This window comes from Amborella trichopoda, chromosome 11 (genome assembly GCF_054954075.1).
Source record: "Amborella trichopoda isolate Santa Cruz 75 chromosome 11, AtrichopodaSantaCruz75HAP2 v2.0, whole genome shotgun sequence".
In the NCBI taxonomy this organism is placed as follows: Eukaryota; Viridiplantae; Streptophyta; class Magnoliopsida; order Amborellales; family Amborellaceae; genus Amborella; species Amborella trichopoda.
Window position 1 is genome coordinate 34995850 of NC_142346.1, and position 72089 is coordinate 35067938.

Consider the following 72089-nt stretch of genomic DNA (forward strand, 5'->3'; position numbering starts at 1 on the left):
GGAACAACAAAGAATTGGCATGTGTGTTTTTTTTTTAGTCTATGCTGGTTGACCCCAAGGGAGCCTCTTGGTGTCTTGACTCGAGTGCTACGGCACATGTCACAAACACCAAGGATGGTTTCCGTTCTTTCACTCCCATAGGGTCAGGACAGCAGCATATTTACATGGGAGGAAATCAGAAGACTGATGTTCTTGGAGTTGGAAATTTTGAGCTGAAACTGAAGAGTGGGAGCACCTTGATCCTAAAGCAAGTACTTTATGCTACTGATATGTGGAAGTCCTTGGTTTTGGTTCCTAAGATGTCTACGGCTGGATTCATAACTACTTTCATTGGGGAGAAAGTGGTGATCAAAAAGGGAAAAGATGTGATCATGATTGGACGACTTGTAGATGGGCTATTTACTATTGACATAAAAGAACATATTGCTTATGTCTCGTCCCCTAATAAATTGGATGCTACCCTATGGCATATGAGGTTAGGACACATTAATATCAAACGAATGGAAAGATTAAAAAGGGACGAGTTTCTTCAAAATTATAAGGGATATTTATCGATAGTGCGCGAGTCTTGTATGCAAGGAAAATTAATAAGGAAAAATACCACCAAGGCAAAAAGAGCTATTAGCGTATTGGAAATAATTCATAGTGACATACGTGACCTATGAATGTGACCACCAAAACTGAAAAAATATATTTTATCTCTTTTATAGATGATCACCCGTGATATGGCCATGTGTACCTTATTCATGCAAAATCAGAAGTCTAAAAAAAATTCAAAGAATATAAGGCTCAGGTAGAGAATCAAACCAATCTGAAAAAATTAAAGTCTTTGAAACCGATAGAGGGGGAGAATACTCATCTGCCCTTTTCAAAGAATTGTGTATTGAAAATGGGATCATCCATCAGTACACCATACCTTATACTCTTGAACAAAATGGTGTAGCTGAGAGAAGGAATATGACTTTAGTAGAAATGGTGAGTATGATAGGGCATGCAAATCTCTCATTAGAGTTTTGGGGAGAAGTCGTATTAACGGCATGTTACATCCTTAACCGGACTCCCACAAAAGCTGCCCCACTTACTCTCCACGAAATTTTCACAAGTCGTACTCCCTCCCTTGAACACCTGAAAGTTTGGGGTTGCTCAGCCCATGTCTTTATCCGACATCAAAATATAACCAAATAGCAACCCAAAACTGTCAAATCCATTTTATTGAAAGCCGCGATGCCCACTTCTTCGAGGAAGAGTTCCTTGAAGTAAGGGTGAGTAGAAAACAAGCCGAAAAACAATGATGTAATTCGAGACCCTGAACCTTAAACTTCTAAACCAACCCAACCTGATCTTGAACTCCCTATAGAAAGTGAACATTTATATGAACCAAGACAAAGTAACCGAGTCAGTAGACGACCTCTTTACCTAGAACAATTTGTCTTGGAGAACATTTTGATAAGGTTGGGGAAGATCTAGATTCAGAACCTATAACTCACCGTGAAGCTTTGATCTGTCCTGGAAGGAAATATTGGGTAGAAACCATGAAAGATGAGTATGCTTCCATTAACCAAAAGCATGTATGGGAATTAATACTTCTACCTCATAAACGTAAGGCCATTGGTTGTAAGTGGATTTTTAAGATAAAGTTGAACTCTGACGGGAAAATAAAAAAATACAAAGCTAGGTTGGTTGCAAAGGGCTTCACCCAAAATGAAGGGATAGATTATGAGGAAACTTTTTCCCCTATTGCTAAATTTTCATCCATCTGAATCCGTATAGCTATAGCAGCCCATTTTGACTTTGAGGTTCATCAAATGGATGTCAAAACAACCTTTCTAAATGAGGATTTAGAAAAAGAAATTTATATGACCCAACCTGAGGGATTTGAAAAGAAAGGGAAAGAGAACCTAATATGCAAACTTAATAAATCTCTTTATGGCCTGAAACAAGCATTGTGATAGTGGTACGTAAAATTCTAAGAGACCCTTGCTCTTGCAGGGTTCTCTACAAAAAAAGATGATTTTTGTATATATCAAAAGGTCAGTGGGAGTGATGTGGTCTTTGTATCGTTATATGTGGATGATATGCTAATTGTTAATAGCTCAATTGCCCTAGTAGTAGAAACGAAAATTTCCTTGCACATCACTTCGATATGAAGGATCTTGGAAAAGCTTCATATGTGTTGGGCATCAAGATAATAAGAAATAGGAGAGAGAAGACTATCCAACTTTTCCAAACAAACTACTGTAAGAGTACACTGGAAAAGTTTGATATGAGTATGTATAAGCTCATGTCTACCCCAATAGCAATAAACAAAAAGACGAAGCTTAATAATAAAATATGTCATACCGAAGATATGAATATAAGAGCCATGGAGAGAGTGTCATACATGCGCACAGTTGGGTCCCTTATGTATGTCATGACGGGAGCAAGGCCTGACTTGTCCTTCGTCATGAGTTAGGTGAGTCGTTTCCAAAGTAATCCAGGAGAGGAGCATTGGAAAGCCGTAAAAAATATTCGCAAATATTTAAAGGGGATCATAAACTATACGCTCACATATAAAAGGGAAATTGAAATAATAATAGAGGGATATTCAGATGCAAGTTATCTCGCGGATCCAGATGATGCGAAGTCTACATCTGGGTATGTGTTTATGCTTGGAGGTGGTGCGGTTTCTTGGAAGTCAAAGAAACAAGATATTGTGGCCGTGTTCACAATGGAATCCGAGTATGCGGAATGCTGTCTAGCAGCCAAGGAGGGCATGTGGATTAAAAAATTTCTTAATCAACTTAATTTTCATTCAGTACGTTGTGAGGCAGTGAAAATTTTCTGCGACAACACTGCGGCTATTTGCGTCTCTAAGGAGCCTCTGTTTCACAAGAACTCCAAACATATTAAGCTTTATTTTTATCACCTGAGAAATGAAGCGAGATTGAAGAAGATCGAGATCAGCTACATATCTACAGATTTGAGGATTGCAAATCCTCTGACTAAGGAAATTATCTCTAATGTTTTTGTAAGACATGTGAGAAAGATGGGGATGAGAGAAAGTGAGGCAGTGAGAATGTAAGGCCTTCAAAGGTCAAGTGAGAGATGTTGAGTTTATGTGATCTTTAAAGGCCTTATGAGTGTGTAATGAAAGACATTTATTATAGTAGAACATAAACTTAGTGGGAGAGTGGTCCCTCGAGGACCATACTAAGCAAATGATGTTTGCTGATACCAGACTGTGCTTCACGATATGGACCAGTTGATTGGAAAACCCAAGGTACCTGGGCATAAATAATAACCGAAAAGGGTTTTGAGTTAGCCCTTGATGAGGACGGAGCTTATGCTTGGGTGAGTGAGCCGAGAGACTGTGTGACCCTTGTGTGTGATGGTAGGCCTACACAGACGGGGGTCAACACTTCATCCATGTTCCATCAAACGGTATGCATATCGATAGATCATTTGGGAAAGCCAGATATCCACCTTTGGGTAGAATGTATGCATGCGCGAGAGATACCCCTATGTGCCATAGAGATGTGGTCGCATCAGATCGTGGTGACCTTGACTCGTCTTTAGGGGAGGACCTGTAATCCACAGACTGGGATTGTGACCCTTTGATTTATCGACCTGATTCTGGTGACCCACTAATGAGCCCCTACTTGGACTGTGGGTCATGAGAAATACTGGATCGGTTAAATGAAGCTAATGTGGTCTCTAGTCCACAGTTGAAAGTGGAATACCCCATATTTACAAATTGAATTCCTAAAACCATATGGATCATTTCCCATCATATTAATTTAAATTGTGTTTATTTTATTATTGAAATGATTTTACTTTTATTATTTGAATTTTTATGAATCTCTCAATATTTTAATTATGATTTTTGGAATTATAAAAATGCAATTATTGATTTTACAAAGTTGTAAAAATTCAAATATATATTAATTCGTTTTATTTAATTTTAAAAAATTTTATAAAATTTCATGGGGGCCCAAACTAGGCCCACCATGTGGCATGTGGGTGGGGGCCTACATGTGCCACATAGGGGTGACACGCCCCACCCCTTTGGATTCCTTTGGTAGCTTTGTGTTCAAGTTATTTAAATATGGAAAGTGTATCTTATGGCATATGATCAATTTGTAATATAGTAAATATTGACCATATCTTATCTATTTAAGATAGTAAATATTAACTTGATATTTCTTGATATATTCTTATGGAATATATGAGATGGATAATGCAATTTTATGGAATGCATGATATCTTTAATGGATTTAATTTATTTAAATATATTGATAGGAAAATGGTTTAAAGAAAGGGGGATAATGGTTCACGCACCTTCTATAATGTTGATGGCTCATCTATGAAATGGATAGCTCAAATCTCTCACCCCACAAGTCACCTTGATCAATGGTCCATATTCAATCTCAAGAAAGAGACAAATTATGGGAAACCCTAGACCTAAATTTCACTATAAATAGGGCTACTCTCCCCCCAGCTCTACACATCTCTTTCTCTCCCATAACCTCTCTCTCCTTTCAAGCTTTTTCTCTTTAACCCTTTCTCTCTCCTAAGACCCATAGGGGGCACGCCCCAAACCTAAATCTCATTTTCTCTCTCTTTTGACTTAAAGATTTAACAGTTGGAAAAATTAGGGTTTTGAGCCTAATTATTTTGGAATAAGGGTTTTGTAAAGATTTAAGGGTGGTTGCATAGTTTGGCCGAAATTAGCTTTCCCGATTCGAAATTGAAGCTAGACCGCTGATCCCGCGCCATTGGATGTGGTGGCTCGGTGTGGGGTGTAATAAGCCATGTTGAGGCAATCTTCAACATCTTTTCTTTTATTTGTTTGTTCTTTTATTTTATATTCTCAAGCACATTATTAGATTGTATGAAGGGCATCAAGTAGTTGAGATTTATTTTATTGATGTGTTAGTTATTTTTGGAATTTCAATTGTTTGTAATAAAACCATTTGTGAGTGATCTTGTTGCCAAAATTATAACGAGAGATTATTATTAAAAAAAAAAAATTGTATTTCTTCGGTAAAAGATCACATAGGTCTTTCTTTCAGATGTGTTATGGAATATGGATCCGTCCAAACAGATTCATGACCTGTGTATTGTGCCATCGCCTCTTTTCCCCCTTTTATTTATCTTTTTCTTATGTTTATCCTTCTACTTTTGTTTTCTTTTTTATTCTCTTCCCAATTCAATCCTCGCATGGGCACATCTCATGGATTACTTTGTTTTTGTTGAATTGGTTTCTTTGTTTTTATTGAAGTCCAAATTATGTAGAAATGAGAGCATTTTTGTCCTTAATATTAATGGCAGTAGACAAAATTTATTTGATTTATTGGCGATTGAAGTCATTATCAATATTGGGAGGTGGGATTAGTTTTCTAGCAAGTGAGAGAAGCCAATATATAAAGGAAAATTGTTTGATGCAAGCTGGACTGCATTTCTATAATATGTGGTCAAGAGTTATAAAGCATCTCATCTTAAAGATGGAGGCAAATTGGTGGCCCATCTAAAAATAAGTGTAACTAACGGTTCAAATGTTTTTTTATTATAAATATTATTTTTGGTTTTCAATTTTTTTTTTTTTTTTTTCATATTCATGATCTCCATGTTGAAAATTATATATCCTTTAAAATTTAGGGTCAAATTATTTCAAAGCTTCTTAAATAAGAATGAGAAGAATGAAGCCCAAAACGGGTGGAGCCCAAAACGGGTGGAGCTCAAACCAAGACTTGCCATGTCCGGAAGGCTTTAGACTTAGTCCCATTTCCACGCCTTGCAATGGGAGGCACACTCCCTCATGAAATTAAGGTAAAGCTTTTCATGGGAATGGGGTGATAGCTACAATGTCAGCTAACGGCCCAGATTGAATTTGAGTTGATCTGACAGTCATATCCTTATTTCATATTTGAATTTTTCATTTTTTTTCTACAAATTCAAATCACTTAAAATTTCAGGGGTTCCTTCTTCTCATCAAGGCACACCTAATAAAAATATTAAAAATAATAATTTATAAAATATAAATTAACAAAATACCCCATAAAATTTTTGGGGGTATTTTGATCAATTTATATTTACAAATTATTGTTTTTATATTTTTATTAGATTCTCCTATTTTTAAAAATAAACACTCAAAATTTCAAGCGATTTATATTTGTATCAAACAAATGAAAATTCAAACACGAAATGAGGTCGTGACCATTTGATCTGGCCCTGACTAAATATGGGCTGTTGGCTGATATTGTAGCTGTCAAGTCGTGCCTTATATATATATATATATATATATATATATATCGGAAGGTATTTTGATCAATTTATATTTCACAAATTAATTTTTTATATATTTTTGTTAGGTGCGCCTTGCTGAAAAGAATGAATGTTTAAAATATCAAATGACTTGGATTTGTATAAAAAAAATAAAAATTAAAATACGAGATGAGAATGTAACCCTCAGATCAGCCATGAATGAATATGGGTCATTGACTGACACTGTAGCAGTCAGCCTATGGTCAACTTCTTTTTCACAAATTATTTTTTTATATTTTTATAAGGTGCGTCTCACTAAGATGTACACACACTTCAAATTTCAGATCATTCCGATTTGTAAATAAAAATAAAAAATGAAAAACTACCGGACAATCATGACCGTGCGATGAACTTTGGACGGTGATGAAGGTAAGCGAAATCACTGTTTATTTTCTCTTATAGGTATTGGGAAGACTTTTCCTATATATATATATATATATATATATATATATATATACAGGATCTACAGCACTGTCATTTATATCGGTTTTAAGTTATTTATGAGATTTTATGTTTGCAGGTTTCAGGACTATTAAAGGTTATGATCAGTATTATAACAAGTAAGTAAACAGCAAGCTGTTGTACCGTATTAGAGATTGTAAAATTCTATAATAATTGAGACAGAACAATATGATTCCTATGAACGGAACTATTGAGATATCCAGTACTATCCACTGGGCATAACTAGTGTTGCCTATCTTAATATTAAATAAAATTTTAAATTGCATAACAGGCAGACATAAATTCAGCAGGCAGACATAAAATCACACTAGCACACTTTATTAATATTCACATCTGTTTTACAAACAGGGAGATATAGAAGAGAAAGATATTACATGAAAACAGGGAAATAAAAGTAGAGAAATAAAACAGAGTAGGTTTTAGATACAGAGAGGTAGGAGACTTACTGAGCACATAAACAGTAACTGGAAAATAACTTCCAGTGATGAGGGCAGTATGAAGGTAAATCTTGGATATTACAATCACACATAAGTAATAGAGCAAGGTGAGAGAGAACCTGATTAAGCTATGAGGGCGAAGGATAGCTTCAGAGATATTGCTGTGATGAGTATGAGTTCAGATCTGGGTACAGAGGTACAGGTGCAGAGGTTTCGAGTGCAGAGGTATGGTTGCAGAGGTTTGATCGAGGTAACAGGGTTATAGAGTCTAAGGTAAAATTGCAGAGGTAGGAGGTCTGAGGTATGAGGTTTGAGGTATGAGGTATGAGGTCTGAGGTCTGAGGTCTAAGAGGCTCAGGGGTTTCAGAGGTCGAAGAGGCTCAAAGGATAGAAGAGGACATGGGAGGAGTGAGGCCCTATCTTCCGGATGAGGAGGGACTTCCTTCTTATAAGGCTTGAAGGGAATCTTTTGGGCTCAGATGGAACAGCTGGCAACTCCTAGTGGGCGAGAGAGGACAAAAGAGAGAGAGGGTGTCGGCAGAATACGACAAAGGAGAGAGGACAGAGTGTCGGCAGGATGCGACAAAAGAGAGAGAGGACAAAATGTCGGCAGAAGGCGACAGAGAAGAGAGAGATGCTAGTGGACAAAACTACGAACATAGGGGGATGCTCTTTGTACAAAAAGACAAAAACAAAAAAGTAAAAGCATCTATGCATAGTGGCTCTTTTGACCTTATTACAATCGGAATACAGTGTTTGGTGGGACCCTTGTTTGTCCCATATGATGTCTCGTTATTGTTGCTTATTGCTTCTGGATGGCGATGTCATGGATGATGAATTCATGGTCTTTGGCTGAATTCGTCGGGATCATCTTCTTCAGGATCTGTCTCTTCTGGATCTGTTTCTTCTGGATCCTTCTGGCTGAGTTGGAGGTACCTATTGGTGTGCAGTGGAGAAGACTGAACTGTTTCTTCGGAAGATGTAGGTTTTTTTCCTGCTTCCGCAAAGATTTCTTTCATCTGTTTCTCCAGCTCTTCCTTAGAGGCATGTGGGTTGTTTTCAAGCATATTTCGAAGGTAGGTTGGAAAGTCAAAAGAAGTGTTTGGAGTATTTGGGTTTTCCTGGTATATAGGTGCTTTAGGTGGTATTCTTTTTGGAGTGGCTTTGGTGAGATTCATTTGAAAGATATCCCACCATTTTACAGAGATGGTTTTTCCCAAACGAGGGATGTATGTATAATCATTAGAAGTATTGGGTGATATGGTATAATCCCATTTCATAATCCAGGGGATTTGGTACAAAGCCATAAAGTAAAGGTGAGTGTCAACTGAATTATTGATATTATTGTATTGTATAAATTGCTCCTGCAACTCCTTAAAAGCAGGAGGTAAAATCATAGCAGTTGATCCCCACACAAAATACCAGTTTTGAAACCAAGTGGGGAACCTTTCAAAAATTGGTAGCCGGAACTGTAAATACCAGCTATGAGTATTGTTAGGGTTTTGATAATAGAAAAATTTGTGCCAAGCTTCTATGTACTCAGCATATTTGAAATACTTATAAGAAAATTCAGGATTTTGTAATTTCGTTCCTTGTGCGGGATTAGAACCCCACTCAGTATAAGGAAGAAGCTTTTTTATCTGTACTTTTGAATAGGCTATGATTCGAGTATTCTGTTGAAAGTAGTGGACAACAGAGATGGACCCTGTTTCCATTAGAATGGCTTCGTAATACTCTCGGGTCTTAACCCCATTAATAGGATTAAGATGATTTAGTAGGTATAATGGTGCAAGCTTGCTTGGATCCATGTGAACCTGATGTTCATCAATGGTAATGTCCATTAAAAAGGCTCTTTCAATGTATTCTGATCTTGGAATATTGGCAGGAAGAGTGGATTTGGACTGGGCTGGTGAAAATGTAGGAATTGAAGTTCGTGCTTCTGGGTATGTAATTTGATGAACTGGGGATTGAGATGGTGAGCGAATAGTCAGGGGTGAAGGTTCCCCTTCATATGGAACTAAAGAATGCATGGGTTGTTTTCCCCGGCGAGTATTGCTCCAGGAGCCCATATTTAAAGATGAAAGATCATTATCAGATAGGTTATCTTGGAACAATTGAAGTGCAAGTGAAAGTGGTGATTTGAAGTGCAAGTGAAAGTGATGATTCGTCGTGAAAGTGGTGATTCGTCGTTGGCGTCAGTGTTGCCCCCCTGCAAAAATTCACGGGTCAGAAAATCGGGTAAAGAGTTGAATACATCATTCATTATTTTTTGAAATTCTGATGGTGCATTTTTTAAACCGAAAGGCATCACATTCCATTCGTATTGCCCAAATGGAACATTAAATGCAGTTTTATATTTATCTTGTTCTTGGATCTGGATTTGCCAGTATCCTGATTTCATATCAAATTTTGAAAATATACATGCTTGAGCAACTCTATCTAATAAATCTTTTTTATTTGGAATTGGGTATCTTATCCATTTTAACACTTTATTTAATGGTTTATAATTTATAACCAATCTAGGAACTCCTCTTTCTTTTTCAGCATTTTTATTAATATAAAAAGCTGCACAACTCCAAGGTGAAGAACTTGGTCGTATGAGCTTTCTCTGTAGGAGTTCTGCTATTTCTTTTCTACACATTTCCAACAAAATAGTATTCATCTGTATTGGCCTAGCTTTAGTAGGGATTTGGCTTTCAGTAAAGTTTGATTCATATGGTAAGCTGATACTATGTTTTTTCCTATCCCAAAAAGCATTAGGATGTTCGCTACATATTGATGTTTCTATTTGTTTTTGTATTGATAGAATTTTTTGTTGTATTGAAGGTATTTGTATTTGGGGAAAATTTATTAATTAATTTTCTTTTGGACTTTTTATAATATTCCTGATCCTTATCCTTATTTTTTCTCTTGGTTTTATATTTTTTTTTTTTGTATTTTTTCTTCTTCTTTTTGATATAATTAGGCATATTTTTTCTATCTAAGTAATAGCCAAATTGCTCACAGAAATCTCCAAGTTCTTTTTTCTTGGTGAGCTTTTGTTTATCTATTTGTCTTTTTAATTTCATATCGGTGCATAGGGCTAAACCTTCTGCACATATTTCTGCGGAGAGTTCTCCGAGAGTATATGATGAATATACTATTATTCCATTATGTTTTTTGCGAAGTCTTTCTTTGACTTTTTCAGCAAATAGATATGGAAGACCAGCTATAAATTTTTCCTTCCAATGGTCTAGCTGACAGTCTTCTCGTATTAATAGCCTTGAAAAGAATACATCTTTATACCATTATCTTATCAGGAAATTTATCAGCAAAAGCTATGGATCTGTCTATTGGGATAATAGTACCATGGTGAATCATGTGTCCTAAAAACCTGATATTAGTTTTGAAAAGTGTAATCTTTTTGACAGAAACTACTAAGCCAGCTTGGCTTACAGCATGGATAAAGGTATTAATATGTTTAATGTGTTGGTCTATAGATTCGGAGAATATTAAGACATCATCAATATAGACTATCATGAAATGGTAATAAGAGTTGAATACATCATTCATTATTTTTTGAAATTTTGATGGTGCATTTTTTAAACCGAAAGGCATCACATTCCATTCGTATTGCCCAAATGAAACATTAAATGCAGTTTTATATTTATCTTGTTCTTGGATCTGGATTTGCCAGTATCCTGATTTCATATCAAATTTTGAAAATATACATGCTTGAGCAACTCTATCTAATAAATCTTTTTTATTTGGAATTGGGTATCTTATCCATTTTAACACTTTATTTAATGGTTTATAATTTATAACCAATCTAGGAACTCCTCTTTCTTTTTCAACATTTTTATTATATATATACATATATATATATATATATATCGAGAATATACTAGGGTGAGCCCACTAGCTCACAGAATAGTAAAAGCCCAATGGTCCAGATTGAATCCAGACCGATCTGACGGTTGAGAGTGTTTGAATTTTAATTTTTTTTCTACAAATTTAAATCACTTAAAATTCTTCTCATCAAGCCGTACCTAATAAAAATATTTTTAAAAAATAATCCACAAAATATAAAATGACCAAAATACCCGCAAAAATTTACAGGGGTATTTTGATCAGGTTTTTCATGTAAAATATTTTTTTAATATTTTTTGAATGTTCACCTATTTTCTATTAACACACGTCTAAAATTTGAAATAATTTAGATTTGCAGAAAAAAAATGAAATTTCAAACACTATCTGGTATCCATAATCGTTAGATTGGCCCATATTCAATCTGGGCCATTAGGCTCATATTCTCTTGTTAACTCATTGGCTCACATAAGCGTTTTTCATATATATATATATATATATATATATATATATATATATATGGAAAAAGCTGGGATTAGCTCATTACCTCATATGAACATATACATGACATATATATATAAGTCTTCCCAACGCCTATAGGCGAAAATAAATACTGATTTTGCCTACTTCACCACCGTTTAAATTTCATCGTGCGGTCATGATTATCCGGTAGTGTTTTAACTTTCATTTTGTTTCTACAAATCAGAATTATCTGAAATTTGGAAGGTATGTATATCTTACTGAGGTGCTTCTAATAAAAATATAAAAAAAATTATCTGTGAGAAAAATTGACCAAAATACCCCTAAAAGTTTTTGGGGGTATTTTGGTCAATGTCTTCATGTAAAATATTTTTTTATATTTTTTGAATATTCTCCTATTTTTTATTAATACATATATAAAATTTTTGGTCACTCTAATTTGTAGAAAAAAAATTGAAAAATGAAACACTACCCGACAATCGTGACCTCGCGATGAACTTTGGACGGCGATGGGGGTAAGCAAAATCACCGTTCATTTGTACCTATAAGCCTTGCATCATATTTTCTTATATATATATATATATATATATATATATATATATATATATATATATATATATATATAAGGGCAAGCTTTCTATGCTTCCCATACAACATAGAAGTTCTATCTTTCCCATTATCCGATTGTCCATTCTAAATGGAGGGTTAAGATTGCCCCAATCACAATGTTACGTCTCTACACTATTTTATTTTTAATTTTTTTTATATAAATTATTTTGACACCAAATTTTGGATGTTCATTACTCAATTAAACTCGCACTAGTGAAAAATATATAAAAAATATTTTTAATAAAATAAAATGACCAAAATACCCCTAAAAGATTAAAGGGGTATTTTGATCATTATATTTTATCAAAAAATTATTTTAAATATTTTTATAGGTGCGCCTCAATGAGAAGATGGCACGTACCAAATTTCATATTCACATAATTTGTATAAAGAAAAAGTAAAAATAAAATACTTTGAGATGTTGGATCTAAGATCAAACGGTTAGTGGCTCTCTTGATCAAAATTGGACGGCTGGATGGTAGGGAGAGTATAGAACTTCTATGCTATAGGGGAAGTATAGAAGAATTTCATATATATATATATATATATATATACCCACTAGCTTATATGAACATATGAGCCCAATTTTCCAGATTGATTATGGGCCGATCTAAGGATTACGGATGTCCGGTAGTATTTGAATTTTAGTTTTTTTTTCTAGGAATCTAAATCACTTGAAATTTTAGGTGTGTGTTCATCAAAAATAGGTGAATCTTCAGAAAAATATCAAATAAATGTTTTACATGAAATAAATTAACCAAAATACCCCTGAAAATTTTCACGGGGTATTTAGATCATTTTATTTTTCGGAGATATGTTTTTAGATTTTTATTAAGTGCACCTTGATGAGAAGAACACACACCTAAAATTTCAAGTGATTTGGATTTGTAAAAAAAAAACTAAAATTCTAACACTATCGGACATCCATGAACGTCAGATCGATCCAGATTCAATTTAAACCGTTGGACTCATATATTCATATGAGCTAGTGGGCTAATCTCATATTTTCTCTCTCTATATATATATATATATATATATATATATATAAGTAGAGCAACATTTTATTAAAGTTGCACTTTTGAGGTGGGTCTTTGAGCTGTGGAGATAACGTTTTTTTTTTTTTTTAATTGATCCTAAAGGTTCTCTTGATTAGCTTTTAAATGTACGACGCGCTCCAAAGCATATAATTTTTAGCCTTTGAGTAAAACTTCTTTAAATTCTTTAAGTGAAGGAAAAAAAAAGGGAGTAAAACTCCTTTAAATTCTTTCATAAAGTGAAGGAAAAAAAAAAAAAAAGAGGCTAGCTTTCAAAGAAAAGCACAAAATTCCATCCGGATAATGAATTTTATTCTTCCAAACGCTCGAAGATCACTGCTGAAGAAAGTAAAATAACTTATATTGACAGTGGCATATATTATTAGATTATAAACTCGTCCTGTGAGAGGAAAAAAATTGATGAAACAGTATGTAAGTGGAGGTCCCAACTAGGGCAGAGGTACGACTCAACAAACGCACTCAGCAGGATCCAGCTTTAAACTTATACACCATTTGATAGGAGAATTGCACTACTAGTTATTATTATTATTATTATTATTTTATTTGGAATTCAAAAGTATGAAGTTTTTTATATCAATGGGATTATGGATTTGTCTTCCTCCTTGACAGTTTTCTTCTCTCAGGTTTACCGAGAAGCTAATTAAGTGGCAGATGATTTAGCGAAGGTTGGTGTTTTTTTAATTGCTTTTGTTGTTGTTAATGATGTAATTTCTTTTTTTTAGTACTTATAAAAAATAGAAACATTTGTCACAACAAGAAAATAAATAAATAAATAAATAGGGAATTGTGCAAGCCAATTCCCATCTTGCATATGCCCAAGTTGTGGTATACCCATTTCAATTGGCAGTTATACTGTTCACAAAATGTTTCTCTTATTTATGCCAAAAGATATCATACTCTCATGGGAGTATAATGTCCATTTATTCCCTCAAATTAAACCACACCTAGAATAAATTTTAGGACCCCAAATTTTTTGGATGTAATCTCCTCAACCGAAAGATGAACCTTAATCGAAAAAGAGATTTTGTAATTGTATGGTAACATCTAAGTCTTACAAAATTCAAATATAAAAAAAAAAAATTAGAATAATCATCTAATAATACTCAAGTTCTTCTCAAAATTTTAGATTGTAAATATTCTCCCAAGTCTTCTAACAGACGGAGTAGAAGTAAACTATGCTCCCGAAGGAGCGTAATGTATGTCCTCTTATTTATAAATGGGCCAAAATACAAGTATTTATAGTTGTGGTTATTTTATCCAGAGAAAGAGAGTTATTGAGTTATTTGTTCTTGTTCAAATCTAGAGAGGATAGTTGCTCTGGATGACTATTGATGGGTTGAATATGGAGCAGTTGTTTTCAGTTTTTATTTTTTTTATTTTTCCTTTTTTCAGTTCTATTATGGCAATGCGTTTTAGTTTCAAAACTACGCAATTCGAAGATTATATGCCTAATTCATTTTTAAGCTTGGCAACCTAGGAAATGAAACCTGTAAGGGATTTATAATTATTATTATGATAATTTCCATGGATAATTTTAGTGAAAATGGATCAACCAAGGCATGTTATGGAATTATAAAATAGCATAATAATGCCATTTGTAGTAATATGGATTATTTATGGGTTCTCCCAAGTTATTGGTTCTAAAGGGATAAAAAAACCAATTTTAATGATTAATGGGGTCGTATTTCTACTATCCAACTTTTTTTTTTTAATGTTAAATATATTACATTGAGATAACGAAAAAGTACAAATAAAGAGAAGAGCAAAAACAAATACATAAAAGGAAATAAGGAGAGGAAAAGCAAAAAGGAAAAGAGAAAAAGCATGGAGAGAAGAGAAATACAAAATAGGAGAAGAGGGGTAAGTCCATATGAACTAAAGGCCATAGAGAGTTACATGGGCAGTGGCCTCTTTAACAAGGGAGACAGCATCTCCGCTCTCTACGTACATGTTGGAATACCACTTCCCTTGGATCATGAAAGTCACATTGGCGGATCCCCTTACACAATCAAATGAGAGTGATTTGGCTCCAGTTTAGTCACACTTATCTTTAAAGCCCATAGCTCAGCCTCATTAATCCCACATAAGTATAGCCTACCTTGATAGGCCATTGCACTTCCCCCACTAAAATCCCTCAAAAATGCCTCTATATCCGGCAATTTGTTCTTGGATCCTAACACTGCCATCAAAATTGAGTTTGAAAAATCGTTAGGGGGGGGAGGCTGCCAAAAAGCAAAAAATGTGTCTATATTTTTCCGAAAGACTGGAATTTCCTTGACATGGGTAAAAAGACTATCTTTAGGGAGGCTTTGTATAATGGTATTACCTGTGATGGCATTACAGGTTTGTCCAAAAGCTCATTTCTTTCCTTCAAAGGTCTTATAGCTGCTCTTTTTCCACAAATTCCGAAGGATAACCGCTAGTAAATTTCTCCATAAGATCAGGCCATCCAAACTTGCTCCAAAAGATTGAGAGACCTTGTGGATGCACCGAACTCCAATGTGATATTTTAGATACCCAACATGGAGTTCATGAAAATGAAAAAAGAATATATAATCTTTAGGAAATCATGAATATGAAAAAAAAAAAAAAACAAAATTGAAAACTAGAAATAATAATTATATTAAAAAAACCTTTGGACTGATAGTTACATTTGTTTTAGATGGATCACCTATTTGCATCCATCTTTAAGATGGATACTTTATACCTTTGGGCCGCATATTATAGAAATGTGTCAAGCCCGCATGAATCAATTTTCCCTTCAATAATACAACCTTCAAAACTTTACATGCAAGGTCCTAATTTTTTAGGATTGAGACAAGTTACCAAGACAAGCTGCTCCGCGTATTGGCAACTCTACATGAAAAGACGTTAATTCTAAAGGAAAGGTTTCTATACTTTCCCTATAGTTTAGAAGATTTACGCTTTCCCTACCATCCAGGCATCCAATTTTGATCAAGTGAGCTACTCACCGTTTGATCTTAGATCTGACGTCTCAGAGTATTTTATTTTTAATATTTTATAAAAATTGTATGAATATGAAATTTGGTACGTGTCATCTTCTCATTGGGCACACCTAAAAAAAAGATTAAAAATAATTTTTCAATAAAATATAATAACCAAAATACCTCTTGAAACTTTCAGGGGAATTTTTTTTATTTTATTTTATTGAAAATAATGTTTTTATATTGTTTACAAGTGCGAGTTTAATGGAGAATTGGACGTCCAAAATTTGATTTCAGAATATTTTATAGAAAAAAATTAAAAATAAAATAGTATAGAGATATGAAATTGTAATTGAGGCAATCTTAATCCTCCATTCAGAGGGACTGGATAAAAGGAAGTATATAAGTTTGAGCAATGATATCATGCAACTGTTGTATAGTAATATGATGTAACAATCTTTAAAAATCATCTTATGGCCATTTGTTTAATCCAAAATTTGAAATATATGCTCTTTTCATTCTATTGAACAATCATAAAAAAGAAAAAAATTGAAAAAAAAATCTAGAAAGTTTTTTTTTAGCCCAATTAACATAGGTCGTTCATTTTGGTGAGATGCTTAGATCTAGTCTTTAGAAAGATTTATTTATTTTCAATTTTTTTGGGTAGCTTTATTATCATTAGATGAACAATGTTAAAAAAGGAAAAAAAGATTTTGAATTTATAAAGGCTAAGATCTTGTAATTCACAAAATGAATGGTCTAGTTTTGTTTTTGGAGGGGACTAATTTTTGCCATATCTAGGGTTCAAATTGAACTCTTTTTTTTAGGGTATTGATTATTGGGATGAACAGAGTGTATGCACAAAATTTGGACTGATAAAAATACCACAAACATAATTATTTAAAAATACTGGTACATTATACTTTAATACAACCGTTGCTTTGGAGCATTGCCCTATAACTCGTAAAGAAAACAAAGAAAAAATTTTAATGGCGTTAGGACGTCGCCATAGAGAGAGAGCGGGAAGAAATGAGTAGGCATCACTAGCAGGTCACGTGTTGTTCACAACTCTCCAACAACTCTGCTCCCATTTTACTTCCAGTCATGAGAAACATTCCTCCTTTTATTTATCTCTCCTCCCAACTTTTTTTTTTTAAAAAGCTTCCAATTGCTTTCTCCGGTACGGTGAATTAAGAGCGCGTGCTACCCAATGGGCGAAAGTTATAGAGATAGGAAAATTGTTTCATGCGGGGTGGACGCAGTTTTACAATATGCGGTATAAAGCATCTATCTTAAGCGTCGATGAAATTGTGGTTTATCTAAATATGCGGTCCGGATGTATAAAGCATTCATCTTAAACGCGGATGTAAATTGTGGTTTATCTAATAAAATTAGTGTAATTAACTGTCCAAATGTTTTTTTAATATAATTATTATTTTCAATTTTCAATTATTTTTTTTTTCATAGAGTAAAGAGTAATGATCTTATAGGACCCTCTCCCACCATGTGTATAGGACTCCAAATGATCGCTATTAAATTTGGCACCTATCTTTAGAAAAGTTATTATATAGGTGTGGGACTTAATTTTTTTAGAGATCCGTGTCAAATTTAATAGTAATCCTTTGAGATTCTACACATATGGGTGGAGAGGGTCCTATCGGATCATTTTTCTTTTTCATATACATGAGTTACATGTTAAAGATTATATATTTTTAAAAAATTAGTGTCAAATTATATTTAAAAAATAATATATTGCCAATCTTGCATTTCTACAATATGCAGGCTAGCCGCGTAGAAACCGTGTCGAAATAGATATCTCCAAAATCTGCTTTGTAAAAATCTTACCTTTAATATTTTTAGTATCACATCTTATATCCCAATCCCAATAATGGTTTTTTTTGTACTCGCCCGTAATTAAGGCATTTTTTCTCTCCCTCTATGCCCCAACTTTTTTTTTTTTTGTTGGATAATTAAGTGGGGAAGACATGATCCTACCCATTTTTTCATTAAATTAGAGAGTTACATTTTGAAAAAGTTAATTGGGGATGTCAACATTATGAATGGAAACCACGATGTGGCAATAAGGTATGGGGTTTCTACCGCTATGACCCCATCCCCTTTTCTAAAAGTGATAAGTCAGTGGGGATTTGAACCCCTACCATTTGATAAAAGAATGGCGAGGCCAGGCAATAATACCACTAATCCAAACTCTCTACCCAAATCTCACAAAACCTATTTCCCCTCTCTCTCTAACCAAACTCTCTCGCTCTTTCTGTGGCTCTCCCGCACTACTGAAACCTACTTTCTTTCTCTAACCGCTCTACTCACTTTCTCTTTCTACCTCTCTCCTAAAAGCATCAGGCTTGTCATCAAGGCTTCTGCTCTTGGCTATGGCAGTGGATGATTTGGATCCCAACAAGCTAGCATGGAGCTTACTGGCTTCTTCGCCGATGTTGTAATCGCTTACGAACGTACCAAATTGGCGAACAGCTGTGAATATTTGAACTCACTTCTGGGCTCGAAGTCCATGAGCTGGAGGTGGATCAACTTGGTTAGCTTTGGGCACGTAGAAGCTTACGACAAGTTCGGAAGTACAAAGAGGGTCCACTGTTTAGAAAGACCCCTGTCATAACAGGGGCATTCATCTCTATCTTGGTTCCATACTTTTATCTCAACAGAAAAAACTAAACATCTCGATATTACAATATCTTAATTAGTTTTATTATTCATAAAATTTTTGAAGAGTTCCAATCTACTGGAGCCCGGATTTGGTTTAGGGATTTCTATGTAGAGTGCGAGGACACTTTGACAAAGATTGGCGATAGCCGTTCGCATCCATCGGAAAGTTTGGATGGTAATCCTCAATTTTTTTGATAAATTCCATTTTCCAATTTAAATTCATATAATCCATTTAAGTTTTACTAATATCAATTGATCAAGTTATATTATTTCAATTACTATTAAATTTTGTTGCATTCTATCAAAAGTATTAATAAGATTTGATATTTTCAAGTTTTATGTAGACAGAGACTTTTTAAATAGGATGCAGTTTGTATAGAGCCTAGGCTCTTAACAATCAAATTAGAGCCTACTTTCAAATAGTATCGAGAAATGTGGTTTCAATACTGGAATCTTTGTGATACCTTTAAAATATATATATATTTTTATTTATAAAGTTTAAAGCTTAAAAAATAATGTAGATCGATATATCTATGAAAACTTGAAAATCTTGAAAATTGACGGTTAAAAAATGCGTTACAAAATATACTATTTCCAAGACTTGAAATCCATTTTTTTTTCATGTCCATACATCTTGATGTCGAGATGATCAATTTGACGATACTTGGGTATCAAAATAACCTCTTCTAGTGAAATGTTTGATTGTTTAGAGCCTATCCTTTATGTAAAAATTTGCCCTTTAAAATATATCTAGAGATATTATTTTATGTATTTATCATTTTGGACTTTTTTCAACTTGATAGTACCACTTCGAATTTTATGGTTTTTAATTTATTTAGATGCTTTTAGAATGTAGTATTTTCTCCTAAATATTAGTAAATCGATTACTTCATGTTTTGATGTATAAAGATATTTTTATAAATTTATTAATTTAATGTGGGAAATTTAGTTTTTATAACTTAAAGTTGCTCATGTGATGCATTTCGGAAGCCTCTAGCTGCCAATATTGTTTTTAAAGTAACACTTTTTTCAAAGAAAATATACTTTTATGTACGTGAATATATATATATATATATATAGAGTAAAGGATTTGATGGGGCTTCGTATGCCAACGATTGAGATGATTTTTCCCGATGGTCCTCATTTTAAATCCCAAAGCCCTACACTACAGTATTGAAAAGATGTGGGAACAGAGGGCAGCGTTCCTTCTCTCTGGTGACTTCCGGTCTCGCCCTCTCACACGATGGGAACTCTCTCTCTCCATCTCCCACCCACCTCTCTCTCTCTCTCTCCATCTCCCACCCACCTCTCTCTCTCAAACCCTATGGCTGGCCCCTCTCTATATACCTCTCGTTGCCCATCCCTCTCATTTTGGGGTTTTGTTTGTTTTGGGTTTTGGTGGTCGGATACAGTTACAAAGCCAACTGATGATGTCCCAATAGCTCAGAAGCTCGAAACCGCAATGGCAAGAATTTTGGGTAATCTCTCGTTTTCCATCTCTCTCAATCTCCCTCTATGCCCCCCCTCTCTCTCTAGAAATAAAACCTAAAACACAAAATTTCTGAAAGTCCATATGCTCCATTGCTGCTGCAAAGGCGATTGGGACAATCTTTGGTGGATTTGAGGTACGCTATTTTTTATTCTTTACCCATTACCTTTTTATTTTGATTTCTAAAGTCGATTTCTTTATTTTTTTTAAGAATATTTTTGAATTTGCTTCAGTGCTTTCTTTTAATCCTTTTTTTTTTTTCTAGGATATTGATTTTTACAATGTGATATGAATTTCTTGTTTTGGGTTTTGGGGTTTTTGTGGTTTTAATTTTGGTTTTGGGGGTTTTGGTTGTCTCTGTGCATAAGCTTTTCTCTGTGCATAAGTTTTGGTTGTCTCTGTACATAAGCTTCCTTTGCTCTGTGCACAGGACAATTGTTTTGCTACTCTTTGATTCAAAACTCTTATATTGTTTCTTTTTTTGATAGCTGGTATGGGTCTCATTTGCTTAGCATGTGCTTAAATTTTATCTCCATTGGATAATAGTTAGATTCCATTGTTTGCACAGAACTATAATGCAAAGCTTCTGATTTTGGCCTAGCTTCATGGGGTTTTACTGAAAATGCAATCCTGTTTGTTGCTAAAATATGAATGTACTTATTGTTGTGACTTACAATGCATCATAGTTATAGAATGTCATAGTTATAGAATGGCCTGTAATCAGATCAAAATACTAACTTCATTCCACTTCTATATTCTTTTTTCTAATCTTCTTTTTCCTAACTATGTCCCTACTCTGTAACATCACTTTTGTAGAGGCTAGTCATTGATCCTTTGCCTTGATTCTTTTATTTATGAATTTAGAACATCCATAATGAGTGCATACAGTGACTTTTTTTTTTATCATGGTTACTTTTAACTAGATTTTATCGAAGTTTTTATTATTCAGAAAAGCATATACGTTTAATGAATTTGCAGGACATGACATTGGACAAGACTGAACTTATGCACATAAATTCCGATCTTGTGTTCCTTGAAAAACCTATCCCAATTAGTCCTTCCTCCAACTATGCATTTCCCTCATCAATATGAACGAATGCACCGGTATTCTACTTCATCCAAACATCATAAATTGAAATGGTGCCTCAATTGCTCATTGCTTTTATCTATTACTAGGCTAAAAAGGCAATTATAAGCTGTTGAAAGTAAATTAGATAGTTCAATAATATATCAAAAAACTTTGTAGAGTATTGACTCGTCCTACTTTATTGTTTGTTTGGTTAAGAAGATTTTTAAAACTTCCATAGACAATTTATTATGGTTATTCTTTTGTGATGTTTGTCTATATAGTGTTTTGATATAACAACTCAATTGATTTTTGCAGACAATATTTGCAAACCTCTGCTTATGTGGTTAGGTTTTTTATGTACGGTCAGTTGAAAGATTTTTATGGACCCCACCATATCAGTCGATGTGACATCTTCCTGTGCTCAATTGTTGTAGTTTCTCTTCTGAACTTAAGGTACAAATCAATTTCTCTCTCTCTCTCTCTCTCTCTCTCTCTCTCTCTCTCTCTCTCTCTCTCTCTCTCTCTCTCTCTCTCTCTCTCTCTTCTGAACTTAATTTTCCCATAAATATTTGAGCAGGTGGAGAATGTAATGTAGTGATTGCTTGCTTGTTGAATTTTTGTGATTGCTTCTTATTGCTTGCAAAATTTATAGACAACATGCATATGATTATTGAAATACAGTGTGGTTTTGTGAATTAGGTTGAGTGCAACAAAGTGATCTGAAATTGGTGGAAAGCAACTGCCTGATGGCTAATATTGGAGCTGACAATGTTTTGGGCTACTCATGTGTGTTATAGAACATGAATATGAGTTGAAATACAGTGTGGTTTTGTGTGTTGCATTGGGTACAACACAGATCCATTGGCACTTCTATTTTACTTGTAGAGTTGTGTGTTTCATTTTGTATGCTGCTGAATTTTGTATGCTTGCTGAATTTTGTATGTTCACAGATATCACTACCACTAATGTATGATTGCTGCTGAATTTTGTATGCTTGCTAAGTTTTGTACGTTCACAGATATCACTACCACTAATGTATGCTTGCTGCTGAATTTTGTATGCTTGCTGAGTTTTGTATGTTCACAGATATCACTACCACTAATGTATACTTGCTGCTGAATTTCGTATGCTCGCTGAGTTTTATATGTTCACAGATATCACTACCTCTAATGTATGCTTGCTGCTGAATTTTGTATGCTTGCTGAGTTTTGTATGTTCACAGATATCACTACCACTAATGTATGCTTGCTGCTGAATTTTGTATGCTTTATAAGTTTTGTATGTTCACAGATATCCCTACCACTAATGTATGCTAGCTGCTGAATTTTGTATGCTTGCTGAATTTTGTATGTTCACATATATCACTACCACTAATGTATGCTTGCTGCTGAATTTTGTTATGTGTAATGCATTCAGTCCATCGTCTCTTTCATTATGTGATGCATCGGTCCATCATCTCTTTCATCAGTTCATTACATGATGCATTCAGTCCATCACTTGGTTGGCTTCAATTACATGAATTTTATTACTGAATTTGGTAACTTCAACTCCATTAACAACCACTTACGCATCCGTCAGCTCAATATTTCCTTCTTGTTGCAGGTTGAAAAGGAAGGTCTTGAAGGGCTATCTTGAAGGGCTAAAGATTTTGGATCAATTGTTGATGATGGAAGAGTTTACTAATCCAATTCCTCATGTAGAGCATTTTTTGGGCCGCTGGTGGGTTTTTATACAAGGCATCCATCTATAGGGTTGGTTATCTTTTGTAGATCACTAGTTTTGATCGAGTTATAGTGACTGAGTTGCAAATGATTGCTTGAATTGGAACTGAGCTCAAAATCCTTGTAATGGCGGTAACATTCCACAACTTGGAATGCATATTATTGTGAATATATCTCATGTATATGTAGCTATTACTACATTTGTGATTGAAGTAAGCATAGGTAGCTATTGGCCCATTACTACAGTTGCAAATGATTGCTTGAATTGGAACTGAGCTCAAAAGCAGTTTTTGAAGGCAAGCAAACCAATCGTATAGTATCTGAACTCTGTTTCCCCATCAAATTTGAGTTTGACTTCAATTTCATGGGCAGAAACCAGGACAAAAATGAAAAGACAAATTCTGAAATTAACTAAGAGAACCAGTCAGGTTTATAATTCAGGAGAATTGATTTTCATCTTCACATCATTAGCTAAAAGCCCAAAAGCATATGATATGCAGCAAAGAGAAACCCAACGAATATGATATTAAAAAACACCCCAAATGTATGATATTCATGAAAAAGGGAACAAAAATTATTAATAGAATACATATTAGGTCTAATCTCGAGTGGCTAAGTATCACCAGACATCCAGAATAATCCACACAATAAGATTGGTAGCGAGAGAGGGGGGTTAATGTGGGCTCACTGTTTTCTTCGATGAAATCAAGTGCAACCCAAACCTAAAAAGTAAAAAGAAATCTACTGTCTACAACTGCTTAGCAAATGCATAGAGAGTTGGCGAGAGAGGTCCATTATATCTAAAGTTCAAATTGAACTTAGATGGTTTAGATTTGTTTTTGGAAGAGACTTATTTTGACTATATCTAGAGTTTAAATTGAATTTTTTTTTTTTGAGATTGATAATTGAGATGAAGACAGTGTCTATGCCAAATTTTGGATCATACAAATAACACAAACATGGTTTTCTAGAAGTGTCGTTGTATTATAGTATGACGCAACTGTTGCATGAAATCATTGCTATATATATAAATATATATGGGTGCGGTTACCATACAGATGCTTCCGTAGCTGTAGAGGGGATTATCTCAAAATTTATTTTTATATCTAATATAAACTTTTAAATTTAAAAAATGGTTGAAATTAAGTACATCTATAAACATATAAAAATCTTGAAAATGGACGGTGTAGATAATATATTGTAAAATTCAACTTAAAATCTTTTTATTTTTCATGGTCATACAACTCGATGTCGAGATGATCAATCAAAGGGCTTTTCAACATTAAAACTTCCTTTTCCGATAGATTTTTTAGGTGTAATTCTACATTATAAGGTTGCATCCTTATATATATATATATATATATGAAAAACTCTTCTCAACACCTATAGGCAAAAATGAACAATGATTTCGCCTACCTTCATCACCATTCAAACTTCATCGTACGGTCACAGTTGTCCGGTAATGCTTCAATTTTTTTTTCTTCTACAAATCCAAATTAATTCAAATTTGGCGAGAGGATACATCTTAGTGAAGCAAACCTAATAAAAATATATAACAAATAATAATTCGTAAAATATAAAGTGACCAAAATACCCCCAAAAATTTTCGGTGGCATTTTGGTCAATTTATATTTTGTAAATTATATTTTTAATATTTTTATTAGTTGTGCCTCACTAAGATGTACATACATTCCAAATTTCAGTTTATTCCGATAAGTAAACAAAAAATGAAAATTGAAACAGTACTAGACAATTGTGACCGTACGATGAAGTTTGGATGGTGATGAGGGTAGGTGAAATCACTGCTCAGTTTTGCCAATAAGGGTTTTGTAGTATATATATATAAGCCAAGATGTTGTGCACCCAAGTGCGTACTGCTACAATAAACGCCCACGGCCCAAATTGAATATGGGCCGATCTAACGCTTACGGATGTTCAATAGTATTTGAATTTTAATTTTTTTTACAAATTAAAATCACTTGAAATTTTGGGTGTGTGTTCTTCTCATCAAGTCACACCTAATAAAAAATATAAAAAAAAATAAACCATTGACCGAAATACCTCCCAAATCTTTTTAGGGGTATTTTGGTCAATATATTTCACGTAAAAACTTTTTTTTGATATTTTTCGTAGATTCACCTATTTTTTAAGAATACCCGCCTAAAATTTCAAGTGATTTTTACTTTTAGAAAAAAAATTAAAATTTAAACACTATCAGACATTTGTAAGCGTCAAACTAACTACATAATGTCCCAGATTGAATCGAGGACATTCGCGTATGGAAATAAATTGACCAAAAACTTTTTTTAATAAAAAAAATGAAAATTAAAACACCACCGGATAATTGTGACCGTGCGACAAAGTTTGGACAATTATGACCGAATCTATAAAAAATATCAAAAACTTTTTTTTAAATGAAATAAATTGACCAAAATACCCCCGAAAAGATTCGGGGGGTATTTTTGTTAGGTGTGACTTGATGAGAAGAACATACACCTAAAATTTCAAGTGCTTTTAATTTATAAAAAAAATTAAAATTCAAACACTATCGGACATCCGTGAGCGTCATATAAGCGATTTGGATTTGTAGAAAAATAAATAAAATTCAAAAACTACGGGACATCAGTGATTGTCAGATCGGCCCAGATTCAATTTGGGTTGTTTGGGTTCATATGTTCATATGAGCTAGTGGGCTAATCCCAGCTTTTTCCCATAGATATATATATATATATATATAGGAAAACTCTTCCCAACTCCTATAGGTGAAAATGAATAGTATTTTATTTTTCATTTTTTTCTATAAATCATAATGATCTAAAATTTTGAGCGTATATTCATCAAAAATAGTAAAATCTAATAAAAATATAAAACAAATAATTTGTAAAATATAAATTGACTAAAATACTCTTAAAATTTTACAGGGTATTTTGGTCAATTTATATTTGGTGAAATATTTGTTTCATATTTTTATTAGGTGCACCTCATTAAGATATACACATGCTCCAAATTTCATATTATTCCGATTTATAAAAACAAAATGAAAATTAAAACACTACTGGACAAGTGTGACCATGCGATGAACTTTGGACAGTGATGAGCATAGGCAAAATCACTGTTCATTTTCACCTATAGGCATTTTGTAGTATCTTCATTTTATATATATATATATATATATATATATATATATATAGTAATGATCCTATGAGACCCTCCCACACCAATGTGTGTTGGACCCTAAAGGATCACCATTAAATTTGGTACAAATCTCTAGAAAAGTCAAGTCCCATACCCATGTGATGACTTTTCTAGACATCCTGTAGGCTTACAAGATGTCAACTGAGAGGTGTCAACTGAGAGGCAAGATTCAACTTGGTAGGATGGGTGAAATTGGCAAAAAGGGGTAAGGGGTATGTGAAATGTGGATATTGTCAGAAGCATATGACCACTACTGTTAAGGGCAAACTTTTTATGTTTCGCCTACAGGATAAAACTTATATACTTCCCCTTATCCAATCGTCCATTCAGAATGGAGGGTTAAGATTGCTTCAATCACAATGTCACTTCTCTACACTATTTTATTTTTAATTTTTTTCTATAAATTATTTTGATACCAAATTTTGGACGTCCAACCCTCTAATAAACTTGCACTAACGAAAAATATAAGAAACAATATTTTTAATAAAATAAAATGATCAAAATACCCCTGAAAATTATAAAGGGCATTTTGATCATTATATTTCATCAAAAAAATATTTTTTATAGGTGCCCCCAAATTAGAAGATGGCACGTACCAAATTTCATATTCATATAATTTGTATAAAAAAAAAACAAAAAATAAAATATTTTGAGACATCGGTTCTAAGATCAAACAATGAGTGGCTCTTTTGATCAAAATTGGACGGTTGGATGGTAAGGGGAGGATAGTTCTTCTATGCTGTAGGAGAAATATAGAAACCTTTCCCTATTGTTAATTGCTTAAAGTATCGCTTCACCAAAGTTCAAGGGTGATATGTGACATACGAAAGAGAGGAAAGAAGAAAAAGAGAATCCGAAAATAATCCAATATAAATAATGGGTGATAGAATTTGTTTTGGATTCTAGCCCGAAGGTTGAGATTTGACTCTTTCTAAGGTTCTAAAACGGAGTCCACAACAAAAGATATTTTCATGAAAACCTAAACTCAACTTTTCTTCTCTCTATTTTTTCTTGTATAACACTTACATATTTGTAGAAGAAAAACTCTATAATCTAACTTGTTCCTTAAGAAATCTAACCATAATTAAATCAAAGCACGTCATCTCAAGGTGAACTGGATCGGCCACTCTAAAAACCGTGTTGGATTGAATGGATCGGTGATCCAAATGTGAGAATCGGTTGGATCGACCAGTCTCGGACTAAAAATTTTCAAACATCACTATAATTTCTCAAAAATCCTTGTTTTTAGATTTCTAAAAGAAATAGTGGCAATTGCATAATGTTTTTCACTATTGTATCAAAAAAATACGTAAATATTAATAACTTGTCTCATGTTGAGTATTAGTTGTCTATTAAATTCGTTTTATTAGTCAAATAAAGTTTAAAATGTAACATGATGATAAAATAAATTCCCCTTTATTTTTATTTTGTATTAATTTAGAAGTTTTGATTTTTGAAAGAATCTATAATAGAAGAGCTTGTTATTAGAGAGAGAGAGAGAGGGAGGGAGAGAGAGAGAGAGAGAGAGAGAGAGAGTGAGTGAGTGTGTGTTTTTGGCCCCATCGAAGAAATGGGAAGAAATGCGACAATTTGTCATGCATCGAAGTTTTATAGAAGCTTAAACATCACTAGAAAGCCTCTCAATTGTTGAGTGTGTGAACATGTGAAGGTTGGTGGGGCGTACAATTGGTTGGTGGGGCTCATGTGAAGGTGACGCCACTTGGTATGATTGGTTGAGTGTGTACCTCTTGTTTTAAATTATTTTCAAAAGTGTACTTACAAAGAAAAATTTTAAAAAATACCCTTACCCAAATTTTCCCATTCAAACAGATTCAGACTTGAACCGGCTGGTTCTGGCCAAACCAGTTCAAGAGGGGACCCGGCCGGTTCTTGATATATTGAGGGGTTTGGAACAGTGTCGACGATTCTTGATCAAGATCGCCGAATTTTCAAACCTTATTTCTTCTATTTAATATTTAACTTCTAGCTCTACCCCTCAATTATCTCAATTATCTACAACTAAAAAAAGACACAAATATTATAAAAGGAAACTAAACTAAAAGCCATTTAGTATCTGAAAAATTATACTAAAATAAAAAGAATAGAAAAACTCATTACATCAATGTGCAGCATTGTCCAAACACAATTGAAGAAGTCAAGTATTAGATGTAATAAGTTATCGAAACAAAGGGAAAGAAAGCACAAAGATAGGGAGTAATTGAGGAGAGAAGAGAGAGAGTGTGTCTTCAAAGGAAGAGGAGGAAGGGTCTGAGAGCTATGAATTTTCAAGGAGGGTCATTTTAGAAGATTCGCAAGCTAGGCAAATTGTAATATAAGAGATGCATGTTAGACGGGCTGGGGCTTCCAATAGTCATCTAGTGTCCGCACAATAAATAGGGGGTTGTGTAAGAAAATTCGTCAAATTGACCACTTTCTTTAAAGGGAAAATTACAAAAAACACTTTAAAATGGGCTATCTATGCAACTTACCCCTACCCCAATCTTTGCTCTCACTTTTTTGCCCAAAACAACTTTTTCTAGCAAAAACCCCCCCAAGGTCAAAAGTTGTTATTTTTTTTATGGAAATGCCCTTCTTGTACAAACCAAATCAATTCACAGGTCCCAAGTAGCGCACTGCCGGAGCGCGTCTTTGCATTGCCGGAGCACGTTCTGATAATGCCGGAGCGTTGTGGCTCAGACCTGCATTGCCGAATCGCACATTCAAAATGCCGAAGCGCTTGTTTGTACTGCGGGAGCGCGGTCCTCCATTGCTGGAGCATTGTGGCTCCAGAAACTTTATTGCCGGAGCGAAATGTCGGAGTGCGTCTTTGCACTACCGGAGCAAGTTTTCGTAATGCCGGAGCGCTGCTGCTTAGACCTGCATTGCCGACGTGCACATTGAGAATGCCGGAGCATGTGTTTGTACTGTCAGAGCACATGTGAATATAGGAGAGAGAAGGCCGTGTGAAAACAAACAAGGGTAGTTTAGTCTTATTTCATGCTATTTTTGGGTTGGGGGGTTATTTGCGAGGAAATGTTGTTTGGGGGAAAAAAGTGAGAGAAAAGATTGGGGTGGGAGTAAGTTGCACAGATAATCCATTTTAGGGTGTTTTTTGAAATTTTCCCTTCTTTAAAAGCCCCAAGTTGAGCAGAAGATTTATGCGAATCTGATACAATAAAAATTTCAAGAAGAATATGAATTAATTGAAAATTAAAGGGAAAATTACAAAAACAAAACCCAAGACAACACTTTCTATGCAACTTACCCCCAACCGAACTTTTTCTCTCTCTTTTTTCCTAAAAACAAACTTTCTATGCAAATACCCTCAAGGAAAAAAGTTCATTTTTTTAGACGAAAATGCCCTTCCTGTACACAAAAATCATTTTGGACAGATTTGATATTGACTTGTGGACCCCAGTAGCATATTGCCGGAACGCACCATCACATTGCCGGAACACACCATCACATTGCCACAGCACACAAGTATCGGACTGCCCTTTGCAACTACTTGGCCGCCCTTTTCAATTTCCAGACACACTTTACACAGTGTCGGAGCCCTACTGCTGGACCGCACTTTACACAATGCCAGAGCCTTACTGCGAGATCAAACTTTACACAGTGCCGAGGCGCTACTGCCGGACCGCACTTATACGGTGCCGGAGCCCCCTATTTTGGTGGGATAGAGGAGAGAGAGGCATGGGTAAGGTAAAAGTAAGAGAGGGTCGTTTAGGCTTTTTTTTTTTTTTTTTTTGGTTGGGGAGTTTTGCATAGAAAGTATATTTTTGGAGAAAAAAGTTAGGTTAGGAGTAAATTGCATAGAAAGTGTAGTTTTGAGGGGTTTTTGTAATTTTTCCAAATTTACAGGAACTCTTAGATGCGAAAACAGGAATCCCAAAAGTTGGATCCCACCAAAATCTTGTACTTATCCAGCTAGAAACAAAATAGGAAAGAGCACGAGCCATAATACAAAAAATAAAACATGAAACACACACGCCATAATAACACAAAAATTACTTGGTTCATCCCAAGAGGGCTACATCCACGGGTATGGCAAACTTAAATTCACTAAACCAATGGAAGTTACATCATAGATATTGGGATATAAAGTTACATTTGTAATCCTCGAAAAAACCCAATCGATCAAACCCTTTTAGACTCGCTCTCTCAAGCCGCACCACCCGCTGATCTCTCTTCTCTATTCCACAACTAAACCACTGTCTAAGAAGAGACACATCTCTATTGCATAGCTAAACCGCTACCCAAGGATAGACCCTTGAGAGCAACCAACACTTTCTTTTACCAAAAGGGGAAACCACCCAACCAAGACTTTCTCTCACCAAAAGGGGAAACTACCCAAAATATTCTTCGAAACTACTTCCCTATAAGAAACCAGTCTTTCAATCTGCAAGAAGTACATCCATGGTATTTTTAACCATAGGAAACTCTCTTCTCTCAAAGGGGGACCTTGCCCCTCATGCACAGAGGCCCCTTTCCTCTATCTCTAGAGGAAGTCACATTTTCTATATGGTGACCCAAATAAGACACATATAGTCTTTCATTTTTCATCCCATATACATAAGGTTAAGAACTCATATCAAATAGGATACTTCCCAAAGATGTCACATATATCTCAAAACTAAAAGATATAATCAAGAGCCCTAATCTTTTTGGATTTTAATTTTCTCTAAGAAATTATCAATATCAATCCAATCCCTTGGATCACTTTATGTTGGGTGATTTTAGATATATATCCAACAAACAAGTGTAGCTTCAATGGATATACTAATTCAATAGAAAGAGTAATATTCTAGAAATTAATAGGCTACTTTGATGCAACCTCTATGTACATATTTTTATAGAAAAAGTTTATATAGAGCCGAGGCTCTAAACAATCAAATTAGAACCCACCTCAAAATTTTACTAGAAGAGGTTGTTTCGATGCTCAAATATCCTCAAATTGATCATCTCGATATCAAGATACACGGACATGAGAAAAAAACAGATTTCAATACTTGTAAGGTACTTTTGAACCGTCAATTTTCAAGATTTTTATGTTTTTATAGATTTGCCAGATGCACACTTAAGATGAAAATATATTTTAACATTATCACAAAGATTTCAAGTGTTGAAACCACATTTCTCGATATTATTTGAAGGTGCGCTTAACTTTGAGCCTCGGCTCTATACAAACCGCAGCCTTTTATTTAACCTAGTATATCACTATCAAGCGGATCAGAGGCAACAACCTACGATATTGAGTTGAAAGATCAGAATGAAATGAGGATGTTGAGCCTTGAAAAAGGTAAAATCTTGTTTAAAATATGACCAATGATAATCTTTAGCTCGTTTTCGTTTTTAAATTAATAACGTGTGATTTATTAGTTTTGCTTGCTTTACATGTAGCAGAAGTTGCATCAAGTTAGAACCAGGATAGCTTGCAAGTTTGCAAATGTCATAGAACCCAACTCATATGGTATTATATTATGCTCTTAACTCATATAGTATTCTACTATAACTACTCTTGTTTGACTAATTTATCTTCGGTCTTTTGAGCGAGATAGTGGGTGGTACATGGAGGCCACATCACAATTAGGATCCTCAATGAAACTTTGTCATTTATGGGGATGTGAGAGAAATTAGAGTACATTCCAACAAAACAGAATAATAACTGATAGAGAGAAAAAAACCTGTTATTAATATGACGGTCCTCAAAGAACAAGCAGGTCCAAAGATAAATTAGGAGGAAAAAAATGGGAGCATCAAGGAGACAGCTAGATGAAGGTGAGAAGGGTCTGGTGGGGACTCTTATGAAGAGGATGGCGAAGGCGGGAGATATAAAGCACATGTGGAGATGAGCATGAGAATTGGACTAGCCTTGGCGACTTTGGGTTAGGGAATGTTGCTCCATGTTGACATAGGCATTTACGTGGGGATCCTTCCTCGACTCCAATGCATCTACGAGATTATCAATCTATAATGCGTAAGGTTATTAATATGAAGTGAAATTTGACAGGACTCACTTGAACTTCCACTACATTACTTAGAAAAATAAAGAGAAATTATAAAAAAATATATACTTTTTTTTTATTATTATTAGAAATAAGCCTCAATTTTTTTAAAACTCATCCATACCTTTTTTCCCTACTATTTGTATTTTTTTTATAAAAATCCTCTTCACGGTAGTCTTAGATCTATGATGCCTTCACAGTCGACCCAGAACCGTGATGGCATTTCAAACACTATGATGATTATTAGGTTACTGGAGATTATAGAGCATCACAATCTTTTAAACATCATGATACATCTATTGACCATCATTGTATGTTAAACACCGAGATGGTTATGAGCATGCTAGAACTTTAAAATCATCACTGTACGTAGAGTGTCATGATGCTTTCCTTATATATTGCAGCCTTTAAAAGGCCGTGAAGCATCCCTTGATCTGTTAGGATTTAAGAACCTCTTAGATGTGGAAATAGGAAACCTAAAAGTTGGATCCCACCAAGATGATATACTTATCCAGTTAGAAACAAAATATGAGAGAGCACGAGCTATAATACAAAAAATAAGGTATGAAACACACACACAAACCAAAATAATATAGAAATTTACGTGGCTCACCCTAAGAGAGCTACATCTATGGGCACGACAAACTGAAATCCACTATATCAATGAAAGTTACATCACAAATTTTGGGACATAGAGTTACCTCTCTAACCCTTGACAAAATTCAGTCGAGCAAATCCTTTTAAACCCGCCCTTCCGATCGGCATGACTCACTTAACTCTCATCTCTATTCCACAGTTAAACTACTATCCAAGGAGAGACTCATCTCTATTCTATAGCTAAACCGTTGTCCAAGAAAATACCCTTGATAGCAACCGATACTTTCTCTCACTAAAAAGGGAAGCCAGCCAAAATCTTCATGGGAACTGCTTCTCTACAAGAAACCAACCTCTCAATTTACAGGAGGCACATCCATGATGTTTCTCTCCATAGGAAGTTCTCTTCTCTCTAAGGAGAGGCCTTTCCTCTCATGCATAGGAGGCCCTGCATCTCTCTCCAGAGGAGCCCACATTTCCCATATGGTGACCCAAATAGGGTACACAAATTCTTTCATCTTTCATCCCATATATATAAACTTAGGAGACCGCACTAAATAAGAAACTTCCTGTAGATATTACATGTATCTCAAGAACCAAGAGATATATTTTAGAGTCCTAATCTTTTTAGATTTCTATTTCCTTTAGCAAACTTATCAATCTCAATCCCACATAATATGAAATTTCTTTATGTGGGTGATTTCGGATATCACCATATCCAACATTGATCACCACAGCATTTTAAACACCGTGATGATTATGAGCACACTGGAACTTTAAAATCATCATGTTCTGTAGACTATGATATCTTCACAGATCTAAGACTACTGTGAAGGGTATTTTCATCAAGAAAATGCAAATAGTAGAGGAAAGGAGTTTGAATGAAGTTTTGAAAAATTTGAAGTTTACTTTTAATAATCTAAAAAATACATATATATTTTATAATTTCCTAGAAATAAATTATACTATAGTTTAGTGTTACTTTAGATTATCATGGAATTTCAGAGAGTACGAGCCAACAACATCTCTTTTCTATCATTCTCGATGTTGTATATAGTTTTTATGATTTTTTTTTATCATTCTCTAATTTTTCAGTTTTTTTTTCAAGATTTCTTAGCTGATTAGGGCAAACTCAACGAGTCGACTTGAGACTAGTCCAGTTAACTCAGAGTAGCCAAGCCTAAGTTCCGCAACGGAGCCGATTTTGATAACTCTGTTCCCACTCAGATTTGAAAGCTGCCACAAGGAGGGAATACCTAAAATAGATAGGTGGCTGTTTTTAGGGTTTTTGGATAAGCACCTAAGGCACTAGAAAGATTCTAAGGAGGAAAAGTTTGCAGTGAAAGATATAGTGACCTATTTTAGGGTTTTTGTAAGAGAACCCTAAGACACTCGAGAGAGGAGATATTAAAGGAAAAAAGAGTTAAATAAGGTGAGCTGGAGGGTGCGCGCACCTAACCTGTTAATAGACCGTGCACTCTCTAAAATTAGTTTGTAAAAATCATGCACGTTATAAATTACATAGATTTTAGCCGAAATTAGTGATGTAATGGTGCAAATAGTGAACAGGTAAGATGAACCCAACTGGTGATTTTGGACAAAATTTAACCTCTCTCTAAAAATTGATTTTATCTCTCTGTAAGTAATACACAACCTTATGCTCCCTTTCTCTCTAGAATGGGCACACCAAAGTCAAAACCTCCTGCATGTGATTCTCTCAGACTTTCACCACCAGCTGTTGTTTTCTGAGACCAGAGAATCAGAACCGTTTATTTTTTTATTGAATGGTAATCCATTAACTATCTATAAGTTTTTCATGGTAGTCCCCCTCTCATTTTTAAGCTATTTCTCTCCCATCTCTCTTCTAAGAAACTTGATTCTTTTGCCATGATTTCTCTTGCCTTGTGATTTGTTACAGTGCTTCTTTTTTTAAGTAATTATTTATATTACTTATTTCCATGACTTGACTTTGGAATATATATCCAAAAGATTGACTGCAACAAGAAGACATGGATGGGACGTAGGTAACAATTTTCTTCAACTATTCATTACGTCTTGCTCATAATATTATTTTATGTGACTTTTGACCTTTTTTGAGTTTGGAAGGAACTAGAAATTATTGGGTCACGGGCCCTTTCTATAAACCCAAAGGTATTGGAAAAGGAATGCATGTACAGTGCTTTTAGGGTTTTGAAGTACTGAAACAGGAGTATTTGTCCTTGCTTTGTATGTTTTGTAACCGATGAGGGTTGGGGATGTTAGATCTCTAAATTTCAGATGATTTTTAGGGTTTTGTCGTGTTAACTATAGGTTCGGCTGATTTTTAGGGTTTTCAGTGATATATCTCTAACATTTACAGTGTTATATATAGGACAGATAATATTCTGGGTATAAGAAGATGATCTCTAGTTTTGTTTTTTCCTTTTTTCTTTTTTTTTGTTGACAATGTTCATGCTCTATAGGGTTTGTAGTGTTATCTTTAGGTTCAAATGATCTTTCAGGTTTACAGTAATGATCTCTAGGCTTTAAGATTGATCTAAGATGATTCCTTTGGTTTACTGCAAATTTGGAGATAGTTTGACATGATTTTTAGGGTTTACAGGGATGTAACAGTTGCGATCTAGTCCGAGAAGCTTTCAATGCGAACTTTTCATGGTTACCGAGAGAGACAAGGTTTATGCCTTTCAGTCTAGCCTTTCTTCTAGATCATAAGGGTTAGGCTTTCTGATAAAATTTTGGGATGAACAGTTTCTAATTTTGGTTTCATCAAAAAATAATTACAAAAGCAGTTTTCTGATTTTGGAGTTGTAAACTCAGATTGCTGCATCTTAGGGTTTGAAAAGCCTGTTAATGGTGGGCTAAATTCTTGAAAACTCTACCAAGGAGGTGACAGTGATTGCCAATGGCTCACCACTTCCATATCTAAGGATCTGTAGTGATAAGAGATCTTCACATTAGAAATAAAAAAAGACATCTATTCACTTTGCATGGTTGAAATTTCATTGAAGAATGAATGCAAGGAACTGATGTAGTGTTTTTTATTACGGATTGAGACAGAGAGAAAAAGAGAGAGAGGGCCTAGAATCAAATAATAGTGTGAGTAATGGCGTTTTGAAACTCTCAGTTTGAACTGAACTGCCTGAACCTGTGGGTGCCGATCCGGTTCTTGGGAACCAGGCTCAATGTAGTTCTTGGAAACCCGGCAATCATCTAGGGTCGATCTGGCTCTTGGAATCTTCGGGGTCAGATCTCATTCTTGGAAACCCTACAATCATCATGGAATCATCATATTCCCTATTTTTTTATATTTTAGTTTTAGTTGTATCCATAACCGATATGGACATACTGAACTGAACTACCACCCACCGGTGCCCTGGTTGTTTTAATCTAAAGCAGAACTTTAAAAATATAATATCGTTAGAAATTGATCAAAATCAATATTGGACTGGTTTTTTCACTGGTTAAATAAAGTTGAGAATTTTTTACTAATACATTATATATTTCAAAATGCCATTTTTATTTTCTTTATATATTTTTTTGAAATATGATTCACCAATTAGTTTTGACTGGACTAGACCTATGACTGATTCAAAGTCAGATCTTGATAACTATGATATCCACACAGATAAGTCTGTATTACCTAAACTCATTTGGCAGGTGAGCAGCTAAGGCTTTAAAAAGTTTGAAGGATGAAGTGGTTGAGAGAGAGTCATTTTCCATGGATGTAACCAGTGTGTGACTACTCAGCGGAGTTAATCAAACTCAGTCCTGGCCAAGCCAAGTAACTATATACAACTCTGGTATATATATTTAAAAATAAATAAAAATTATATAAATTTGCTCATAAAAATCACAAACGTAATTTGGATGTATTTCACAATGATTTGTTAGTTTTAATTGTCAAATGCCTCAATTATGCATTTTCTTTTTTTCAAATTTTTTGAAGGTAAATCAATTTGTTTTTAAATCTATTTTCTTATATTTGTTGGCTTCATTTTGTTTTTTAATTATATTCCACTAAAATCTTTATATTATTTTTAACTTTTTTTTCTGAAATTTCTTATTAGGGTTTTTTTAGCGTTATATATTAGTGTTATGAAGATTGGACTAACCAGCAAACAACCGGTTTGACAGACTGGTTTTAAAGATAAAAAATAAATAAATAAAACTAAAAAAAACAGTTTTCGTTTTATTAATCAGTCTAACCAGTTAAAATTAATGGATGGGCTAAAATCAGTTAAATGTACAAATCTTACCGGGTCAGCTAAGGCACCGATTAGTGGTGACCATGATGTTCATAACTACCCCGTGTATTACTTGGGCCTCCTACCCGGGACGAGTCTGAAAAAAATTGGAAGTAACAGTTGGTAACTGCAACGTCGTTGAAGTTGGAAAATAGAGCAGTTGCAAAGTCCCCAATTTTCTCTTTAACGTAGCAACCGCCAAAACATATCCAACGGACCTAACAACAAAAAAGGGTTCAGGAAGGTGGAAACGTTAGGGCACTGCACATTCTCCCCTCTCTTTCCTCCTAACTACCTTTTTCTCTTTCCAAAACTGCGAAAAAAACACAGAAAAAAAATAATATATTCAATCGATTCTCTGTTAATAGTATATGCAGAGAGTAGGATTTTTATCTCGAGAGAGATGTGAAGTTCAGAACTTTAAGACATTCTCTCTAGGTGGGGCTACTCGCTTCTTTCTCTGCAAACGCCATGTCTGAGAGAGAAAGAACATAGAGGATTACGCACAGAGAGCGAAAACTTGGAGAGAGAATGTTTACAGAAACGATTATTTGCAGGTGGAGCGAGGGGAAATCTCTGTTCGCCCGGTGCGCGTTTGTTTCTGTGCATAAAGACTACCAGAGAATTAGAGAGAGAGAATTAAGCTTTCTGTTTCTCTCTCTAGGCGCTCATCCCAAGAGCTCTCAGAAAAGCTACATCATATCATTCACAAAAAGGCCCACGCCCTTTATCCATAAAGCCCCATTTCCTTTACTAAGAAAACCCTAAACGACCATTCCAGGTGCTTTCTCACTCCCTCCGTTACCCGCAACCCTAAGTCCGAAACCAGAAGCTCAAACCATCTCCAATGGACGGAAAGGACACAAATGTATCGATGCCCGTCCAGCCAAGTGGGCTCGAGGTGGGCTCGATGGAGGACGATCATGTGGACTCGGACTGGCTCCAGCTGGGGCTCGCACCCAGCACGAGGCTCAATAACAATAATGATGAGGAGCCCCCCAGCTTTACTCAGGGCGTGCCTGGTTTTGTTGAGGCTAATGATGAAAACCATGACCAAAACTATGATACAATTGATGGTGTGACCACCCTCAACCTTTTTCAGACTGCACCTGACAGCAATGGAAATGATGGTGGCGAACCCTACGACCCGAACCAAGAGGCTCATGGGGTCGACCCCAGCAGGCCATGGCTCCACCCCGGTTGGCTACGACCACGAGCTACTGCGGCTCGGTCGCGCCGGGGCCGACGCGTCGAGCATAGGCCCGAGGTGGGGGTCTGGTTCTCACTTATGCCGTCCAATAAAGGGTGAGAGGTCCACAACAATCATGGTGTTTTCCTTTGAAATTCCTTTGAGTAATCATGACATGAGAGTTCCATGTTTTTTTTTTTTTTTTACTTTTTTATGTTATTTTTTACATTGTTTTTTTTTAGGGGGGGCGAGGAGGAGCTGCCACAGGTGCCTAGGACTTATATCAGGGTGAAGTATGTGTATCTTTCGTTGTTGTGTATGGTTTTTGAACTCGGTCAAAATGTGTGTATGGTTGATTTTGTTGAGGGTGGTGGATGGTGTTGAGTGAGTTATACACGCTACTTTTGTGCAGTGGTGGAAGCTTGACCATCCATTTAGTGAAGTTGTATGTGGTGCAGAAGCTCGGCCTGAGCAGCACGGAAGAAGTGAGTGCTTCTCTCTCTGTAACTCATCTTCATAACTCTCTCTCTAAACATTCAAAAAACACACTCTCTCTCTCTCAATTGCCGACAATTTCGATCACAAACTATGTCATCTGTCGAAATGTATGGACATGAAAAACCTCTACTACATGACTAGGGGTGGGTGTCTTTTCACATCAATTTAAATCCAATTGATGTAAAAAAAACTCCCGTATTTAATCAGCTTAAAAATAAAAAATTGCATAAAAACACTTTCAGATAAGTATTTCTATGCGTAACAAACATGCCCTTAAAAAATATTGCAATTTTATTTTTTCGGTGGCTTGCATATGAAGGCGCCAATGCCTTTGTTTTGAGGTGTTTGGGTAGTGAGAGTCCAAGAGCTTTGTGGGGTACGAGGCAATAAAATTATAAATCATGGATTTAAATTGGTGGTTTATTAGCCTTTTGGATTGTTAATTTAAATTGGTTTGGATATGTCCTTTTCCTCTTTTCCTGATACTTTATTTTCATGGATAATACTGTGTGTTTTTTTTTATTTGTTTGGCTTTTTTTGTATAAAAATGTTGCTAGTCTCTATCTGAATTGACTGGTTAGGTGATGGGTTTGTGAACAAACAAGAGTTGTTTTAGTAACACATTTATTGGACCTCATGAGACCACCAACTTTCCTAACTTTCATGGCTTGACTTTGTTTACAAGTATTAATAGTTTACTGTTTGTTAGGTACTCTCTGAGCCTGCTTTCTACGTGCTTAGTTTCCTGATATCCTCGTATTACCATAAAAGTAACAAGGCTTTTAATATCTCATTTTCGAACCCATGAAACCACTTCTTCACGTTATGGGTTGCTTGCTTACGTGGGTTCAGCTTAAAATATCTGCAATTTTCATGGCACTTTTTTCCTTTTTTCTTTTTCTCCCTTCTTTTCTGTTTTACGTTTTTTTTTTTTTTTTGGGTTGTGGAGGGTGGGAGTTGAATAAGTGATAGAATTGGAACCCTAGGCGTTCATGTCGGTGTGTGTAACCCCAATAACTATGTTTCATGATGAAAAGATGAAGTCCATTTATCACATTTCACCAAAAAAAAAAAAAAAGGGTCCTAGTGTGTTTGTCATAGTTGGATTCTCGTATAATTTGTACCAATGAATATAGGATCCTCACAAACTAGTGCCAAGCATTGATTGTCCTTACAAACAAGACATTCTTCACATAAAATCATATTATTGAGCTTGGTTTAATTATTTTAGAGTGTGACTTGTAGTTTATTTGCTTTTAAATGTATTTGAAACTATGATATAACATATGTTTATGGTCTCTCTTTGGCAGTCCTTTGTGAAATTAAACTTGGTAAAGTTCAGTGGGCCTAAAAATTACTTCATGAACCATTAGTGGAAATAGGGCAGCTGTCTTGTAGTTTAATGAATGAGACTTCTGATTCCCCATATGGCTTCAGTTAAATCATATTCAACAAACTTGTTTTGAACATTCGAGGAGCTCATGCTTCCTTTCTAAGATTTCCTACCTGTATCTGTCACCATTCTCTTCTTGCATCTGCTCTCAAGCCTGCAAAAACCTGTCTCTAGAATGAAGTCCAGCTGTTGGGGCACTTGTCATACATGTTATGAGCCTCACTAACACATTTATATTGTTCATCTTTGCACAATGCTTTCCGATAAATCGACAACTAAATTATCTGCCCTTCTTATCAATGTTGTCCTTCCATTGGAGCATAGTTTACAAGGGATTAGTTGATGTATAGTTTTAATTACATGAGAGTCCATGGGTTCACCCAAGACTGTGCGAAACAGACCGATCCCTTCTTGAGTCTAGAGTTATCGAGTCGCATTTGCAATGCAACGAGTCAAGTAATCAACTGACACAATGTATGAGTATCGAGTCTTACAACTAGCTCTTGAATCAGTTGAATCATGTAGTGATTTTGATTTGGGAGGGACATTGCTTTAAATATAGTTATTTTTGTGTGGCTTTGCCTTGTGATGCAGTTATGAGACTCTTTCCTTGTATGCATCTTTATGTAAGTTACCAAGGCGTTCCCATCAAGATATGATGAATGCTTATCCAAATGGTGTGTCAAGTCAAGTGAATGGTTGGGAAAATTGAGTTTGAGACTCAAGTTTTTATAACTTGATGAGTTGCTTACCTAATTCATAACTCAACTCGACTCTGTGGGTCTTGTCCCCAATATTCTTTTCAACCAAAATAATTGAAATGAAAATCATACAAAAGTTAAAAATCAAACTCCAGTCCACAGCTTGGCATTACCTGAGTCATCATAAATCATGAGCATCTAAAAGTTGTTTTTTCTGTCCAATTTCATTTACATTACAAAGTTTGGTGTTCTATATAAAATTACTAAATGGAAACATTATTCCCTTTTGATTTAACTCTTTGTAGCTAAGCCAGTTGAGTCTAATCCCCAATATTGCTACTGATTCTCATTTCCAGTGACATTCTATTTATAAAATAAATGTTTATGTGCCATGGTGGCACAAGTTCACTACACAAGTTTGTGACTTCTGCAAGTGCATTGCGCAAGTGCATGATAGATTGTCCTTTCTTGACGGATGGGTGAGGTTTTTTGCATATTGTGTTAGGCATACACACACACACACAAACAAAGTTACCAGTACTGCATGAATCAAATTTCCTAGAATTATGCATAGTTTTATGTGTTCGATATAACATGAAAATGTTACATATATAGATGTACTTATTTTCATTTAATGATTAGAAGTTCCTTCGAATTATGAATATCGGCCACATTTGGACAGTTTCAACAATTAATTGAGGAAGGTTTACTATGAAATAAGTGAAAGCAAGTGTTATTCATAGGGATACGAGTGATTTGGCAATCTTTTCTTAGAAAGAAAGGTGTAGATAGGCCCAGGCACCCTTGAATAGTGGATCGGACGAAGCTACTTCCTTCTAGACTTCTAAATAGGCAAGCGACTCAACCAATTTGATAAATGGTCTGTCCAACCAAATCGATCCGTTAGTATGGATCATGTAATATTGGTGCATTTCTTATGTTCAGATCAATAGAAACCAATTTTAATTTCTATATTTTGATTTATGACTTAAAAGTGAAATAAGAAATTCAAAAGTCACTTATGAGATTACGTCCAGGAAGCCAGACAACCTCATAGCGCATGATATTGTGCTTTAGCATTGACTTAGAGGCCGACGTTTTTTTCTACTTTTTCGATATATCCAGGATTTTCCTTACACCGATGTTAGTGATTCAGGAACTATCAACAGCGCAACCAACCCAATCAACAGCCAAATAAGCAACTAACATTGGTTGAGATTACAACAGGTGTCGTGGGTTACAATTAGATGTGAGACTGACATCGAAAATATTTTGATGGAGGCCAAATAACATTCAAGAGTTGGTATCCTGCTTTAGACTCACTCAATAGATTGACAACATAAACAATATCATTTGTAGTGATGGTAAATGGATTCATTCTCCAGTTGTCTTTATCAAGTACATCTCGGAGTCGAAACTCTGTCATCTACTCAATATTTAAGAGAGAGAATAAATAATGGCTCATGTAGAGAGCAACATAGTCACTAAGAAGGAAACTTCATTATTCAAGAAACACAGAGTGGACTGAACCTTCAATCTCAAACAACATTGTAGTTGAAGCTCAACAGCGCCAGTTGTAATATGATCATCTTCAATAATGGATGCGGCATCCACGTTAAAGAAGAGTAAGTTATCTGTCATATGAAATGCTGATAAATATAGATGAATCGTCACTACTACGTCGAATTAGAAGTCATAGATGAGGTATTTAGTCAAGTCCATGAGTGCCTTGATCTTTCTGATAATAAAGGTAATCCTAGAGAACCGAGGCCAATGGTAGTTGCACAGACGCCTCTTCTTGAAGGGTCATCATAAAAGAATATATTATTCATATGAGTCGATACAATGCCATTGTCAAAAGACCGGAGTAGCAGACCTGATTTGGATGGTGGTGGTCATGGAAACAAGGACAAAGTTCTCCTCATGTTCAACGCCATAATATGCATGAAGCCCTGACGAACAGGAGTATTTTAGCTTTCAAGTGAAGCAACACACATTTTCGGCTTCCACTGATAATGAATTCCATGGGGGAAGAGGAGCTAGGTTCTAGGTCTTTGGAATGCATGACTACATTAGCAATCCTAAAATAGAATGAGCGATGATCAACAGTAGTAGATATTTTGGAATTACTTTGATGTTCTACCAGAATCAATAACCAAGAAGATGAAAGCTAACTAGAAACACTAGATATAGGACACGTCTTTCGAGTACAAGGCAAAAGCTATTAAATTGCAAGAGGGTAGAAATAGTTGAGGATCCAGAAACCATTTGTTGGTATTGAATGGACTCAATAGCTTTAGACTTGTAGCTACATGACCATTGGGCCCTATTATTTCCTCTTTCTCGACCTTTCGAGTTTGTGCTTGAATTGAAAACACTGTGTAGAAACCAGGAAATTATCCTGGAACCTTTGTGCAGTGAAGAGGGACTTTAAAGAATGACACACTGCTACTACGAACTTCGTTGCTAATGTCTACTTTCAATGGAATGCATTGGATAGCAATTTTGTCTCTTCCTGAATGAGCTCTACAAGAAAGGGAAGGCCAGAGAGAGCCACTTCCAGTTGCTCACCTTTCCCTAGTTAAAGTTTTTGGGGTGAACAATCCCCTGTATTTTGAGAAGGAACTAGAGTCATCTCTAATTTGATATATTTGATTTGGAGATTCAACTGATGATTTCCCTTGTCCATGGAAAATACTTTGGTATGGCAAACAAACGCTCCGTAAATTCTCTTCCGCTAAGACTGAATGGTGATGCCACCCTCTGATACTATGTGCATAGTTTTTTATATTCTTATGATTTTATATGGTTCAGTATGGCATGAATTTAGCATGCAATGTTTTCATGCTATGTTCATGGTTCTGAGGATGAGGAAAACAGTGCATTGCGTTCTTCATGTATCTGAATATCTTCTGAGAAAACCATTGACCTGAGTATCGTTGTTTTCAAATATCTCCATGCTTTCTGGAAATGGGACGTGCACCTGATTCTATAACTCTTGAAATCAACTTCATTGATCTGCAGAAAAACATTAACGTAGCGAGCTTCTCGTATTGTCTTATAGTATTTATCCAGTTATTTTGATAAATTTGCTCAACCTCTTTTACATGCCCCTTAATTTCATTTAACAGTTACAAATTGCTGGACCCATTTCGTACCTTTTGGAATGTCATCAACCCATGCTTTTCACTCTCTAAAACCCCCTTCATTTCACTCGACTTCTTTGGTTTTTTTTTTTTTTTTTTTGGGTGGTCATTGAACTTGACATGCTTTTGGAAATTTTGGATGTTGACATCTGATCTCACTGTTTCCTAACCAGATACCAGTAAAACAATTCAGATTTAGAATTCAATTGCTAGTAAAGACTCTATAAAGATCGATTTCAGTTCGTTATTTGCCTTTCAATATCTGAAATCAGTGTCAGAATGCATGTCTTGGGGGTCATTCATTTAATATAAGTTTCTTTAGTTCCGTTTGTTTTCATGGGGTTTTAGACAAAGGAAACCAGGGAAGAAGAGACACAGGCTAATATGCTCCCACAAACTAAGGTTAAGCAAATTGGTGAACGCTCATTCTATACATAAGAGATGTCAACAACATGGTGCTATGAAGGCTATAGCATCTTAGCCTCATCGGATATCAGATTATTTCGACCACATTCTCATGTCGAAATACACTAAGATTATTTCGACCACATTCTCATGTCGAAATACATTAACACATTAGGACTAGAGCCAAACATGTCTTACGGAGCTGATGCTTGGACATTCTGGGCCTTCTGGGTTTAAGATGGCTGTGACCTTAGAAAGCATCCAAGCACTTTACTATTATGAAAGGCATCCTGAGTACCATGGGCTATAGTGGAATAGTTGTCCCCTCTGTGCTCCTCAGTGCTTGGTCCTTTGGAAAGTTTTAGGTGTGCTTTAGAGACCCCCATTTCTCAATTTCATCAATAAAAACAAATAGAAAAAGAAATAGAGAAATAGAATAATTGATTTTTTTCTCTTATTTGATATTTCGGCAAAAACTCTGTTGCTGGACTACGCTTATAACCGTAAATTATTTATTCAGAAGCCATTGCTCGGTGCTACAGGAGTCCTGAATTACCTTCGCTTCATGAACAGGGATCATATGAAACAGTTGGTAACCAAATCATGAACAAGGAGACTTGTTTTCTTTAGAATTACTAAATTGCTTTCGATTTTCTTATCATTCGACTACAATATCTGATACCATGTCCATGCTTAAAAGTGTAAAAGACAAACTAAGATTTACTTGCTTTAAAATTTGGTTTCCAAGATAAATTTGAAGGCTTAGGAAATTGTCAAACGTTTTACTACCTTTGCACTTTTTAGCCTAATCAGGTTTTACATTTGTACATGTTGCAGATCGATATTTTCTGTCAAGGACAAAAACTGTCAAATTTACATACAGTAAAATATGTTCGAGATATGATTTGGGTTCCAAGGTCAATCCTGTCAATGAATGCAACAACCTCATTCAACTCTGAATCCAGTTCAACGGAACTAGTGATGATACTGCACTATGAAAAACGTCGCCTTCAAGACTGATTTGAGTTCTTAAAATGCCTTCAAAGACATAATTCAAGTTCTTGAAATCAATAAGAGTAGATATACTCAAGTAATAAATATATGCTTCGAATGCAGAATTGAGTATTTGGATAATGGAAAAACGGGATGCTGGCAATATTATAAAGTGCATTTGAATGTTTGTTTTTCTTTATATGACATGATTTTCTGTTTTGGGTGGAAGAATGAAATACTTGGTTTTCAACGGTTGAAGAACTTAACCTGAGTAGGACAGAGATATCCCTTGATTGATAATTTTCAGTTGCAAATGTGCAGACAATAAAGACATAACTGTCATTCCAATATTTGAATAGATTTTGCAGTAGAAAATGTCACAAAAAAACCTAAATGTGAGAAATGCCATTTCTGGTTTATGCTTTTTCATCTTCTTCAGTGACCTCGAGATCAACATGTCTCCAAATGAGTCCCAGACTGCTCCCCATTACATTCATAATCACAGCAGATAGTGCTGAAGGTAAAGCAACAAGGGGGGATGTAAAATGGGAGGTCGCCAAAACAACCCCCAAAGCCGAATTTTGCATCCCAACCTGTCCATTCAGGTACACTGAGTTTCATCAACAGATAGAAAACAGAGTTCCATGAGGGAAATACCTACACTCAGTTCCATATGTGTGTGTGTGTGTGTGTGAGAGAGAGAGAGAGAGAGAGATTTTCCGCATTACCTCAATTGAAATTGCTCGGCGCTCTGGTTCTCTGAACCTGCATATGCTTGATGCTAGGTTCCTGCACAGAAGCCCCAAACCTATAAATTTTAGGGTGTGAAAGTTATAGTACCCATTTGTATCCTGTGTAGATATAAACAGTCTCTAGGATGCTAACATTCATAATCATACAAAACCTTCATCACACTAACTTCATGATTTGCATTTTGCCGTAGACCCTGCATCCAAATAAACTTCCTCCCATTTCCTTTCTCCCATTTCGTTTTTTTCTATGATTCAATTTCAGTAGAGCTTTTCTTCCACCCAAGAATACATTATATGAACTTCTAAGGAATAGTGAGATTCTTCTAGTTCCCACAGGGAGATGTTTTGGTAGAAACTTTGATCATAGATCTAAATATTTCTTTACATGTTACAAGCTCACAATCACCCATGAGGAGCAATACAAGAGATAGAAACATACCCCACAAAGAAACCTGCAAAATGCAGCAACAAAACAGACCACATCACATGCGCCAGTTCTCCTGATAAGATATTATGGATTCCTGATGGCAGAGATGAATCTATGCCTTGTTTCGCACCAAGTATCGAGGGTCCGAGTCGAATGACATTTTCTGAGAACACACTATTAAAAAGAAAAAAGAAAATGCGAACAAGATAAAGAAAATAAAAAATGAGGGCGAAAAAGGTTCACGAACACACGAACAGTATATAATAAACAACAATGTGACAAACCTGCTTGCAAGCAAGGATGAAACCAACACTGCGAGAAGAGGGCAAAAAGGTACAACAACTTTCACAAACTCTGGAAAAATCCTCTGCAGAGAGGAACCGAGAAGAATGGGTAGAACAACAGCCTAACATAGAGAGAAGAATGTGGTGCATGATAAGGTATCAGGTTGGAAAGAAACCGCTTCTTATAGGGATCACAACATGTGAAAACAGATGGATGGGGTGTGTCATTCCTCTGCTTGAAGTCCAGGGAAAGTTGTTTTGGATTTTGAGCGCAGTCAATGATACACCCAGCCACAGTTTTCATATCTTATGGCTTGTCAAGTTGTTACTTTTCCATAGGAGAAGTAAATCATCTCATTTTATAACTTCCCATTTTTAATGAGTGAGAAAAGATACTGAAGAGTTTGTTTTCAATACCATTTTTCATAATAAAAGAAAGAAAAGACATTTAAAAAGTTCTATTTCACCTGTATAGTGCTAATGGACAGCTTAGCTGCATCTATAGGTATTACGGCCCCAGCCAAAACCTTGGTCAAGAGAGGAGTGAGTAGGGCTGCACCCAGAGTGGTACAAACTGTCATCATGACCGATAATGGCACATCCCCTTGAGCAATCAAAGTCACCTGTACTACTATTTTGCAGAAACAGATAACTGCAAATGTAAAGAATCTTGGAGCACATTTACAAAGTAACAAAATGAGAGGTAAAGAATGCCATATAATCTAAGAATTCCTAATGGTGACCCACTCTCTGATAAAATCCTAACTGGGACACTGCAAACAAAAAAGGCCCTTCAACCTGAGAAGGGAAATTATACAACAAGACCATTTGTCTCTTGTAAAAAAAGCCAATCACCACCAACTGTTGGATGTAAAATCAAGGGCTGGAGGTAATACTGAATGCTCTCAAAAGTCTGGGAAATTCTTTTTTGAACTTTGTGCAGAGAATTGATGCACCCCATTCACTTTTACATTCAAATGGCTTTGAGTGTTTGTGACCTTTGGACACAAAAGGTAATGGTCTCAATCCACATCAAAATTTCCTAGAGCAATATAGGATCATGTCCATATTGCCACACATTCAATATGCCGATTATATCTTTTTTTGACAAATGCAGATATTATGTCCTCTGAAATGATTAAATGCTCTTTCGTTCAAGGAATGGCCTCTAGGTCTGGCATCAAGAGTGTTGGGGTGCCTCATAATGATGTCTAGAGCTCTATCCCTACCAAGGTCCCAATTTAACATTCAAATTAAAAAAAAAAATAACTCTTTTTGGATAATAATTAGACACCAATGGGATTGAAATCTGATACCCCATATGATGCTCCTCATGATTTGCAATATAGCATTCCTTTGGATTAAAACGTGATTGCAAAATAGAAAAGCAAACAGTACGTATATGAAAGTTGCTTCAAAGAAAATATTTCAATTCAAACCACATAAATTTTAATATGGAACTAACATTTGATTCTTTCATTAAAGGAAAAAACTAAATTTATAAAAATGTCATTATTCATACTTTGTGTGTGCAGTACCATACTGAATGAGTGGAACTTCGATATGTTATCTCTTTACAATGACTGATTCTAGAGTATGCTGTGAATATGGAACTCCAAGAGTAAAATCTCATGGTACAGTTATTCATTTCTAAAAATAGAATCATAAACCTATGTAACCAAAGTGAATTTCTCGTTTGTAAAGAGAAATTCCATCTAGAGAATAACAAATCCAAGAAATTTCAATAAAAAAAGATAAAAAATAACAGAAAATGCGTTTAAATAAATCACAAAGAGTAGAGGTGTTTTACCACATTAGATGCAGTTCCCCCAGGGCAACATGAGAGCAAAATCAGACCCACAGATAGAGCAGGTGAAAGCCCCATGGATTTAGCAATAAGTGCCCCAAAGCTGGGCATAATTGAGTATTGTGCAATGCAACCAAACAGTATCTAGATCCAATGACAAAGATAATAACACATCAAAACCAACTCCAACATATCACTTCCCAATAACAGCATATACAAAAGATTAAGAAAAAACAATAGGAAATCTTAGAATAACAAATATAACATGATTTATACTGAAGTAAAAATCAGTATCATTGAAAACAAAAGACAAAAAAAAAAAAAAGCAAAAGATTTTTATTATAATTGCAGCCATTAAATCCATTTCTAAAGGGCCCCAAACAACAATTAAAAAAACCAAAACCACCAAAGAATATAATTTCAGAAGTTATACTAAAATATGGCAAAAAATAAGAACAAAAAAAAGAAAGCAATGAATGAATGCCATACCATAAATAACACAAAAAATTGGCCATCTGTTAAAAAGTTAAAAATAAAGAGAGAATTTTTCAAGCGAATCACACACTAGCAGGAACTTTAACAATACCAAAATTATGAAAGTCCCAATTATCCAAAAGACATACATTAGAAAATAAATTCAAGAACGGATTTTTTGTTTTTTTTTTTTTTTTTTTTTTTTTCACGGCAGAGTTACTCACCGATAAGGGCCTTTGCATAAAGAGACAGACGAAGTCACTGAGCTCAAGAGTCAAGCCCATGGCTAACATAATGAAGCCCAAGGAGAAGCTATACGAAGCAGGCCCTCTCCGTACAAACCATGAAAAGGCGGAAGGTTTCACGCAGGCAATAACACCACCGACTGTAACATAAACGGGGTAAAGACTGGTTGCAAAACTAAATAAATCCTGCATGCTCAAATTGGGTTTTGTTGGGTGAGGCTGAGCTTGATCTCTGTGAAAAGATTTAATGGAAGTCTGAAAGCTTGTTGGGGTTTTCTTGGTAGACAAACACTTGCTGTTGGGGCTGAATTTGGTGATAGTGCGGCGGTTCAAAAACAAGGATTTGGGTTTCGTTGTTGTGAAACCTAGAGAGAAAAGCAGCGAGCAGGAAGCCATGGCCTCTCTGCAAATTTCTGACCCCTGAACTTCTCTCTCGCACACAGTAGCTTTCTTTTGGCTCACACAGTGATCTGGGCATGCGCATATTTCAATGGGCAAAATTATATTATGCGGTCCGGACCGCATTTCTACATCTAAAAACAATCGAAACTAACGGTTTAAATATTTTCTTATTATAATTATTATTTTTAATTTTTAAAATTTATTTATTCTTTCATATTCATAACGTTTATGTTAGAGATTACACATTCATAAAAATTAAGTCTTAAAAACCATATCCAAACTAGATTTATTAAAAAATCCGCATTTCTAAGCATGCGGGCATAGAAACCAAGTTTTTGTTTATTAAGATACGTCTATGTGTTAAAATGGCAAAAGCTGAAACCGGTTCCTTTCAATGGTCACCATTGGGATGCAAAAGCCAAAAGATATTCTATTCCCTAGGAGTATGTTCTCTATTTCGGTACAATCCCACCTAGAATTAGAATTAGTTTTACAATCTTAAATTTTGGGGATATAACCTCTTTAGCACGTAGACTAATCTTAATAAAAAAATCATCCTAATTGCATTCACGAAAGGACCCCGTAATTTTAATAAAAAAATATCCTAATTTTACACTCGAAATACTTAAACAACAATATCTCAAGATTGAATACAAACCATCCAATTTTTAACGTGTGAAATCTAAGTGTTAGAAAATTAAAATTTGAATTATTTTCTTTTTTAAACAATCATCTAGTTATTTTAACGCGGTTAAAATTCGAAATAAATAAAATCCTCCCAAATAGGTCGTCAGACTGAGGGAGTAGAAGTAAAGTATGCTCCATGAGGGAGCATAAAATATGTGCTATTAAAGAAATTTTCATTTGTTTTTTATGAAATTGAGGTTTTAGATGTATTTGAAAACCAATTTGGTTAATTTTTATGAAATTGAGGCTCTAGATGTATTTGAAAACGAATTTGGTTTTATGTCAAGAAGATCAACGACCAAAGCTATTTTTCTACTTAGACAACTGATTGAGAAGTTTAGGACGAAGGGAAAAGACCTCTATATAGTCTTTATTGATCTAGAGAAAGCTTATAGTAGAGTGCCTCGAGATTTGATTTAGCGGAAAAGAAATGAGTCTCCAGACACTATATCGACTTGATGAGAGATATGTACAATAAAGCGCCAACTAGTATACGAACAATTAGTGGAGACGAGTGAGTTTTCAGTGATAATATGTCTACATCAAGGGTCAGCATTGAGCCCGTACCTCTTTTGTTTTAATTATGGACGACCTAACTAGGCACCTGCAGAATGAGATATCGTGGTGCATGCTGTTTGCAAAAGTTTTGATCGATGAGACCTAAAACAACGTCAACACAAAGGTAAAACTTTGGAGGGATGCTTTAGAATCCAAGGGTTTTAGAATTTTAACTAAGGTAAAGTATATGGAATGCAAGTTTGATAATAATAGGAGTAGAAACGATGAAGTAGTTAAAATTGATGGCCAATAAGTACGAAAAAGACTGCACTTTCGATACCTTGGGTCAATACTTTAAGAAAATAGAGAGATTGAGGAAAATATCACACACAAAATTAGAGCTGGGTGGCGAAGTGGAGCTGTGCAACTGCAATTTTATGTAATCACAGCATACCAACAAAGCTAAGCGCAAGTTCTATATCACAACTGTGAGATCAGCTTTACTCTATGGCATTTAATAGAGCAGTCTGGCGGACCAGGATTCGTGTAGCCGATCCCATATAATTGAGAAATGGCTATGATAATGAAATTGAGGTTCTCGATTTTTATTATTTTCTTAATCTAGTCCCTGGTAAATCACTTTTTATTTTGGAAAACTATATAAAGATACTATTTACTTTTGATACATGAAGGTCACTATTATTTTTTGTCTTTCATATTTCAAATTTGGTGGTTGTAAGTGTGTCATTGATGGCCTCAAAACTAAGAAACAAAATTTGTTGAATTTTGTGACACATCCCAAGTTTTATATTTACCATTTAACAGCTAGAAGTAATTATGACATATTTGTAACAAAAGCAAGTGGTCTCATCGTATACAATCCATTCTATTTTTGTGAATCTGATGCTCAAAATACTAGACCGCCCATTGTAGGGAGGTTCAATATTATAAAATTTCTAGCCACCCATACTTAGATTTTTTTTTTTTTTTACATATAGACTAGCTCGAGATCTCTAATACCAAATGGTATTTAAAATGAACCAAATTAAGATGGTCCGATATTCCTAAACATTAGATGATTCCTTATTTATTTTTCTCTTATGTCACAATGACGGTTAAGAATAAACTCTACCACGATATGGATGTTCATTGTATATATATATATATGGGTGTGGTTTCCATAAGGTTGCAACCTTCAACAATCCAATTAAGGCGCACCTTCAAAATTTATCATAACATATAATTTAGGTGTAAAATATATTTAGGATTATCTCAAAATCTATTATTATTTCAATGATAAAATTTTAAACTCCAAAAATAGTCAAAATCAAGTAGATCTATAAACATAGGAAAATATTGAAAATAGACAGTCTAGATAATATGTTGTAAGATGCACCATTTCTAAGACTCAAAATCCATTTATTTTTCATAGTCATACATCTTGATATCTAGATGATCAATCAGAAGGTTTTTCAACATTAAAACAACATTTTTTCAATGGTTTTTTGAGGTGCATCTGTAGTTCTACATTTTAAGGTTGCAACCTTATATATATATATATATATATATATATATTACTCTATAGTATAGGTTAAAGTTAAAATTACTTGTGAATGTTCTTTTTCCCATCAATGCCCTTAGATAGTTATTCTATAAACTAAACTAGAAGGGTAATATAGTCTTTTGACACAAATTATAAAAATAAAAATAACCCATTTTGAGTCGCTTTTCTATGCTCTTTCCTTCTCTTTTATTTACCTCATCTCTCTTTTGATACTTTGTCTCTCATCCACCCATTTTTTCTCCCTATTATACCCTTTTTCTCTCTCTACACCTCATGTCTTTGTGTCACGACCTTGCTCCTGCCGTCTCCACTGAACCCGCAGAGGGCCAAGCCCGGGCCTGTCGAAAAATCGTAGGGCATGGGGCCACGACCACAGGTTGCGAGTGCCACATTGGTTAGAGTGCGCCCAACACCTTGAAAACTGAGAAATTTTCGGTATCAAGCTAGCCACAAAAAAAAACAAAAAACAAAACACAATATACATAACCATAGTCTGCTAGACAAACAAGTCCCAAAATATATAAAACAATCCAAAATAGTGCATGTAAGTCCAAGGCACAGAAGCCCAACATCAAGACGTATTACCAAATCAAAATGGACTATATAGCCAGACTACCAACCAAAATATACACTACAAAATAAAGCTTCAATATAAGGGGGGTAAGAGACCCAAACATGACCACCAGGATACGTCACTCTAGTCACGGCTAGCTATCACTTTACATAAGAGAAAAATTAATAGAGTGAGTTGTAAAGCCCATTAAATAAGATCTAGGTGTCATTCTTACAACTATCTTGTCATGTCAATAATCAGGGTTTTATGCGAGTCTTACAAAACATGGAATCATGTGTCAAATTCATATTTAAACAAAATGTATCATGCATGATTTATTTCATGGTGGAGTAATAACTAATCAGATTAATCAAATATGATTGTAATAAGAAGTCGATCAAATCATTCAGACATGAGCATCATAACAGATTAAAACATTTAGGCATACATGTAACAAGCATAATCAAATCAAAGGATACCAACCAACTCCTGAAGTAGGAGCCCCACCCATCGGGCCAATCAAATCTTGGTGCGTAGAACATCTACCATCACAACTAGGAGATAAACACCACCAACAAGTAAGTTCCTTGCATAGTGCCTCACACACGTAGACAACCCCATTACAATGTGGTAAATTAATAGGCACTAGCCTTGCAAGACCTGACCCTCTCTGTGCCATTCTGGCGAGAGGGCGCTACACTACTAAAGGGGTCCCAATGAGTAGTGCTTCACATAAGTTTGGGGGAGCGACTACCCAAATACACACACTCTTAACTCTCATCCTATCATGGATAGCAGGGAGAAATCACAGCTGCCGACACAAATATCTCATCAAATCATAACAAAAGCATGTCTCCATGCGCACCAGCACATATCTTATCAGAAGCATGTTATCATGTATAGATTACATTACAGAAGCATGTCTCCATGCACACATATCTTATCAGAAACATGTTACCATGCACACATATCCTATCAGAAGCATGTTATCATAGATAGATCATACAACAAAACCATGTCTCTATACACACATATCTTATTGAAAGCATGTTACCATATATATATCGTATAGCAAAAACATATCTCCATGCACACACATCTTATCAAAAGCATGCAATGAGTGTCATATCATAATCATATTAGAAACATATTATCATACACATATCACATAAAATGCATATCATGAATAATTAGTGGCATGTTACATACAGATTTTTATCAAGAGGTATATCACTAATTGACAAGATTCATGCTTCTTATACACACATATCATATCAAAAGCATGCCATACATAATAATGATCATCTCAAAGATGTGTCAGGTACATCAATTGGCATCTCACTTATGTACATGTACTATATCAAGATGGGACGAGAGTACGATCCAATCTCGTTAAATTTTCTAGATTTCTAAAGTGAGCATAGTGTGCTTACTTAGACATAAATTTAAACTTATCCAATATTAAATTATGGGACTTATTCTCAGACTCAAAATTATACAACTTTTGTTTAAGAGGAAACACGAAATTATCGACCTAAATGGGTCGATTCACTTGATCCTCTAGGAGTGAACTTTTTGCCCTAACCACAGCTGACCACCCTTTAGTAAAAAGGCCCTAACATTTGGCATATGTAGAATTTACTCATGAAGCATAACTTTATGAAAACTAGACTCATAAATACACAACTTTCATTTAGGAAGTAACACTAGAAAATAGACCAAAGTTGGTCAACTATATGATTCTTTAGGGAGTTACTTCTATTCTATGCAGCATAAACTACAAAAGACATTCTACCAGTAACATGATCATAACTCTTAGACTATAGAGAGTTTCATCATGATCCCAAAACCAAAATTCATCTAGACTCGTTAATCTAAAATTTCAAAGTGGTTTCATATCATTCTAGTAAATTTTGTTCAATTAAAAACTTCACACATAAACATGTCAAATCCCTAGAGTTTCAGTTCACATATCTGACATGCTTAACAAATAGTTAATAGCTTTTAAATTATATTAGATATTAACAATGGGTCTTTTTCATGTAGAAATACATTCAACATCCTACTGACCCACTCAGATTCATAGACTAATTCAAGGTTTAAGATACCCTAACAATCTCTCAAACAGGGACCATAATTTTGGAAATCAAAATACCCTTTAATATAATTTTAGTAAGCATGCACCCACACTCACATACATATACATACACACACACACACTTAAATTTCACATTTGAATTAAGCAAATAAACATGTATTAACATGAGCATGAAACTATGAAAAACTAAATCTACTTACCTTACTCCAATCAAAATCTTCAAGATGAAATGTTCTACAATCGCCACTTCAATTGCCAAACTTCAAATGGACTAGGTTCAAGCTTCAAAGGTTCAAGGCTTATGGCGTTAAAAGGCTTGGTGGGGTTTAATGGCTAAGGGAGAAGAAGAAAAACGAAGGGAAAAGAGGGGTACATGAGGGAGTGAAGGGGTGAGGAGAGACAGTGAAACTAATTTATGAGTGAATGGGGGGGTAAATATAAGAATGGGGGAGCATGGTGGCATGTGGGTAGGGGTCATGCATGTGATCATTTATACATACATCTATCTTGCATGGGGAACACAATAATGGGGTGGAAGCATGCATGTGTCACATAGCACTCAAGTGATTATACATGAGGAGAGAGAAGGTATACATGATGCATGTGTGACATGACACTCAAGTGATTATGCATGAAGAAAGAGAATGCATGCATGAGGAACACAATGATGAAGGTGGAAGCATGCATGCGCTACAGGACACTCAAGTGATTACGCATAAGGAGAGACAAGGCATACATGATGAATATAATGATGGGGTGGAAGCATGCATGTAGGCAATCATGTGCATTGGGATGGGTGTGTTTTTATGGGGATTAATGCACAACGCATTGGGATATGTGCGAAAAAAATATTCAGGTACAGATCATGTCTTTCTGACAGTAGCTCGGATTTGAGCGATTTTTATACTGTCAGAAAGCTCGTGATCCCTACAATAACACAATACCACCTAAAACTCCAGACATAGGTTATTCAATAAATCGAAAAAGAAATATGAAGTAAATGTTGATAGGAAACAATTTAGGATGCAAACAAGATCAACAACCTGAAAAGTCCCAGACCTTACACTTTGACTCTTTCTCATCTGCCCCATCACTCCCGCATTTACCCTAAATATTCTTATCAACTTAGGCATGCCCTTTCTCTGTCTGTCATCCAGTCATCGTTGTCAATCACAATCCACTTGAATCTCATTGTTGAGCCACCTAATCTATCTCTCTTTCTCATACAGACATCACAATAAATCTTCCCATTGTTGAGTCGACTCCTCTCTCTCTCTCTCTCTCTCTCTCTCTCTCTCTCTCTCCTATGCATCTACACCATTCCTCAACAACTCTCTCCTATGCATCTACAACATTCCTCAACAATTTCAATGAGCACTTTATGGTGCAGCCACAACACATATGGAGCCACCGATCACACACATAGCAGTGGTTGTAAGGGAAATGGAAGTAGTGTGGGCTTTTAGCATTAGATACCTTGGATTGGGATAGGTTGTGGCCCTTCTACCCACCATAATAAAATAAGTTCTTGCTTCCCAAATGTTGCCCAACAAGTTGGCTTCCTCTGATTGTGCTTGAATGTATGTTGGACATAGATCTATGACATAAAAACCAAATTCATAGAGTTTTACATAGAGAGAGATTGGTAGTATGAGTAAAGAGATTATGAGAGAGAAATTGGATGGATCTATAGAGAGATGACGAGAGAGATTTCTGGCTTAGCAAAGAGAGACAGGACAGGGTGGAGGAGGGCAACTTAGCAATGAGAAGATAGGCGAATGAGAGAGAGAGAGAGAGAGAGAGAGAGAGAGAAGGGTGGACAATAGACGCAAGTGATGCCATGTAGTATTTTTGCCTACAAATTAATTCCAGTTTTCATCATTCATACGAAAATGCCCTTTTAGTTTAGCCTTGGATGTAGTTATACAAGGGCATTGATAGTAAAAAAAACATTCACAAGCCATTCTAATCTTAACGTATATTATACAAGGCATTGATGGTAAAAAGAATATTCACAAGTCATTATAATCTTAACTTATGTTGTTCTAATCTTAACCTATGTTATTTTAACCTATGTTATTTTGGGTAAGTCAGTGGGGGAGAAGGCCCCCTACCTATTTTTCATTAATAAGTAAGAAATAAAAAGTTTACAACTCATTACCATAAAACCCTAGACCAGGGCACCTGTGCTAAATCATGAGTTAAAGTAAGGCAAATAAAATCTAGCAGATGAGAACGCCAAACAGTAGCTCTTTGATATGATGTAGCCCTCTTTACAACAATATCAGCCACCATATTGGCTTCACGAAAGATGTGAGAAATTGACCACCTGAACGTAGAGAGACGTTGTTGACAATTTACTGCCACCGTATGTAACTTCCATGGAGGTCACCAACATTCATGAATAACATTAACGAGCAATGCAGAGTCACTTTCAATCTGAATAGGGTAGCACTGTAGTTGATCAGCTAGGATTAATCCTTCTTCCAAAGCGCAAAATTCCGCATAATTATTAGAGGCGATTCCAAAAGGTTTGGCAAATACTACAATAAAAGCACCATCAGAGTTCCTAATAACACCACCACCAACCCCCCCCCCCCCCCTCCCCCTTTCTGCTTGGCTTGGGCTATGCAAGGAAGTCTCATCAATGTTTATCTTGAAGTGATTAAGGCTAAAAAATGACCATGTCAATGGAATAGTAATTTTATCCCTCTGTTGATACCATTTGAGCTGTAAGTTATCAATTATCGCCTTTTCTGACAAATGGAGTGTCCAGGATTTAACATCAGCTAACCCTGAACATGAGAAATGATATATCTGACTAATTGTTCCCTTCTGGTCAACCTATCCTAGAAAACTCTCCTATTGCGTTTCGCCCATAAGGACCATATAATTGTGAAGATTAAAGACGTCCAGATATTGAAGAAACCATTTGATTTGAATCTGAATGATAACCATTTTCTCAACATCATATGAATAGAACTGTCAGAGATGAAGCGCTTACCTCATCGCCAAGCAATCGACATCTATAGAACATGCGAAAAGTTATAAAGAAATAATATATGACATGAATTATCATCACTATTTTTGCAAAAGGGGCATACAGGAGGAGCCATAGTAAACCCACACTGCTGCAAGAGAGAAGTAGTAGGTAACCGATGATGGAGGGACAAGCAAGAAAATCATTTCGCTCGAGGATGACATTTTGCTTACCACAACATTCTGAATATCGACTGAGAAGTTCCCTTGTTACGAATATGCTCCCAAGCTTCTTTAATTGAGAACAAACCAGTCGTATAATTAATCCACACCAAAAAATCACTATGTGGTTGTAGTGGAAGGATATTGTTCTGAACTTCCTTCCATATCTGTGTCAAAAAGCCTAACATAGGCAGGGGTAAGACCCAAGACTGAGGAACACCCCCAATATGACCAGAGACCTTTGGCATAGCAACCTCAAGTTTCTGATGAACGGTCATACCATAAGAGTCCCATATTCTTTTCTGATAGCCACTGGTCTGCCCAGAAGTCTACAAGCCGATCATCACCAATAACCCATCGGACATTATCCTTCAAATGAGATAACCGGAGCCGAATACCCCTCCAAGCATAAGATGAGTATCTTTTGTATTTAGTCTCCCATATGGAAGAATTCCTGAAGTAACGATGCTTAAAAATTTGAGCAAATAAGGATGACGGATCTGTCAATATACTCCATGCCAATTTCATCATCCATGCAATATTGAAGTCAACTATATCACGTATCCCTAAACCCCCTTTTGCTTGAGGTAGACAAATTGTGTTCCATTTGACTAGATGAACCTCCTTTCTAGTCATGCCTGCCCATAGGAAGTTTCTCTGCAACCATTCAATCATATTACAAGTTCTCTTTGGTAAAATAAATTATCGAATCCGTAATATAGAAGAAGTGCATAGAATTGATTTCAACAACTGAAGACGCTCTGCATAAGATAAAGTCAAAGCCTGCCAAGAACCTATCCTTCCAATAACTTTTCCAACCAAAGCATGACACTGACTATGCTTCAAATGACCCTGAAACAAAGGTAGCCCTAGGTAATGGACTGCAAGGGACCCTTCACCAAAACCAAGTTCTTTTAGAATCAAAGATTTATTGCCCTGCGAGACCCCAAAAAAGAAGGCTTTGCTTTTTGCAATATTAAGTTCTTGTCATGTGGTTGCTTCAAAGATAAAGAGAAATGACTTCATAGCAACAACATCATTAATTAAAGCATTACAAAAAATCACAGCATCAACTGCATAAAAAAGATGTGATATTCCATAATCACAACCCGAAATAATTATACCTTGCTTGATAGCATAGTCCAATTGCCTACTCAAGGAATCCATCACCAGTAGAAAAAGATAAGGAGATAAGGGATCCCCTTGTCTCAAACCTCTTTTCCCCTTAAAATAATTCTTAGGAGAACCAAATAACCCTTAGGAGAACCATTACGCAACACAGAGAATGAAGGAGTTGATATGCATAAACGAACCCAACATATAAACGTATCTAGAAATCCCAAAGCCTTCATACAAGCAAATAACAAATGGCTAAGATACTCTATCATAAGCATTGCTCAAATCTAATTGCAAGTACATTTTTGCCCTATTAGAATACTTATTGAAGATAGATATGAGTTCATTTGTCATGAGGATATTATCTGTAATAAGTCTACCTTTCAGGAAGGCAGCTTGTCTAGGGTCAATCAGATCATTTAGCACTACCCCTAGGCGATTAGAAATGATTTTACTAATTATTTTATACAGCACATTGCATAAACCAATTGGGCGAAAATCTTTCATAATAGTAGGAGTGGCAACTTTAGGAATCAGATAAATAAAGGTGGAATTAATTTGTTTAAGAAATTTACCTTTCTTAAAGAAATCATTAGGAGCTAAAAAAAGATCCTTCTTGAGCACCTCCCATCCGAATTTATGGAATTTCATCGATAAACCATCAGAGCCCGGAGCACTGTCACATTTCATTCCCCAGATACAATCATCTATCTCTTCTATAGAAACATCCTCAACTAACTTCTCCTGCTGATGATTGCTAAGTAGAGATGGTGGCAATACCATATGAGTATCATCATCATTTTCCTGAGCTAGAAGATCTTTGAAAAAACCTATCATGTGATTATCAATATTAGCTTCAGAAGCCAAAGAAATTCCGTTATAATCTTTTAGGGAGATAATATGATCACTCCTTCTCCTAATTACAGTAGACAGATGGGAGAATTTTGTATTCGAATCCTCGTTCTTCAACTATTTTTCCCTCGACTTTTGCCTCCATATTCTCTCTTCATGACCCAATAACTGCTATAATTTTTTAGTACACTCCTTCTCTTCTAACATTAAATTTTCATTAGAAAGGTCAAGGCACAGACTATTATGGAGAATATATAGCCTTTGCCGAACTTCCAAAATAACATCACTCACATGGCAAATACTTCCTTATTCCAAGCATGCAAATCTCCTCTAATTCTTTTCAGCTTTGTAACAAAAGGGAACATAGGTATACCCCCCACTCTGCCTTGCCAAGATGCGAAAGTTATATCAATAAAAACAAGACTATTTTCTCAAGTGGAGAAGTATTTAAAGGGTTGGCCCAACTGGATCTAAATCTGATATGGATACTAGCAACGGGCAGTGGGCAGAATTCCTTTTTGGAAGCAGCTCTACTTTGAACTCTGGATACGCCAACACCCAATCTGTAGTCGCCATAGCACGATCCAATCTTCTTCTACAACATCTCCTAGTAAGCTGACTATTAGACCAAGAAAACCAACCCCTTGTTGTCCTAAGGTCAGTTAACCTAGAGTCTGGCATAACTTGTGCAAAATCCCCTGAATCCGACGGTAAATAGCCACTATCATCCATCCTTTTTGAGCTATCCAATACGGTATTGAAATCTCCTAGTACCAACTAAGGTATTATAGTAGTAGCCCCTAAACATCTCATATGATCCCAAAGTAAAGCACTCTGAGAGACGGAGTTAAAAGCATATACCTAAAGAATAATTGACATACAACCATTAGATAAATGAGTGGCCTCAATAGTAATCATCTGATCATTAACACTATGAACATTGATTGAATAAATAGATGGATTCCAAAGAAGAAAAATTCTTGATCTACCATTAACATTGTTAGCAACGACATTATTATAAAAATCCAATGTCCTTGACCACACATTAGTCAAATCCATACGCAATTCTGTCTCAAGCAGAAATAATACTCCCATTTTGTGTTGATTTTTAAGAGCCCCAATATCATATACCCTACCACGACCTTGAAGGCCACGGGCATTCCATGCTTCAACTGACATATATAAACTGTTAATTTTATGGCTTGCCAAAAATAATCTTACCTTCATTGGTCGATGAAACACCCTGGGTGGTGCGTTGAGCCTTACAAGAGGTCACTTTCCTTCCACCAGTAGATGTCAAAGATGCTACTGCTTTACAGAGCAATTTGTCTTTATACATACCATCATAATAGGATTAGGAACTGTTGAAGAAGGCATGAGAGGACCCTCTTCAACATCCCCATCAGAAAGTCAGGCCCCGAGCATTGCCATATCCACTATTGAAGCAACATCATCATCTTGAAGCATAACAGTGTCATCATCTTGAAGCAGTCTAACGCTTAATTCATCAAAAGAAGAACTTTCTCTCTCTAACCCAACAGAATCCTATACAGGAAGCCGACCCATCTGAACATCAACAGTAGTCCCATTGTTGTTAAGATTTAGGTCGCTTCTATCATTAGGACTCAACATGGGTGAAGGATCCACCAACCCCACCATTAGGTTCACATTCATTCAATGTTCGTAAAACTGATCGATTAAAACCGGAACCGACTGGTTAGATCGCTACCGGTGGGGTGGCGATTCTGGTTAGGTACACCAGGTAAGACGACGCTCTCCAAAAAAAATTGGGACCAAAACCGGCCGGTTCAATGTCGAACCGACGGTTTTCTTCAGAACCAGCCAATTTTCCTAACCTATCCGGTTTACCGTTGTTTTCATCCATTATAATGTCGTTTTAATGCATCAAATAATGGACGTTATTTGACACATGCCCGTTATTTTTCATAGAACAAGATTTTGCAACTTTTTTTCTCTTCCATTTTGTAGTTTTTTCCTATTTTTTCGGTCAAATATTGATGTTATAAACCGTAACGTTTCTATAGATCATCGATTATTGAATCAAAATTCGAAAAACAAAAAGTTATTGGCAGATTGAAATGGGGATTTTTGAAAGTTAGAAATGTTCGCCATTCTATCAAATGCAACTTTAATACCTCGTATATTTTCATAAAAATGGAAGGCTTTGGTTGATTGTTGAAGGATTCAACGTTTACATATTCAATTTTTCCAAAACGATGAAGATTTGAGGTTTTTTTTTGCCCAAAGTACTGCTGCTTGAAGAACTGTTTTTATCCAAACAAATTGATTTATGATCGATCAGTTGATCGCTTTTTATCGAATTGAATGCTAAACTTTGATCATAAAGGCCTTATCTATCAACCAAAGTAGCTATTTTGATTTACTATTGATTAAATGTTTTTATATCGATTTTGTTTTGCTACATTTTTTTTTGAAATTTTCATGAAGTGAAAAATCCACAATATTTTGAATAAAGATCTCAATAGTGAATAAATTTTCATGAAATTTGGGGAATTTCAATCTTAATTGAAGTATCCATCATATCCCCATGTCAATTTGTTCAATAAATGAAAGATTTGGGGTTGATTTCGACTCTAAAGTTTTTGTGTTCTTTGGCTCGATTTTAGGGTTCTTAAAAAAAAATTGTGTTTTTAATAAAATTACGTTTTGTTTTTATAAAAATATGTAATTTGTGATGAATATGAGAAAAAATGATTTTTTTGTTTTTTTTAATTTTATATATGTTTTGGTGAGCTTGTTGGATTGTTTTTAATGTTATATATTTTTTTACAAAAATATGTTTTTTTGTGATGAATATGAGAAAAAAAATATTTGTTTCTTTTTAATGTTATATATTTTTTGTGAGTTTGTTGGATTGTTTTTAATGTTATGTATTTTTTTTTATAAAAATATTTTTTTGTAAGGAATATGAGAAAACAATTATTTCTTTTTAAGGTTATTTTTGGTGTATGTTACTAATGTATGTGTTCTCAACTTCTTGTTTAGTTGTGACATTTTCTTCTAATTTGCTTTTTTATTTGTTACAAGCTATCTATCATTTGTTGCAACTTCATACTCCTCAAATCTGTTTATTAGCCTCTATGAAGAGAAGAGGTAGAAACTAAAAAGTGTTTTACTCTATCTCTCATGTTCCACATGCTGAAATGGATAAAAACTTAACCTGTTTTTTTAAAATAAAATATGCATCTTAATTTTACATTTTAAAGTTGCCATCTTATATAAAAAAAAATAAAAATTCATGTTAAACCCCAACTCAAAAGAGTACTGAGACATTTGGCCATTTGAAGCAGCACTTAACACCTTGACCCACACCCTCAAGTAACTAAGTAAATGAGGTGCTCTCTCTTACTACCTTGACTCACAACCCTTCGAAAAATTGGAACATCATGCTACAAAACAATACGCTCTCAAACCCAATTGTAAACAGTATTAAAGGGTTTTTCAACATTAAAACAACATTTGTCAATATCAATATTAAAGCATATATTGTTGCATCATCCATTGTTAGTTGGACTTTGTAACTTCACCAATTGAATTTATGTGAAATTATAAATTGTCTTGCATATTTTTATAATATTCAAATATTAAATTAAATAAAAAGTTGTTTCAAAATTTTTTTTATAAGATAAATGTAGGTAATATGATGGTGTATACTTAATCTAAGTTTTTCGATTTTTTTAAAACATTTTTTTTGGGGATTTTGACCCTTTTTTTATATAAAAAAAAATCTACTTGACCGGTTAATCCGGTTAACCGCCCCAGTTAGTCCGGTTCCGGTTCGAACCGCTCCCAGCCTCATGACCATTTAACCTTTTCGGTTCGATTTTGCAAATATTGCATTCATCTATGGGAAGAATGTTTGTCTTTTGACTTATATTATGTTGAGTTCTAAGAAAATCAGCCACTTCCAAATCAGTTTTATTGACGTCCCCAGCGTGAGCTTGATTGTCAGCGTCATGTACAACAACTTCCATGGGCCCTTCATCATGTGCATGGTGGTCAGCAGCATTAGAACTATCTGCTATAATTTGGCCGTTAGGCCCAATTGGTTGTTCATGAGCAGTAACAATAGCATCTTCTTCTGCAATTTGAGTTTTAGACCCATCCAACTGAATATCTTCCTCAACTTCAGCCAAATCTTGAAAAGTATTTGGTTTGCTACCCACCTCTTTTTTCTTCTAAAGAAATTTCTACCCACCTCTTTTTTCTTCTAAAGAAATTTCTTACGCCCTTTAATGACTTTCCAACCTTCCTCACCTGTAAGCAATATAACCACCGAACCACCATTGTTCTTGACTACACTTATAAGCTTTAATGAATCCTTTGGTACAAAGGTAGATAGGCATAATTCAGCTTTATGTCCTACCAGACGGCATTTGGAACAAATTGACGGAATAAACTCATAAGTGATCTTTTGGCAATACTCCTTTCTATTGATGTCGAACCACACCTCATTTAAGCAAGAGCTATCTCAATCCGTTGCCACACATATTCTTGGTTCATCTCGTGTTCTTAGTTTTGTGGGTTTGTCCAAAAAAATGGGCTTAACCACACTTGAGGCAATTCGAAATAATATTTCGGGCTCCCAAAAAACCAAGGATAAGTTCGGAAGCTTGACCCAAACTAGTATTGTTTGGTGAGTATGCCTAGATGGCTGGACAGAAGGATCCCACTCTTTTAACACTAGGCATTTTTTAATGACAAACCAAGGCCCGCCAATGTGTGTTATTTCCATCTCCTCTTTTGAATGAAATCGAAAGATAAGAAACCCGTCATTCGCAAAGATTTTTAGTTCATGCTTTAGCCTCCACATCCTTTGTAACATGCCCTTCAAGTATGTCCACTCAGGTCTGCACCCCAAGAAATACCCCAATAAGAAATGATCCCATCTCCCGAGACATGAGTCTACCAACTCTTTCTCGATCTGAACATAGCATCTACCATTAATTGTCTTAGTAGGAATAACTTCAAGATCTGAAAAATAATAAACCCCGTTCTGAATCCCTTCAGCACCAAACAATAAGTTATTCGACTTACCAAAGTTCCAACAGCAACTGCTCGCATCATTGTTCATCGTATTCACCTTGGGATTTGATAGCAACGATGGGAATTCCTCACCCCCATGGCTCCTTATGTCTTCTACACTATGATGAATACCAAAAATAGATCCAAGATTCAGATTCTTTTCATTAAAATCCCCATGACAATAGGAAACAATCATCTTTTTTCCCTTAGCAGCAGTTACATCAATCTCCTTACCCTTTTCTTTCACAGCTGCACTGTATGATCGAGGATCATCAACAATATCCTCCCTAACCTCCTTGCGTACAGGACTCTTAGAGACTTCACCCAACAAAACCCAGTACCTCTGTGGCAAGATACATTGTCACCATCATGGGTAGAGAAAATCATATTCTCCTTAACCTCCTTGCGTACAGGGCTCTTAGAGACTTCACCCAACAAAAACACAATACCTCTGTGGCCAAGTACATTGTCACCATCATGGGTAGAGGAAATCATATTCGCAGCAACACCTTTTCTCTGTTGGGACACAATTTGTGATAATCAGTTGTAGCATCAATGGAATTTTTATCCAAAGGTTCATTATTTCCTCTATCATTTTGACAGTTCTCCCTACTAGCAGATGCACCATTGACCCCAATAAGTCTACTCCGAACAGCTCCCTTGGTCAAGCTACCGTCATGCATAATCAAAGAGACATTAACAGCAACTTTTTTAGAAAGCCGATGTAAAGAAACATCAGCACCCATAGAAAGAACACCATGATCAATCATACGATCACCATGCTCATCAGCACCCACAGAATGATCAAGCATACGATCACTATGTTTACCCATATCATGTGCATAAGAAGCCTGACGGACCTCAGCCCCATTTAAATCAACAGATCTCTTGTGAACAATCAATCCATCGAGTAATATACTAGGTGCACAACTAGAATCATTAATCAAACTAGACAAGATAATAGCAGCATTAGATATAGCATGCTCATGTAAATAGCCAACGTTATTCATAGAAATAACATGATGATCTTTGAGAGAAAAATCATGCTCATGCATCACACCGTGATGGAGACCATCTGCCTCAACAAAGCCATCGGGTTTGGGAAGACGAAGATCAAAAGAAATATTGCGAGAAGTAAAGCCTCTACCTTATCCATCAATCATCGTAGTTTCACGGTCACCACTGCCCATGCACAAACCAAGAACATCATCAAGACAGTCCACTGATCTGAGATCCTCGGCAGATCCACCAGGCCTCAAAGCCTCACGGCTTTCATTAAGCACAAGAACATTCTGAGGTTTGAGATCTTCTCCATCTCCACCAGCACCCTCTTAACAGATCCACGCAAGAACACACAGATCTGTGAACTTGCGCATCATCCAAAGATGTGGATCTATGGTCACCGAACAAACCAGAGACATCGCCATTAACAACATATGATCCATTGATTGTATTCTCTCCTCTGTAACCAGATCCGACAGATCCATGGATAATCACAAAACCATATTTCACTTCAACACCAGATCCATCCTCGACATAAGCATCATATCCAATAACTTCTTTCCCATCCTAGCCACCACCATAACCAGCAGCACAAGCATCCTTGCTGCCAGAACCAGGAAGAGATCCACCACCATTATCTTCCATCATATACCTCAGATCTGGTGGTTTCCCATCCATGGGGAGAGCGTTAGCATAACCAGGGCCACCCTTTGAAGCCATACAGAAATCACATGACTAAGCTCAAACTTCAAAATAAATTTTTTCGAACTGCATGACACATCCAAACTATCAAATTTCACATCAAATGGTTGTAAGGAATTGTGACCACTTTGCATGAAAAGTAAATGATCTTATTGTATATAACCCCATTTCATAATTAAAAACAATAGATTTAAAAACAATAGATTTGGAATATATCATAAGGTTTCCAGGGCCAAAACTGCATTTGAGATAATGCCTTTATTGCATTTGAGATAATGCCTTTATTTTTTTATTGTAAAGCCTAAACCTTACACTAGCCACACCGTTGAAAATTTGAATCTTCAATATTTTATTATACCTATTTTAATGTCATTTTAAATTCAAACAAAATATTTATAGCTCATTTGAGTGTTTGACGTCCATATCGATGGCCAAATAAATTGTCTCATGTTTTCAACCAAACAGGCACTGCATAATATACTTGCATTTGGTAGGAAAACCTTAAATAATATACGGTTGTTTTAGCCTACAAATTTTTACAAAGTATTTATCTCACCTACTCATTTTTCATTAAATCCTCGTTACCCTTGCTAGTTTTTATTGAATATTTGCTTAGCCTACTTAGTATTCATGAAACACTCATTACCATTGCTTTTCAATACAAAAAGTTTTTGCAGAAATATATTTTTGTTATCAATGAAGGGTATAATGGATATTTTTTAAAAAAAAATTATAGTGTCACATCTCATGTGAATGATGCCACATGTTAACTAACATTATTTTTTACAATAAATAAAAAATATTTGTACTTTTTATTAAAACATTTAATTAACTATTGATTAATTACCTTAAAAAACTCTTAAATGAAAAGATGCTACATTGAGGAGTAAGATTATCAAGTCATAGAAATATTGATTATGTTTAAGAAATACCGTATCTAAAGCAACCTAACAAAATCCATTAGCTTGTCATAGTGAATTTAACTAATAAAAGCAGGGCATTTATTTCTTTTGGTTAGCACCAATATTTTAAAAAATGGATCAGTTGAGTGTCCCGGCCATTTGGGAAACCCTGGATAGGTGAATCACCAATCTTGATCGGCAATCCGACTAATTCTCTTGGGTGAGAAGCAGTCAATAAAAAATAAAATAATGTGAGAACTAGGCAATCTAGCTGATTTGGATTGCGTGGTTCTTTAACAAAACTGACCAGTTTCTCAGCTAAGCAATCCAATTCCATAGAAACCAAACCAATTCCCAGTTCCAATAAAGAACCCGGTCTATCACTTCCAATTCCCAACGTGAACCAAGTGATTCTGATCCGAATCCGAATCCCAGTTTTTAAAACCCAACGTAGCACAGCTTCACTATGCCAATAATAGAATGGAAATGTAATTGATTGGATTTGTGAATAGTATTATTTTTTGTGTGAGCGTCCAATCCAAACATTCACACAAATGTAGAACCTGGTGCAATAGTGGCACCCCAGCAGATTATGCCATTCACACAAATGTAGATCTCTGTGACATGGTGTTTGTAGATAACATAAATACAGTATATTTATGTCCATAGATATGTAAGAAGCCATAGAAGGATAAAAATATTGGTGGAAAAATATTGAAATATCATATTGTTATTTATATTTAATTATTGACAAAGTTTGCCATGCAGCAGCAATTGCACAATAGCATCCCCAGCTGCATCAAATATTGATTTTGTAGGTGGATGCTAAAAAATGGTGGGCGCACCAAAACTTAAAATTGACTATTTAAAAATTGAGGATGCATACTATGCTTCAAGAGCATAGTTTACTTCGACTCCCTCAATAATAAGACCTATTTGGGATGAATTTCTTCAAGGGAAAGTATATAATGAGTCCATTTACCTTTGATATAAGGTGGTTACAATTAATTTTGACCATTGGATGTGAAATTGGGTGGCTCCATTTGTTTCATTGACCAAGATCTAAGTTCAAAAAATATTCTTAAATTTTACGATACACCAAAGCTATCAGATTTCACATGAGATGGTTGCAAATGATTGTGACCTCCCAATACCATATGTAAATGGTTTTATTGTATATAATCCCTTTTTTAATATTAAATTTTGGAAACCACTTAAGAATTAGTGGATGATTATTCTTAAAAAAAAAAAAATTTGAAAATTGAGTTTTTTAACACTTAGATCTCACTATCTAAAATTTGGATGGTCTTTATTCAATCTTGAGACATTAAATTTGGGTCCTAAAACTATTTCTTGGTGGGGTTTTGTCTAAGCAAGTAAATGAATAGTCCACTCCTATTGGAGTATAATATGTTTTGCCATTAAAATTATATAAAAGAAAATCTCATTCTTTATTTATTTTTTAAAAAAATTCATATTCATACTTATCATAGTCAAGAGTTTTAATTTCTAAAATTTTAGATCAAGATTCCATCTCTAAAGTGGATTTTTGATAAAGGACTCATTTAAATAGATGAATCAGTGGATTCATAAAAACTATTCTTAATTATTAGATCGTCTGAGATTTTAAATAACTGTGTGGTTTGTATAGAGCCGAGGCTTTAAACAATCAAAGTAAAGCGCACCTTCAAATAGTGTCGAGAAATGTGATTTCAATACAAGAAATCTTTGTGATAGCCTTAAAATGTATCATCATCTTTAATTATAAAATTTAAAGCTTCAAAAATAGTTTAGGTCGAGCAAATCTATGAAAACTTAAAAATCTTGAAGATTGAAGGTCCAAAAATGTGTTACAAGAAACCCTATTTCCAAAACTTGAAATCCATTTTCTTCTTATGTCCATGAATCTTGATATCGAGATGATCAATTTGAGGATATTTGGGCATCAAAACACCCTTGTCTAGTGAAAGCTTTGAGGTGGGCTCTAATTTGATTGTTTAGAGCCTCGGCTCTATATAAATACTTTCCTTTAAATAATAGATGTTTTAATGCATTAAGCCTTCCTTTGGACTTTGCAGTAGTAAAAAAGAATTAGATGAACAGAAGGGAAAACAAAAGAAGAAAAATAAAATAGAAAACTACATACAAAGAGAGGCGCAATGCATGCTACCATGTTGCTTTAGGATATGAGGACACTTATCTAGGGTTCTTCTAAAATGCTATGGACCTTGTGTTTGTTCTCCCCCCTCTAAGACCTTGTGCTTGTTATTTATATATTTTTACTTATTCTCTAAAATTGGAGGAAGACAAGAGGAAGTGCTGAAAAATGACGTTGTTTCGTTATTTTCATACAAGATATACATGTTGTGTCTAGATGATTTAGCGCAAAGCCACGTGATCTAAGTATTTATTTGGGATAAGAGTCATGCCCTTTGAAAAGAATCATCCTCTTGTAAATTCGTATCTTTTGGGTAGTTGTATTTTTGTGCAATGACCATTTAACAACATTTATTAGTGGAAAAAGTCGACATATTCCAAATAATTGCTATTTATTAGAATTAATTTTTTAGGTTAGTAAAAAAAAATTCACTCCCAAAAAATGAAATTGTCCTATTGTTTATGTAATTATTAGTTACTAGTACAATACATGTGCTCAACACGTCTTTTTAGAACTATGAGGTATATAAAGACGTGTAACTAAGAAAACACTTAAAGCATGTGAAAATTCAAATGTCATGTGTCCCAAAATGAGATATCAAGATGTTTGTATTAAGAGAATAAGGTAAAAATCCAAATGCCATGCATCCCCAAATGAGATATCAAGATGTTGCATTAAATTCTTTGGTTTTATTTCCCTTTTATGATTTTTTGTTTTTAGATAATTTTTTTATTTTATTACCTTGCACACTGCTGAATACTAATGGCATTGTTGCGTGTTTTATTTTCACTTATCTCTATAATTAATTTACAATATTTAGTTTTTGAGATATTTAATAGATTGGATTTTATGAGAGGGCTTTGATCCTAGCTACACATCCTTGTCTAGCCATCAAGATCAATGGATGTGATTTCCATACCTTTATCACTCCATAAAAATCCTAAATTAGCTATTTTATTAAATTGTCATTGTCTCATAAAAGGTTTCCTTATAAGTCCTTTAATTATTCCATAATTGATCATAAAGCTTTATGAAAATAATAAAACATCATAAGGAAAGGACATGCCCTTATGGTAATCTGGAAAAAATATTCCAACTAGGATAATATCACATGGACTTCACATAGGCTTAGTTGATCACAATGTGTCATCCTATAAAGTTCACATGGGCATAGCCAAATAAGATAACGCCATACAATATAAGCCACTTTGGATTTTATAAGCCACTTTGGATTTTATTTCTCTCAGGGATGTTTGAGTACCTGGATTGGACTATTCAGGATAAGCCTATCCAAGTTTTAAATTCTAATCTATTGTTTGGGTAGCTCAACACTACGTGGAGAGTCCAGTCCATGCTTTGCCTTCAAAAAGCTGGATTTCGTTATTCCACCATAATAGGTGGAATAAGACAATCAGTAAATGTTATTCCCAGCACGGAGCTAAAAAACTTCATTCAATATGAATAAGTTGGTTTTGAAGCCCGCATAAAACCTGGATAGCTTGTGAACCCTAGCATACATCAGCCCGGAAACCCTAGTCCTCTGCAAGAAAGAATCTATGTAGCCCATCATGTTAAAGCTCTCACAGCCTTTGAGAAACCCTAACCTCATAAATATCCTCGGCAATGAAAAAATCTCCATAGCCCGTCCTGCTGAAGCTCTCACAGCCATTGAGAACCTTAACCTCGCAAAACCCTATCCTTTGCAATGAAGAAACTACCTATATGAAGTCCAACTCTCTGCGACTCTCTCTCTCTCTCTCTCTCTCTCTCTCTCTCTCTTTGTGAGTACTCTTTGTGAGTACTCTGTGTGAAGAAGTCTCTCTCTTTGCGATATGCC

At 35.2% G+C, this 72089-nt stretch overlaps 2 protein-coding genes and 2 long non-coding RNA genes across 15 annotated transcripts; 2 read left to right on the plus strand and 2 right to left on the minus strand.

The window, feature by feature from the left end:
- Positions 1-19901: 19901 nt before the first annotated feature.
- On the plus strand, positions 19902-23332 carry LOC110007484 (uncharacterized). 7 transcript variants are annotated; one of them, XR_016044598.1, is made up of 5 exons: positions 19902-20441; positions 21284-21409; positions 21690-21827; positions 22074-22219; positions 22977-23332. It is a non-coding gene; the product is annotated as an uncharacterized LOC110007484 (long non-coding RNA). The 7 variants fall into 7 exon arrangements; XR_016044603.1 differs by having other exon boundaries at positions 19989-20294; XR_016044597.1 differs by lacking the exon at positions 21284-21409 and having other exon boundaries at positions 19909-20441.
- A 12523-nt stretch (positions 23333-35855) lies between these two features.
- On the minus strand, positions 35856-38136 carry LOC148779878 (uncharacterized). Its single transcript, XR_016044605.1, has 2 exons — positions 37149-38136; positions 35856-36157 (listed from the first exon to the last, which is right to left on the minus strand). It is a non-coding gene; the product is annotated as an uncharacterized LOC148779878 (long non-coding RNA).
- Positions 36753-45689, plus strand: LOC110007504 (uncharacterized). Its single transcript, XM_020668877.2, has 4 exons — positions 36753-38441; positions 38568-38618; positions 38738-38810; positions 45306-45689. The coding sequence occupies exons 1-4, from the start codon at positions 37984-37986 to the stop codon at positions 45486-45488; spliced, it is 765 nt and encodes a 254-aa protein (XP_020524536.1). The 5' UTR covers positions 36753-37983; the 3' UTR covers positions 45489-45689.
- A 25-nt stretch (positions 45690-45714) lies between these two features.
- LOC18436702 (putative sodium/metabolite cotransporter BASS2, chloroplastic) lies at positions 45715-49905 on the minus strand. 6 transcript variants are annotated; one of them, XM_011626026.3, is made up of 7 exons: positions 49430-49905; positions 48735-48875; positions 47392-47547; positions 46925-47007; positions 46653-46814; positions 46190-46250; positions 45715-46054 (listed from the first exon to the last, which is right to left on the minus strand). In XM_011626026.3, exons 1-7 carry the CDS (start codon positions 49844-49846, stop codon positions 45878-45880), a joined length of 1197 nt encoding a protein of 398 aa, XP_011624328.1. In that variant the 5' UTR covers positions 49847-49905; the 3' UTR covers positions 45715-45877. The 6 variants fall into 6 exon arrangements, with proteins under 6 accessions (XP_011624328.1, XP_006846988.2, XP_088708244.1 ...); XM_006846925.4 differs by having other exon boundaries at positions 46925-47046; XM_088852118.1 differs by having other exon boundaries at positions 47392-47555.
- Positions 49906-72089: the final 22184 nt, after the last annotated feature.

What these genes read in the sequence shown, in the direction of transcription:
- LOC110007504 (XM_020668877.2), top strand. Translation starts at nt 37,984, where the DNA reads ATGGACGGAAAGGACACAAATGTATCGATGCCCGTCCAGCCAAGTGGG. An exon ending in CTTATGCCGTCCAATAAAGG is followed by an intron (nt 38,442 to 38,567) that starts GTGAGAGGTCCA and finishes GTTTTTTTTTAG; the next exon opens with GGGGGGCGAGGAGGAGCTGC. An exon ending in GCCTGAGCAGCACGGAAGAA is followed by an intron (nt 38,811 to 45,305) that starts GTGAGTGCTTCT and finishes TACATGTTGCAG; the next exon opens with ATCGATATTTTCTGTCAAGG.
- LOC18436702 (XM_006846925.4), bottom strand. Translation starts at nt 49,846, where the DNA reads ATGGCTTCCTGCTCGCTGCTTTTCTCTCTAGGTTTCACAACAACGAAA. An exon ending in TTTGCAGGTTTCTTTGTGGG is followed by an intron (nt 46,251 to 46,652) that starts GTATGTTTCTAT and finishes GCTTCTGTGCAG; the next exon opens with GAACCTAGCATCAAGCATAT. An exon ending in GCCGAGCAATTTCAATTGAG is followed by an intron (nt 46,055 to 46,189) that starts GTAATGCGGAAA and finishes CTGAATGGACAG; the next exon opens with GTTGGGATGCAAAATTCGGC.